Source organism: Oenanthe melanoleuca, chromosome 2 (genome assembly GCF_029582105.1).
Source record: "Oenanthe melanoleuca isolate GR-GAL-2019-014 chromosome 2, OMel1.0, whole genome shotgun sequence".
In the NCBI taxonomy this organism is placed as follows: Eukaryota; Metazoa; Chordata; class Aves; order Passeriformes; family Muscicapidae; genus Oenanthe; species Oenanthe melanoleuca.
In genome coordinates this window covers 116,328,877-116,400,965 of record NC_079335.1, presented here as the reverse complement: position 1 = coordinate 116,400,965, position 72,089 = coordinate 116,328,877, and the positions used below count along the sequence as shown (strand labels likewise).

The window sequence follows — 72,089 nt, the reverse complement described above, 5'->3', positions numbered from 1 at the left end:
GCACTTGCTTCCTTAAGAAATTAGGAATTACGAATTTTGATTTTTAATATAATTCTCAGTGATGTCGGCTCTAATAGACTAAGTTACCAATTTTCAAGTACTCCATAAATGATGTTAGAAAGTCAGATCTTCTCTTCCTTTAATGACAACCAAAAGCTAGTTTAAACTAGATAACTACAGTAAAATACAAATAAAACAGGAAAATACTGAGAAATACATAAAAGCAGTTCTCAGCTACAGAGAACAATAACACCACCACAATATTGATTTGTATTGTCTTTTGCTGTCCCATAGGCAGTAACAATTTCTCCTTAGTGTGCACGTGCAATGGTCAGCATGCTATAAATCTCTCTAATTTTTGTGGTGTCTTAAGTTACAATGCAAAATGTAACCAACAGTATGATTTCTATCACCATCTATTAAAACCAAGTAGGGCAATAATCTTTATCTCCAGGGAGGGATATTGTCTATTAATGGTCCATCTCTTAAAACCAGGTGGGAGAGTGTTCTTTATCCTTTCCATGACCCATCCTTCCTCCAAAAAGGTATCTTCTGTTAATTAAGTCCCACTACATAACTAATAAAATTACATCATCCCATTATAAAATGCTCCACCCAGGGGGAGGAGCCAAGCATTCCCTACCTAAATAAAATCTAAAATTTAAAACATCAGAGCAGCCTTTTTCCACTGGATTCCCAGAGGAAAACCAGACCTTTCTACATCATCATTAAACCTTGGGGAAAAAAAAAAAAAAAGAAAAAAAAAAAGCCCTACACCCTTCTACAGGACCACTGCTTCAATAAAAACACATCTGTCACTCCAAGAGGGTTGCAGCCACCATTTAATCAAACTACCATCAAGATCCTGACAGACAGTGTCAGGTTGTATTCTGACTCTGTCAGTGTTTTTGTACTACTGCATTTTATTTTAATTTTCCTATGAACTTGTAGTTTGTTTCTTTAGTTAGTTAGGGCTATTTGTTTGTTGGGTTTTTTTTTTTAATATTTACACATACTAATAAAAAACTGTTATTCCTATTCCCATATCTTTACCTGAGAGCCCCTTAATTTCAAAATTATATTAATTCAGAGAGAAGGAGTTTACATCTGCCATTTCAAGGGAGCCTCCTCTCTTCCTTAGCAGACATCTGTCTCTCAAACCAAGACATGTGGACAATCTGTTTCAAAAGGAGCCAAGAGAATGTCACCAATCAAGACAAATACAGTTATGCAGGCTACTATACAGGAGCCAATATGTTCACACAAGTTGGACAACAGAAGGCTGCTAAATGCATTTCATTCTTCCACTGTCTGCAATTCAAAGTCTGCTTGAACTTCTTTACTCCACCTTTTAAATCACCAATCAAAAGGCAGGCAATGAATTGTGGCTTTGGCTTTCCCAAAACCACCAAATGCTCTTTGTACTAAAAATATTGGGATGGTGAGGAACTGAAAACCTATTTGCTCCTTCAATCACCATGCACCACAAGAAGCCTGGACAGGACACAACATTTCAGTTGAACAAAAGCCAGGTGAAACAGTGTGCAGGCAGCACAGTTTCAGTCACCTGAGAAATGCTTGTGTCCTGACAGTGTTAATAGCCATTGTATTAATGATCTGGGTGGAGGTGCTTAAAATTTTGCTTTTACAGAATAATACCTGGTAATTCTTAGATAAATAGAAGAATTTGTGTGCTTCTCATTGAAATTCTGCTGTTTCTCTAAACTGTCACAGATGTACAGGTGGTGTGTCTCAGTATTCTGCACATCACTACTTAGAAAATGACTGTTATCCCCTCAATTTAGAAAAGAACCTAGTTAAATTTGTCTATTTTTTGAATGGGTTGTTGACTTACAGCTGGTTTTACTCCTTCAGGGGCAATGCAGAACACAATTGCTGGGTTTAAGCATTTAAACATGTGGTTAGATATAAGACATAACTTAAATATCTCAGGTGTTGCTGCTTTTATTTCAACCTCTGTGGCTAAACCACCGAACTGCCAGGGGCAGCAGTGGTGGTGATTCAGTAGGTGGCACTCCAGCCTGGCAGTCATGCTGCTGCCTGCACCCAGCCCTGCCAGAGCCCAGCAGGTGGAGTGGCCGTGCCTGCACTGCCTGGGCAGGAGATGATGGGGAGCCACAGGGCTGTGCATGGTGTGAACGGAGTCGTGGTCTTGCTGGCAGTCAGCCATCCTTGTCCCATCCTGCTCTTGACTCTTCCATGAGTTTCACGGCTAAAGGGACCCTAAGCTGCTGTGTTTCAACAGCAGATTGCTGCAGTCTGTTCCATAGCCTGTGTGCTATTCTGCAATGAAATACCTTTTGTCTGCCCTATGCAAGGTGTTTTACAACCTATCAGAATACTAAGGGTTGGGGTCAAACCAACAATGTACCCCTTTTTCCATGTTCAATGCTCCAAAGTAAATTTGCTGGTAATGTTCTGGGTGCCATATTCCAAATACCAGATGGTGCACCATCTTTCTGACAGATACTAATAATGAACAGTTCTTCAGCCATATTGGCCCTGATCTTAGTGGATGACTTCAAAGAGTTGGAAGATGGGGCTTTGAGCAACTTGGTGTAATGGAAAGTGTCCCTGCCCATGGCAGGGGAGGTGAATCAGGTGATCCTTAAGGTCCCTTCCAGACCTTTCTGTGATTCTATGATTCTATGCCACTGCAACACAACATATGGAAAAGGGGAACCATGAAAGCAGCTGTTTCTGTAGGGCCATCTCCTTGTGAAGGTCCACTCAGGATGTCCCAAGAATGAAATGGTAAGCAGTGGCCAAAGAATTTCAGAGACGAATGGTGACTTCCCTCAAGATGGTTTTAGGTATTGACATCTCATCCAGGAATCTAATTATGCTCATTGCTTTCTAGTGACCAATCTATTTGCTGCCTGTAGATCAGCAGTCAGAGCTCCTGTCATGAAGATTAGTGCCTCCATTAAGAGGATGTTGTGATCATTTAGAGGGAAGTAAGTGAACCAGGGGAATAAAGATAGTAACGTAAGTCTTCAATATTAACTGCTTAAGTATGGGTCAGGCTTGAATAATGATTTTGCTTTTCTTTGTCTCATGGCAGATATGCAAGATCCATGCTGAAGTTTGCAAATGCATTTTTAGGATGAATGGCAAACTAAATATTAAACTAAAGTTCAAGAGGTATGTAAAATGACATGGATTAAAATCCCTGACCAAAGACATTGTAAAGGGTTATTTTAAGCTACCAGCAATTCTGATGAAAAAGAACAGCTTCCCAAGCTGATTTTGGGGGAGTCATGGTTGCCTTCTGGCTTGTGATTTCATGGCTGCATGTTACACTGGTAGTGGTGTGATGTCCTAAATATAAGAGTTACTATTTGGTTCATTGGCTTACAAATGACTTTGTTGAACATTTGGGCAGGAGGCAGAAGTTGTTTAACTCCATCCAGGACAGGTGTGGATGGGGCAGGAGAGAGCAGATATGGAGGAGTGCACACCAGCTCTACACAGAGATGTGCAGCTTGCCTGTGCAAATGTCCAAGGGCAACAGAAGAATCAGAGCAAATGGTGATAAACAGAGATTTGGGAAACATCTCAACAGCTGGAAGTGCTGCCTCTGCAAAAGGAGAATATTTCAAATTGGTTTAAAGACTATGCATTGATAAATCATCATCTTTCCAAGAAAACTGTAGTGCTAAAACAGCCCTTGGAGCAGCATCTACCAAAATATTCCTGTTCCTGTTGCAGCAACACCACTCACACCCTACGACATGTAAATGCTGGACTAGACTCACAGAGCTGACCTGCAAGGCTGAGGATGCAGCAAAGCACCTGAAGAAGAACAGTGAAAATAAACAAGATTGCTCAAATAGATAGAATAATTGAGTATATACTGGGGATGTTATGTGAAAACAAAAAGACACAGAGCTTTTTTTTTTTTTTTACACAGTTACAAGAAATCTGTAACACCAATGCCATCACAGGCTTGATTCCTATTCCTTCACTCTTTCCCATGGTGAATATAAACTTCTCTCAAAATGAGCAATGCTGCATTTATAAAAAAGAGGCAAATTTATTCGATAGTGCTTTGAAGAAGCAAAATTAAAGTTTAAGTCAATACTAAAGATTGAATTAGCAGAGGACAATGTATGTCCCTAAAGACATTGGCACTGAAGTAGATGTCAAAGACAGTTACAATCTAAAGAGATAATCTCTCTTAGTGGAGAAATGAGGTTCAGACATTTGAACCAAAACTGAGATTCAACATCCTTCTCTTGCTTATCACCCTTCACATTCCTTGCCATCTGAAGCTGCTCGATTAGAATGGCTACAGACAGCCTGCTGCTTGTGTCTATTTTGAATAAGCACAAAACCAGATCCAACTTCATCTTTTTGTGTCTGACCCAGCCATATGTCATTATTAAGACAATTTGGGAGGGTCTCACTAGAAATTTGCATGCATCTTTGCTGTACTTAGTGATAAATTAATTCTATACCTGCTAAGGCTGGTCTGAGTGGAGATCAGTGTATCAAGGGCTGGATATTGCAGATATGAATGAATACATACTCAGCAAAGGCAGGTGAGTGCTACAGGTAAAGAAGAGCTGCTTATGTAGTCCCTTGAAATCTCAGTTCTTCTCCCTGTTCCCCAGATATTGTACAATGTTTCTGTAATCAGAGTATAATCTCTGTAACAGCAACAGCAATCCCAACTACCATGCTCTCCATTCACACTGGCAAAATGCTTCTTTATTATTTAGTTCTGGTTTGGCTTAGTAATACAAAAAGTTTCTAGGAAAATAAATAAATTATTGCAAAAATGCTTCTGGTTTCTTGCTTAACTGTGCTAATGAAGTGAGAGAATGCAGCACAGTACAGCATGGAAATAATTGCATGAAATCACAGCAAGTGCATACTGGAGTCCCACATCCCAAACTGAGATGAGACAGGAGGCATTACAAATCTCCCTAGGGATAGTGCAATGTCAACAAATCTGAAGGTCAGACCAAAGATTTTTGTAAAAATTTAACTAAGAACCACTCTTCTCACATTATGTTATTATCAAACATTGGTAATTTACAAGGTATTTAAAAAACAAACCCAAATGTTTTAAAATTTGGAGTCAGAAAGAGGAAATCAAGCCACAGGTGGAAACTAAAGACAATCAAATGCCTGAAGCTATGTCTAGTTAAGTGACATGTTTCAGATAGATCTTGGCATTAGCTTTTTTTTGGCCATGTAATTTAATTTAAAAGCTTCACATGAGGACATTAAGGGCAGACAGAGCAATGATCTACATCCAGGACTTGTCTACACAGGAAAGAGCTAAGAATAACCACCACAGAGTATCTGTTCTGCAACAGCTTTCCATGGGGACAATTTTATTTTTTTTTTTGCACTAAGTATGCATTTGTGTGGTTTAGCTGACCATGAGAAGTGAGCTGTGTTAAAAGCAAACAAAAGCATCCACCATGGAAAATAAGAGCATCTTCTTTGGGAACTGGTACACCACAGCTTCTGGGCTCTCAGTTCTGCACTTCAGATTGTTTCCCAGTAACCACTTTACAAGGATCAATCCAAAGTGCACTACTCCTGCACTGTAAATGTACAAAATGAAGGAAATGGAACAACAGACCACATGGATTCATGATGAGGTAATGGTCAGAGGCTGCTGAATTGTGGTGCTGAGCTACTGCTGCAACTCACACATGCAGTCTCACAAAGCCCAGGCTGCCAACTGCAAAGAAGCAACAATAGTCCAGCACTACTCACACCCTACAACATGTTTCTTTGGCTGTAAATGGCATTGCAGATGTTTCTCAGACAATCAAGAAGCTGTTTCAAATATACTAGTGCATACAGTGTAAATCATATTGTAGGTTCAAATACTACACAATTGTGACTGTTTACTCCGTGTAGATTTTAGACTGAGTCTTAAAAAAGTAGCAGCTTTCCTTCACTGTAATAACCTTAAGACAATGGATATGGATACACTCTTCTGAAAGTAACAGAATATGTGGGAAACAGGGATGGTAAAAACTGTCTGATGTGGCTGTGCCAGGCAGCAGGAGGCATGTGACTTACTACTAAAAGAACTAAGCAAAACATTCTAAAATACAAGAGGTGGTTCTGAACAACTGATAATTTTGCTTGCCCATCTTCTTTGCCACAATTTAACTGGCCTGCTACCAACACCCTGACTGACAGGGTGTCAGGTTGTATTCTGACTCTGTCAGTGTTTTTGTACTACTGCATTTTATTTTAATTTTCCAAGTAAAGAGCTGTTATTCCTATTCCCATATCTTTGCCTGAGAGCTCCTTAATTCCAAAATTGTAATAATTTGGAAGGAGGGTGTTTACATTTTCTATTTCAAGAGAGGCTCCAGCTTTCCTTAGCAGACACCTGTCTTTTCAAACCAAGACACACATGTTCTTGTAAAATTTATTTGCAGCAATGAGGTATTGATATAACTAAAAATGACAGCCATTGACATGTTAAATGCTGTAGGCACAGGTTGCCTATGGCAATCTTATCACCACATGAGAGTAGTCTCAGTTTAATTATGCAGGTTTGCCTAAAATAATAAAGCCTTGTCAAAGAGGTCATCAAATTGGCATTTGGAGGGTATAAGCTTATGCCTGGGCTGAGGAAGAGACTAAGTTACACTGAGGCAACATAGCTTTAAATCAACTTAATACATCAATACTAGGAACTGTACCAGTATATTTATTTTGGCAAATAAAACCAACTTTAATGGCTCCTACACCAGCACTAACCCTGCATGTAACCACATGGCCAAGGCAGGGGCAATGGCAGGAGGAGTCCACCACCGGAGCAAGCATCGTTCCTTGGCCTGGTGAGATCCATCCACAGGCAGCATCTCAGAGCACTGGGACAGCAAGGTGACAGCCTTTAGCTTAAACCTCTCTTGTTTCCTGCTAAATGAGATTCCATGATGTGGCATTTACATGAACCAACAGAAGTCATTGGTGCACAGTGACTTGTTTGGCTGCCACATCTTCAGCACCGGTGAAACTTTGCTGTCAAAGCACCGATGGGAGAGGCTTGCTCTGGGTGTGGCTAGGATGTCAGGATGTTTTTGGAAAAGCAGTCTGTTGCCCAGCACCCTAACCACTGTCAGTAATGCCAGACCCTGTAAGCCTTCTTGTTTCCAAGCCTGCTTCTCCTAATTGCATCTCTGATGTTCTGGATCTTCTAACTCCACTGGTAGCCACCTGGCTTCAGCTTGCCTTCAAATATTCACCACTAACTTGACCCCTCCCATCCGTGCTCATCTCAGACAAAAACAATAAACCCAAACACCTTTCAGAATTACTAATCCTCCCAGCCTCTTTATTGTCACATCTGGTTCCCATTGCTGGTACTCCAACTTCCTTCTGCCGGAGGGGAACAAAAATTTACCTCACCAAGCCATTGCACAGATGCTGCCTAGAAGTCAACTGCAGAAGTCTCACCCACCTCACCAGGTGAGACCTATTTGCCCCTCAGGTTTGGGGTTCCATCAGCAGAAGCAGCAAGTTTCCAAGGATTCAGGAGTGTGGTGAGAACTGTGGGGTAATCTGCCAAAGGAAAGAGATGCTCATTTGGAAATACACAAGTGCAACCTGCTTAAAGGAGAGCTCCATCTAAAGTTTATGAAGAATGGCTAATTTTTTAAGTTTTATTTTATTTTTTCCAGATATGGAATAAATGGCACATGAGAATTTATTACTGATTTCTTCTTGTCAAAAGAAAAACCAGAAAGAATTGTACCAACTGAGAGTGTTTGGACTCTTCTTATTCTGCCTCTTTTTATGAATGTAACAGGACAACAGTGGGCAGTCCACATTAATCCACATAGGCTCTGCCTTTCATATGGCATGCACATTTTCTGTTCTAACCAAATGGCAGCTCACAGCCAAGCCTCTGGAAACTTTAAAAAAAGCTACCATTTTATAGCCAGTCTGACCCAGACATCTCCCACTTGAGGTATAGAATTGCCATCAGCTGCTGCTTTGGACCCTGGGGGCACAGGTGCTTTAAGAGGACCAATTAAATCCTGGGCAACCTGAATTGTGTGAAGGAGACATTTGCATCTGCCTGGACTACAAACATCTAATTACGTTGTATAAGCAGGGAAAATAGGGCAGCCAGCTGCTTGGCTTTTGTGCCCTGCATCCCAGTAGAAAGGGACACAAATAGAAAGGGAAGATAGGAAAGATGGAAAAAACCCACTTATTTGGAGTCCCCTTCAAGAACAAGATTGTTGTGGTCTCGTATTCTGCAAGAAACTAGCACACAACCAATAAGAAACTGCAGATTGAAATCCAGTGTATGAGACTCTCCCAGTCAAGCACTGCTTTACACTATTATAACCTTCTCTGAAATAGCCATAAATATCAAGCGAAATTTTAGGGCTCTGCATCTTTTGTTACTTTAGAATTTACCCTGGATGTTGATTTTTAAATGGTCAATCTGGAGTATTCATGCAAATAAACAGTGGCTCTATGCCACTTTATTAAACCTGACTTTGAGAAATAAAACTAAGCAGAATAAAAATTGCCTAGAAAGAAAGGAAGGAAAAATCTTGTAAGAAGCAACTTCAGGAGAGAAAAAGGAAAAGAAAGTCTGTATTACTCTGCAAACATGTAAAGAAGGAGTCCCTTTAAAAATATTAATGTTTCTTTCATCCTTGTTTATTTTTTTTCTTTCAGAGTATGCAAGTCCAGCAGGTTGACTAGACAACACTATGCAAAACCAAGTGTGTGGCAATGAACCATAGCTCTTTCTGATGGTTTTCAGTTTTTAATAAGGCTCTTGGCTTCAGCTCAAGTTGAAAAGAGGGAAAAGGAATTTCATTAATAATCCTTTTCTTGTCAGATGATAATTTTCTTCTTCACACTAAAAACACCAAGGCCTTGCATTTGACCTTGCCTTCAGATCAGATACAATATGTAAACCTGGAATTAACCATCGGTAAAAAAAGAAAAAAAGGGAAACAAAGCAAACAGTCCTTTTTCATATTACATGCAAATCCAAATAATCCTCTCCCTCCCACAGTCTGACCCAATTTTGCTTGGGCAGACTTTGTGCTTCTAAGCCCGGCACTTTTGAGACTGCAATTTAGCAGATACTAGTGAATTTGAGAGCACAGCAATTGCAAAACCAAGTCTAAAGCTGCTGCACTCATTGCACTAAAATGTCCAGTGTCCTGACAACTTGTTTATTCTAACTGAAAGTCCTTCCTTATCTATGGTCATCTAATTGGACAAGCTAAAGCCAAGAGCTCCATTCCTTCAGCAGTTTAGACAAGAGAACATTTGCCCAAGCTGCATGAGGGAACATCCTATTTGCAAGTGGGAGTATTTAAATATGTTCAACTGCTTATTGCCATATATACTTGGAAAATGGATACAAAATAGTAGCAAGACCCTGGAAAATGTGTTGATTTCATGCTTTATTGAAAATAAGCTACAAAGAAATCCCTCCCTGCCAAACACGACACCGTAGTTGAGACAATTGTTGTTTTCCACCACAGAACACAAAACAGTAAGGAGAAATGTTTGCAGAGTTCCTTCTTTTTTTCATCTCACTCTTTTCTTAATCCTTACACCTTCCATAAGATGAAAACACTGAGAATGTTTACCAAGTATTTTTCAGAACTGTCATCATTGACACAACTTCTCTCATTTTTTATTAATGCCTTCTAAGAGTATTGTCTAAGAATCCACTGCAGCCTACAGCTGTGATTTCCTCCTCTTCAGCTGTGTAAAGGAAATTATGGGAAAGTCTTAAAAATAATGCTTTAATTTGTGTTCATAATATCCCACATTTCTTTGTTCTTTAACTCTAGTTATTTAGTTCGAAGCAGTGGATTTTGCAATTTAAGAATCTTCCTTTTTATCTGGAATTTTTCATGATATCATCAAGCAGTCAGGATCCAGTGCTGTAACATTCTCTGGATGCAGAAATTTGTTCAACTTGAATGAAATAACTGAGGGATTATAAACATGGGGTAACACAACCAGCATTGTAATCACTCTTGACTTAGGCTGGGTCTATGTTAGCAAGCAGCAGGATTCCAACAGGAAAAGCTCTGCAGTGCAAACCAGTTTATGTGGAGGATGTAACCTTCTCCCTCTGTGTGCTCTGGAAGATTTGTTCCAGACTGGCTCCATCAGTGGTTGGAATACAGCTTTTTGTTATGTTTCAGGTGGAACATTTCTTCCTGTGTCTTTTGGGGCTGCTCCACAAAATGAACCAAAGAGCAGGAAGGAAGGGCAACCAGAGATTTGCTTCAAAAAATTTATACCTCACCTAAAACAAAAATGTAGATGAATGCATACTTAAGTTTACCCTTATGAATAAATGGATGGTCATATCTGTGTCAGATTTAATCTGAAATAAATCAAACTGATGGAAACATAGCAGAATAAAATCTTTTTTCTGTAGAAATTTTAGGAAAGAGCTGTTGTGGAATAAAGTTCCCTCTTCTTTTTGTTGTTGAAAGGTGGAAAAAATACTTTACAAAGATTTGATAACTCCCTGAAGCACAATTAGTTTATCATAGCATTGAGAGGCAAGTTCTTGGAGTAGGGAAAGAAGCCCCCTGGAACCAGCAGGTCAGCCAATGCCAGCAGCAGGCCCCATCACCCATTCCAGCTGCACCCTGAGAAACACTTGAACATCATGTCAGGACACAATGCCACTGGCAGAAGGAAACTGGACAAAAATATCTTGAGGACTTCACAGAATGCACAGGAATTTCCTTGACAAAAATTTTCATCTGTCAATAGAACTAAATTGGCAACACCAGTTTTAGAAAACTCCCCCTCACCATGATTTCTGTCCCTTTCCTCAGGAAATCAATCTCCTTTTCCAGTCTTTTCATCTTTTTCTCCTTCATCTTTCCTGATTTTTTTTCCTAGGATGTTATACTTTTTTTAAATTTATCAGCTGTAATCTTGAAGTTTGCTGTTGAGCTGAAAGCTGTTTCCACTTCAGTAGGTCTGTTGGTGGATGCTCTGAGCAATAACCAACTGGTCCCTCTGAATTCTTCCACGAGACAGCTTTATATAGATCAAGGCAAACTCAGAGCCTGCTTTGCTGGCAAAAGCAAGGAGGAAAAGCAGTTGGAGTATACAGCCCTCATCATCCATGAATAAATGGAGAGAAGAACATAAAATAAGAAACAGCATGAAGGTGACTTAGATTAGGAAAATTTTGTCCATGCTAACAAAAACTGGGTACTTTGACCAAACTGGGTTATGGAAAGGGAAACCCACCCCTGTGAGGAAATCCATCAAGAAGAGATCTTTCACTTCAGAACCAGAAAATGTGAATATATGATGATCGGCAACTGGTCCCCCTGATGCAAGCTTTCCTATAAAAATGGGAAGGAAGAAAAATTCTGTAGGGTCATCATTCACATCTTCATTCTGCTGCTTGTCACAGTCATCTTAGAAAGGTCTTTCATTTCCCATTCTTTCCTGAAATATATCCGCACACCATAACCTTATGAAAGGTGATTATTCAATCCAGGACTGAAGTGGGAGAGAACAGAAAAATGTCTGGAAAATGAATGAACTATTGAAATCCTACAAATAAGCAGTTTGGAAGTTTGAACAGGCCTTCTCCAAAAGAAAAAAACTGCTCCCTGTCATAATTGCTCTTTATTCCATTAAGAACACTTGCCTGTATAGTCCTTTTTTGCTTAATTGGACTATAGCTAATTATGATTTTCTTTGGTGGCAAATTGTGTGGCTTATAGGTAGCACTATTTCACATTTATGCAGAGATAATGAAGGTTTATCAATCTCACTGATATTAATTTTTGAATGCTAGAATATAAGAAAAAATTGATTTCCGAAAATGCGTTTATACTGGCAATCCCACAGAGGGCTATTTAATTATGTTAGTCTCATTCTTTCCTTTCATTTCAGTCTTTTCCTATTTTGGCCATCCTTTGTGAATCTTTTCTTGGACAGGGTGGTTGCTCAGAGCAGCCACTGCTCAGCACAACATCTGACAGCAATAGCAAAAAAGGTGATGTTCAGCCTTTAGGTGCTTTCACCATCCTACCACAAAATTGCCACTGCAGGACAAGTGACACTTGGAACCCTAGACGGTGAACCACCATTGGCAGATATTTTGTGAAAAAAACTGATGCAGACCCTTCATGTAACATCCCTGTAATTCTCTGTACCCTGTTATTGTGTTCCAATAGTTGTTCATCTTGATCTCTACCTGTCTCTGCAGCGTTTTGATTAAGAGCTCTTATCAGATAAAAAGTTTTAGAGTACTCAAGACAAATTATTAACTATTTTCTTTGAGAATTTTTATCCTAGATCTTGCTTCATATTTTGATGTTTTTATGGAAAAAATTAGTCCACAGAAAAAAAAAAGCTAATACAAGAAAAGATTATAGCCTTTTCAGTATTTAGAAATTAGGTGAGTATGCAAAATGGTACTAAACTTATTTTTCTTTTTCAAAATAGGAGAATTTTCTGAGGATTCTTATCAGTACTGAGATAAGCAAAGATCATTCAAGCTCTTCAGAAGCAGAAACCCTTACCCCTTCTTATTGCAACAGAAAAGTAACTCTTCTCCTTCCACCCTCATCAGTGGATATTTTCCAAGGCGCTTTCATTTATTACTCTTAAACAAATTTCAGCAGGAAAGAAAAGCCTTAACAGCAAGAGACAAGCGCTGTCACAGATACAGTAATTCCCCCAGCTTGTCAAGCTCTTTCTCAAAAGACAGATTCCAAAACCCAGGAATCTAAGGTTTCAGAGTTGTGGCATAAACACTTTTACGAAGAAAATCTCCAGGTGATGGCACACTAATCATCACACATTAATCATGGATTTCAACCCCCTCTTGGAATTTTAACACCTAGTCAATGAAGAAACAAAATTACTAGAACACTGATTTCCTGAGAAGCCAAGTAAAGCAAAAAATAAACTTTCAGGAGATATTTTATTCACCTTTTAAAACCTAGTTAATTGGATCAATCACAGAACAATAGAATCATTTAGGTTGGAAAATATCACCAAGATAATCAAATTCAACCTTTGACCTATCACCACCTTGTCAACTAGACCATAGCATTAACTCCTGCGTCCAGTCATTTATTGTAAAACTGCAGGGATAACTTTAATTTCCTTAATTTCTTCTTAACTAAAATGCTTCTTAAAAACTCCCAGTAAACCTGGACTTTTTCAGTCTGAGCACGACGCGTTCTTAGGGAGCGATCTCACGAAGCGCATGTGGCGCCTCCAGCTGAGGTGTTACAGGCTGTAAACCCCAAAGGGCCCGACTCACTCCAGGTGACTCCATCACGGGATTTGGTGAGGATGCAGATCCGATCAGGACGCGGGTCACAGGACTCCTCCATCCTCAGGGACACCCCGCTCCTCAGGCGCGGCCCCAGCACCCAGCCCCCTCCTCTCCCAAGCGCCCGGGGCTGTCAAACCCTCGGCTCGAGGAAAGCCATCCCTCCTCGCCTCCGCTGTGTCTCCAGGCCCGGGCGGGGCGGGCAGCGCGGCCCCGCCCGCTCCCGGTGACGCGCCGGCTTCTCCCGGCTCTGGGCGGCGGCGGGTGAGCCGTGTGGGATCGGGATCGGGATCGGGATCGGGATCGGGATCGGGATCGGGATCGGGATCGGGGCCGGGGCCGGGGCCGGGGCCGGGGCCGGGGCCGTCAGACCCTCCGGGCTGCCGGGGCTGTGCGTGTGGAGCCGGGAGCGAGGGGTGCGGGCCGGGGCAGCGGGTGACGGGAGGGCACAGCTCGGGGGCACGGCCGCGCTTCAGGGCGGCTCGGGAAGCCTGGCCCGGCAGCCAGCCCTGCTTCGGCAGCCAGCCCCGACCCGGCAGCCAGCCCTGCTTCGGCAGCCAGCCCTGCTTCGGCACCCAGCCCCGGCCCGGCACCCAGCCCTGCTTCGGCACCCGGCCCGGCACCCAGCCCCGGCCCGGCACCCAGCCCTGGTTCGGCACCCAGCCCTGGTTCGGCACCCAGCACCGACCCGGCACCCAGCCCCGACCCGGCAGCCAGCCCTGCTTCGGCACCCGGCCCGGCACCCAGCCCCGGCCCGGCACCCAGCCCCGGCCCGGCACCCAGCCCTGGTTCGGCACCCAGCCCTGGTTCGGCAACCAGCCCCGGCCCGGCACCCAGCCCTGGTTCGGCAACCAGCCCCGGCCCGGCTCTTCCCGGCCCTTCCGAGTGTGTTTTCCCCCCGGTGTTTGATAGAGAGCTCCGCCGCGGTAAGTGACTGCCCTTAGCAATGATTAACGCCGGGCAGGGAGATGATTTGGTTTAAGCAACTGCTAATCTTGTTTTGGTCCGCTCCTCTTTGTTTTGCTGTAGCGAATCCATCGCCTTTGGCAACTGTGATCTGAAGATCACAGGGATGTGCTAAAGCTCTCTGTGTGTGTATATATACTATACATACATATTGTTATTGTTGTGTATATACATTATATAACATGCAACATACATATACAAATATATAATGTATATCATAGCATGCTTTTTGTATTAAGTGCATTATATTCAATGCACTGTCCTGTTAATCAGGAAACTGTCCTATATTATTTTTAAGTTCTGTGTTATCTAAGTTAAGCAGCATGAGAAATTTTTAGGTGCAGAGTGAACAAAACTGAAAGTTAAATATGAAGACAGCCTGTGGAGACAGAGTATGCAATTAAAACTAACTGATTGATAAAGCAGTGGGAGTTCCAATGTCTGAGGGTTGCTGGGTTTGCCTTGGGTGGTGTTCTGGAGCTGGGCACAAAGGCAGGAGGGCAGCTGCCAGTGCTTTTCCTCGAGGCTCCTGTGTTTGATGCTCAGCTCACACTAGCTGGGATCACATCCCTATGGACACAGTTGCCATCGGATCAGGACAGCTGGCTGGCTGTTCTCACAGCCCTTCAAGGATATGGCACTTCTGAGTCAATATTGCCTAGTTCTGCTAGCAGTGTCCAGGGGATGAATAAAATCAGGCAGAAATGTGTAGCCAAGCTCTTGAGGATCAGGGTCTGGCCCACTCAGGTGTGTTTGAGGCACTCCCCTGGCACGTCCCCACATCACCCGTGACCCAGGGGAAACTGCAGCTGGAGTTTGCATTGCCCACTCTGCTTCTCACGTTGACAGAAATAGCTCAAGTGAAGGGAAAGGATTTCCTATTTGTGCTGGGGACAGCTGAAACTGACAGTAATGCAAGGCAGGGTTTTCCTGAATGACACAATACTGGACTTCTTTTAGAAAAGTGGAAATGCCAGTGTTTTCTTTGTGTAGAAATATGCAAATAATAATTATGCCTGACTCAGCCTGGGGTATTATTTATGATGCTTGACTTGAAATCCAGAAATCTCTTGTTTATAATGTATATTTTGTGTTGAATCTGAAGAGTATTTGCCTTTTAATGAATTTAAAAACTTTGCATTGATACACCAGGGTTGTAGTCATAGAAATACTTGTACCTTTATTATAGATGATATGATGATTATGATGATTTTAAATTTTATTAGGAAAATAATTATACTTAATTATTTTTTTAGAAAAGAGGGAAGTCTTTTGAGAATATTACTATTAAGGATTAGTGCTCTTCTACCATTGCAAAACAGCTGTGCTTCTCCAGATAAACTCCTGAAGAACAGCTGTTCTGGAGGTTATCCAGCCCTGGTATATCTTCTTGAGCTAATTCTGTGATCTCTGCATGCCCACAGTGATTAGATGATTTTAGCATGGGTACAGTGTTCAGGTCACACATGAGTGGAGCCCTGCTGTGCATTCTCAAGCACTCTGCCATACTGAGCAAAAAACACTGAGAGTTTGTGTCAAACTGAGCAGTTCTCCAATGTAAGAACTGGGAAGTGACCTCTTGGTGGGCTGTCACCATTGAGCCAGGACTGGTGACATGACTGATGCAAGGCAGTTCAATGCTGCCACTGAACAGATGAGGAACATAATAAGGGTGTTCACAGAAACTTCAGATCCATTGTGCTGCTGCACATGGATCTCTTACAGAATAGCTTTTTCTACCCAGACACAGGCCATGGCAGTCATCAGTTTGAACATACCTAGCTAAGCTAGCCTAGAGCACCTTTCCTTGATGCTTCCCTCCTTCCCTCCTTCCTTCCCCTGGCAGTTTATTGCTCCTGCCACAGAGCAGCATTGCCTTTGGCCTCCTGGGATCAGGCACTTGCTTCATTCTGGTGCTCCCCTCCTTTCCTGGGCAACTCTTCTCCTGTGCAATTAGAGATGCTCTCAAGGCTACCAATGGAGAAGTTGGGGTTTTTCTGACCATAAAGATCTGAATCAGTCTTGTGGCCTCATTTTAGTCAATTTTTGCTCAGTATATTTCCTAATTGCCATTGTTTCAGGCAACTGCAACCTTCTGTGCTTTTGTCACACAATTTTGTAACTTCTCCATTTGAAAGAAGGAAGTACTCCTCTGGCAGGTTGGTTTAAAAAGAAAATGCAAAAAAAAAAAATCCCCAAAACACCAAAAGAACAAAACCCACACTATGATAAATCACAGAGCAAGAAAGTTGTGAATATTTGCTCAGCAGCATGGGCTGCTGGGGTTGTTTCTTGCTTCCTGGAAGTAGGTAGGTAGACAGGTATAAGACAGGTGACAACTTTAGTGTATCTATATCTATGCCATGTGTCACATGGATCTTATTTCCATGTGTGTGGTGTAGTATGCATAAGGTTTTGGCTTTTGTAGACAGAGAAGTAAAAGAAATCTCGATAATTTAGGTTATTGTGTTTTTTCTTTCTTCTCATTAAACATTTTGCATATTTTTATTATCTAAAAAAATCCAAACCCTCACCAACTTTTTTGTTCTTCCAATAAGAATACAAAAAGAAAAGCACAGCTGTGTGTCCTACAGGAATTTCCTGACTTCTTGGCAAGATGGGTCTTGGAAAAGAGAAGCAAATCATGCTTTGTGTCTACAGGGAGCTACATGCACAAGTTTGCTGTGTAGTATTTGGCTCTGGATCTTTGTATCATTGCTTGCTAAATCTCTACACAGAACTTAAGAATAGAAACACCTTTCGTAAGCATTCTTCTTCCCCAGCTTGGAGGGGAAAAAAAGAAACCCAGAAGAATCCTTGATTAGTATGTTTACAAAACATTAATGTTTTGTGTATAGACATTGAAAGACAGGAAGGCAGAAATAAAGAGCTGGTCATGCCACTTCATTGGTGGCTGCAGGTGTGACCTCTCCACCCACAGAAAGCGGGCTGCCATCACGATTTCCTTGTTGGCAGAAGCTCCAGCTGAATCACACGCTTGGTCAACAGCTCTCTGTGCTGTTAAAATCAAGCATCTGTGGGAGGGAAAGAAGAAGCAGAGAGACTGAAAAGACAGCTTTCAGCAAAGGTGCTGAAACCACTTGCAGTACAGACAGATCCTCATGGTGGGAGATGTTGCAGAAGGAACAGGAGGAATCCATCTACACTGCACATAGCACCAAAGTGCTGCCTGTGCAGCATCCAGCAGTTTGGGCACAGACCAATGACCTGGTGTGTGTGACTGCTGCCTTCCAAGATGACTGTCCAGAGGGATCCAGAACCTTAGTGAGAGGCTAGCACATGACCTACAGTTAATCCACTCTCTTCTTGAGCAGCAGCTGAAGAGTGAATAGGACACCTTGTGAGCGTTCACAAAGACACTGAACATCTAAGTTTAGCTGTCTGAGTCTTCTCCAGATTTCTGTAGACCAGGCAGAACAGTGGGAGTTTTAATGGAACATAATCCAATGATGAAACCACAAATAGTTCTGTAATTCCTACAGTGTTCCTCCAGGGATCCTCTTGCAACTTGGAGAAATTCAAACCAGTATTTGTTTTCTCAAGGCCTAATTAGTGAAATATCCCCAGGGCTCTTGGTTTCAGTTTCCTTTCTGATTTTGTTGGGCCTATTTTCCACAGAGAAAGGAGTCCACACTGTCTGCCAGCCTTTGTGCTGGCCCTTGACTTGCTCCCTGGTGCATTTACTCCTTAGGGGACAGACATAAAGTTCTTGCTTGTTTCTTCTGCTTTGCTGAAAGTCTGCAGTTAAAAGGAGTATGTCTCTGGACTGATGCTTTGCAGGTGTTGCTCAGGGTGTTCACACTACACCAGCACTGCACGTTGCCCCTCTGGCACCTCAGCATGACTTATGCCAAGCTGTCTCCCAGTATGCAGGTGAATTCATCAATAGGTATGAACCTTGAAAAAACTATTACAAAAAGCCTCACCCTGGGGGCCTGGCCCAAAAGGAAGTACTTTAAGGAGTGAAGGGAATATCTCTTTGCTCCATCATTTTCATGTGCCTGGTGTTACAGATTGTCACAGAGCCGAGGGGCAGGGTGCACACCAGCCAGTTCCATTTGTTTGATAACAGGTAAACCAGCAATGATTTCATTATGGATCTTCTCTCTTGTGCATGAAAAGAGGAAGCAATTTACCCTCCATGCCTGCTTTTTTGTGGTGTGAAGGAATTCCTGTTTCCTGATATTTGAAAGGATTAATGGCTTAAGAAAATCACTTCTTCCTTTCCCTTTCTTCTCTACCAGAGATGTCTGGGAAGATGCACTCACTTATAGCTACAGCTGCATTTCAAAGCCAGATGTTCTACTCTGTAATAAAGCATCTATTTTACTGTAGAATTTACAATGGGTAATTTACTCTGACCTCTGTTGGTGTGCTGCCCACGCATCCTTCAAGTTCCTGCTCCTCCTTTTCCTCAGGGAGGCCCTAGCTGCTCACCTACCTTGCTTCTTGTGTACAGGAGCAGTCACCAGGTTATAAGTTTTGCCTTCTAATAGTCTAATTGTTTTAATTGTGTAATGGTGATGTGTGGTTTTAAATTAGTCATAACTTTAGCTTCTGTTTTAATGAGATCTTCAGTTGTCTTCCCAGAGGGGAAGGCTTTGTTTTCTCATGAGCAGTGTGTCTTTTCCCAGAAGAAATGAATTTCTACTAATGACATACAAAATGGTGAGGTGGCAGTGGGGGTGTTGGGGAGTGATTATGGGGAGAAGGGACATATCTGCAAGTCTCAGACACTGAAGAACATCTTGATAATGCCAGAGCCTGTGACGTGCCAGGCACTCGTGTATAAATAGTCACGTTGGCATGTAGTGTCATTGCAGTCGTGCTTTGAGAACAGCTGATTCTAACAGCCTTGCACAGCCCAAAGACACCCTCACATGTCTTCAGAAATAATAAGACTGGTGTTTACTAGCTGAGACACGAGTTGTTGTCCTCCCCAAGGATTTAAGACTACGTGGCATTTGTTAGATCTGTCTGGCCACTGTTTGCAGGTGTGACTGGGGTTGGGGAGGCAGGAAGGCAAATCACCCATTCCAGATGAGAGAAAGCCCCTTGTCTCCCCCTCTCTGGGTGGATGAAGATGAATCACAGAGTATGCCAAGTTGGAAGATCTGTTTGACCTCCTGGCTGGGAAAAAGATGTCAACAGTAGGTGTGCAATCCAGAGCCAAACCTTAGAGCAGAAATGCAAGAAGCTGAGGTCTTTTTTGGTGAGCTTTCCACAGCTGAATCGCAGGGGTTTAATGCACACCATGGTAGGTTGGTGTTAATAATCCAGGTCAGGCTGCAAGGAAAGCATCTTGATTTTCTCAGGAAAACTATCCATTGGTATTTGCACCAAACCTTGTGACTAATGCAAGATAACAGCAAAGATAATTTGGGGTTCTGTGAGCTATTTTTAAGAAAACATAAGGCAATCTTTAGTCTTCAGTCAGACTGGGAAGATAATATCCTGTACTATGGCATATGTACATAAGCAATGATTTTCTTTCAAAAAAGATTCTTTCCTTTTCTCCAGGGTTTCCAGAGTCACAGATCCTTTGGACTAAGGCAAGCTGTACACATTAAATATCTGTTCTTAGAGTAATAGCTTTGCTTGGATAGATCAGACTTTGGGACTTACAGCTGGTGAACAACACTGTGTAAACACTAGTTGACACTCCAACCTGATGATCACTAGAGCTTCTGTCATTCCAACCTTGAGTGGTAATTGACTTGTCCTAGACATCTGAAATAGAATTTGTTAGCAGTGTGCAAAAATCATAAGTGGGTTCATATATATGATTGCCCTTTCACTGGATTTCTAGCAAAGCTTAATTCTAAAGAGTGCTGCCTTTTCTCTGTAAGCTTGGCTAAGCCAGATAACTTTCCAACCTTGAATAACTTAATTCTCTCTTTAAAGTAGATGAAATTCTGGATTTTAACGCCCAGTAAATAACTATCTTTTACAATTGCAAAAGTTGTGTTGTTTTTAGTCTAGATGACTAAAAACTAACCATTCTCCTTCCTGTTCTCCTGCTAGAACAATAATACAGACCCTGTCAAGGACAGTATTATATTTACAAAATGCTTTCCAAGTATGTAAAATGCTTGCTGTGCATAATGCAGTGCAGGATTTGAAACTCACCTATGAAGAGGGAGATGCATCCTCAGTAATGGGTTGTTTACATCTCCAGTGGCACTAAGTGACCCAACTGTGTCAGTTCTCCAGAAAAGTTTCAGGCAGTGAGGAGTAGGCTGGATACCTGCAGAGGGGCTTTCCTCTAAGGACTTCCAGCTGCAGGGGATGTGTGGTACCTGGTACCTTTGCTCCTGCTCGGTCTGACTCATTGAGGTGCTGTGACTGCAATTTCGTTCTGAGATCTGCGTGCAGCCCTGGGCCAAAAAGCCATTGTCCCTGCAACATCACTGTGTTCCTACAAACCAGTAGTGCTGGAGAGGATCTCTTGGTGGTTATCAGATCCTACCAGCCATGTGATGGACATTTAGTATAGATTTTATTGTAGTAGTTCTAATACATCCATACATAACGTGTAGGTTTCATCTGGTTTAGTTAAAGGTGTGGTTATATGAATTGATGCTTTCTATTTTAAGACTGGATTGTGCTTTTTTTTTTTGGCCTGAATTAAATTTATTTAAGTGAACTTGGAATAAGTGTTATTTAACACAAAGCAGTTTTCTCTCAATCCACTGTTTTCCCGTAGGCTTGCCATATGGATCTGTGCATTCTGCTCATTCCGGCAGTATGTGCTCTGTGAGTCTGAAATCTTTCTCCCACTGAAGCAGAAGTTGTTGTTTAGACCACTTAGTGGTTTACTTGAACTCATTGTTGAAAAAATATCACATGGTTTGGGCACTGTGAAAGCAAGCTGTGAACTGTACTTGTCCTGCAAGCACTTTTCTACCTTTGCTTCTCTTACCACTTTATCTTGAACAGTGTTTGTTCCAGGCTGAGCAGCGACTTCTTTGACTTGGCTGTGATGGCAGAGCAGTCAAACCTAAGCGCTGTTTTTCTTTTCTCCCTCCCATTTTTGTGTATTTGCTATACCTCCTGGTGCTCTCTCACAACTTCATAAAGAAGTTTGCCACATCACAGATGAGTCTCCTATGCCAGGAGTTGGCCAAAAGCTGATATCAGTCTTAAAAAGTCAGGGTGCAGCAGTGGGGTGAAAGGAACCAAAATCACATCTTAAAGTTCAGTAGGCTCAGAATAAATGAGAAGTAGAAAATCCAGGTATATGAATGAATCACTGATTTTGGCTTGTTTTTCTTACTGGTCAGTCTAACAAAAAGATCAAACACTAACACTTCCTGGATTGGAGCAGGTAGCACATCACAAAAATAGATGTTTTGATAGCGTAAGGAAATCCGTAGCTGGAAAAAAGCCAAGCTAAAACATGTAGTGCTAAGTTACAGCAATTGAAGCAGCAGACAGAAATTGTGTCATAAATTAAAAGATTTTGAAATAAGCAAAAAATGAGACGTTTCTGGCACGTGAGATTCAAAATGTTCCAGTGGGTGGTCAGGAAAGAAAGGGTTGGGTGATGGCAGCCTCTGCAACTGAGACAGAGAAGGAAATGTAGTGATAAGGTTGCATAGTATTTGCTGAATTTTGCTCTGCTTACTCAGCAGCAAAGATACAGCTTCCATCAGGCCTTCTTTTCCTGTGATAAGAAAAAATTAATGATTAGAGAGAACTTGAGAAAGATACTATTTTAAGGTGACTTAATTTGATTTAATGCAATGAAATACTTAATTCCCGAGATAAACATGAATTTTTGAAAGAAAGATGTACACATTCTCTGAACCTTCCTTCAGAAGCAGCATTTAATACTTTTCTTAGGAGTTTAATCTGTATTCTGAAATGCTGAGACCCTAGTCTCGCTTTACAGCCCTCACCTTGTTGGTTTCAAAAAATAACAGCTGTCTGATGTGTTGTTTGTAACTCGCATCATGCAAAAAATACCTAGGGATGGTTTATCTGTCTGTGTTGGTGTACCTTGTAAGACCAGTGTATGGTTTATGAGTGCACAGTGTGTATGTCCTCACTTCTGCAACTGAACTGACCTGTCACTTGCAAAATACACAGTGCTATTCAGCAAGTGGTTTAGCCTGGAAATTACTTGCTCCTTTCCCTTCTCGGAGGTAGTTTCAGTGTCAGTGGTGTGCCTGTTCTGTGTAGGTATCAGTAAGAAGCCTAGTGCCTGTCCAGTGTTTTCCATGTTGAGTACAGCTGAAAAGATGGTTGAATTTGCCAGCTTGCCCAGGTTGCTGTTTCTTCTGAAATTGATTTCTTCTATCCCAGGGATCTCCAAAGCTCTCTGGAGCAAGCACACTTCCTGAAACTTTACCTTGAAGGTCACCAATGCTTCCTTCAAAGACTGCCTTATCTCTTTGTCCAGTTTCTGGAAATGTCCTAGCAACAAAACCTGGGATTATGTATGCCACAAAATCATTTTGTATAGTTTAATCTATTTCTTATGCACCATAAGAATTGGAAAGAGTAGCGAAGGCAGGCTCACATGGCAGACCAGCTTGACAGGCTCCCTGGAAAACACAGGAGTGGGGCTGCAGGAAAGTTTTGAGTGGTCCTCTGGTTGTCTGCAGAAGCAGTGGCAAGCATTAGCCCTGAGTAATAAATAATTACCATGACCAGCTCTGGCATGTACTGTTCTTTCAGTTGACCCACAATCACTGTTCTGTAGTCATTGCCTAAAATCCCAAGATGCTAGTGTTAGCCTTACCAGTAGTTTATATTATGAGAAAACAAAAATAATAGTTGCTTTGAGATCAGCAACCCACTGAAACTGCAGAATATTCATGAAGTCCTTTGATTGCGTGTATGTCTGCAATTTGAGCCAGAAAAACAAAAAACAAAACCAACAAAACCACCTTCCCCCTCAAAAAGCAAACTAACCCAACAATGATAACAAAAAGAGGAGAATGAGGAAACATCTGATGCTCTCTCCTACTCTGGACAGATTTCTTAGTATTTCTTCCTTGTTTATCTTTAGGCTTTTAGAGGTTTCAGAAAGGCTTGGCAAGTAAGTCATGCTACTGTCCAGCAATATCGTATTAACTTGAAGCAATTCAAAGCGTGGTATAATGCCACTGTAATTGGAAATCTGTGACCCACACCTGACACTGTAATCCTTGTGATGTATTTACTTTGGAGGGTAGAGGGAAATTAGTATTTTTCATTAACTCCTTGATTCTCAAGTTCCTCTGAACTGAAAGAAATGAAAATTTCTTATATATTGTCTTTTTTTCTTTTTTTTTTTTTTTTTTCTTTTTTTAATGATCTAGATTCATTCTTCTGGTAAAATATGTCTTAATAGCCAGGAAGGTTGCCGGACAAGGAAATGGCTGACTGGGGAGAAATGCTAATATAATGGTTAAGGAGAAACTGTCTTATACCTCATGGCCATAAACAAGTGTTTAGAAACCAAATGGAGCAAAATTCCATAGGAAGGAGTAATTAACTAAGCATCTTGGCAACAGTGCCTGGGAATTTCAAGTGCAGCCACAAAGGCATGATATTTGGCAGTGCATTTCTGCATTGCATTGTGGTGAAAGGGAAGGTGTGTGAATTCTGTTAGTGGTTTGGAAAGCTCTTGTTCTTTTAAAAGCAGTTTAGACAACGTGCTTGTTTTTTGCTCAGCAGTGAGGTGATTCTGCTCCTACTGTGATACAATACTGGTGAAACAGGTGCCTTGACCCTGGGAAGTGAGAAGGATTTGCTCAAGGGATACTTCACTTTTGTTGACTTCACTAAGCAGGTTGTGGACTACTGACTGTTGTGTAGAGTATAGATGAAAATGTTGATGTCTTTTGTACTCTTTTCACTTCTGACTAACAGATCCTTATGGTAATTTTCTGAGGGAGGATGAGGCAAATAACCATCAGGATAGATGAAAGGAGGAACCTGCTCTGTGACCTGCACAGTTTGGAGTTTCAGTCCTCATCATCTGGTTCATGGACAGTGAGGAGCAGAAGTGAACTCATGATTCTGATCAGTACAGTTGGTTGAGCCCAGGTATTAAGGTGGAACAGGTGAAGTAGAAGGCATTAGCTTACACTGAGTTTGAGTTATTCTGGATTGACTGAAAGTCACTGCTTGACGAACAGTATTTTAAAAATATTTTTCCCATCACAAGGAGCAATAGTTCTGTGATAGCCATGTCCTTGATTGCTGTGAATGCCAAGCTGTGTTAGAATGTGGTCAGTTTGGCAACACAGAATGGTGTGGTTTTAGAGGTTTAGGGTTTTTTTGAACTCTCCAGAGCTTCTCTTATTTATTCTTCCTGTTCCTTCCCCTTCCACCATCACCCCTGCATTTATATTTTCCTTACAAATCCACACAGATACCTGCCTTTCAGGAGCATGGTGTGACCAGGTGCACATGGGCATGTTCTTTGACAGTGAATTCCATGTATGGATGCAGCTGAACTTTCTACATGCTGTAAATGAAAATTATTATGACTTTGAGTCTTAACGTGAGCAAAACATAAAATGCAGGAAAGACTTGTAAGCATTTAGAGATTCAATTTTTCTCCCTCTCTCTCCCTTGGTCATACTGAAACCTTGAATTTAAATTTCATTCGATACTGATGATGGGAGCAACCTTGATAGCACAGCTGAGCTCTTTCCTTGTGACTGGATAGTACTTTCAATCATCACCAAGGTTCTAAAGCTAAATCATACTTCCCCATTAAAGCCTGAAGGTGGTGATTTAGTGATATGATTAGAAATAACCAAAGATGGATGGATGGATGGATGGATGGATGGATGGATGGATGGATGGATGGATGAGCTGACTACCAGCATTTATCCTTGAGAGGAAACACTGGCCACATGGGATGCATGAGCACTCCCAGAGCAGATAAGGATATTGCATAGGCCACTGCCCAGTAATGAGTGAAATTGTAAAATTTCACTGCAGCTAAGTAGAGCTACTGGTGAGGCAGCCAGGAGGGCTTGCATTTGTTCATGCCTTTCTTGGGGCAAGTTGATGTGGTTTTTGTCTGTGCTGGTGAGTGAGTTTTCATCTTTCAGTTTGAGAATGCTGGGGAGAAATCACTTCCTCCTTTAGGAGCAGTCCATCTACATGATAAAAGGGTATTTCCCTAGTAATGTTGGATTATCTGTTTTAATTAAGATTTTAAAATAGAAACTAATCTCTAAAATAGGAAATAAAATATAATACTTGGTATTATTTATTACCCTTAAGAAGAGTATCGCAGTTTATCTGTTTTCCCTAAGAAAAGTGCTGCAGTACTTGTGTTTTTTTCTTCCCTCTTCTTCCTGATTCTTTTTTAGGCACAGGAAGTATGGCAATTCATCCTACGTAATCTTTTTGCTTTTGAGTGGTTGCTGTTAGCAGTTGTGGAGCTGTTCCCTGGCAGTTTTGTTGGTTATGCAATTAAGAACCATAAAAAATATGTACTGCAAGAAGCAGTTGATGTTGTAAGTATATGAAACTAATAAAAGGAAAAGAAAGTCTTCAGACTGAAAATGGATCAGAAGCAGAACAAAAACTTACTCAAAGCAATGAGGGGGGTGGAGAGGTTGGTTTCCCAGTCTCAACAGAAAGTATTTTATCAAAACTACAGATTGACCAGCTTTTTTGATTCTGTTTCCCAACACTCGTTCATCTCCCTGTAAGAGGAAATTTTGTTTAGAGTAAAAAGACCAAAGGCCTTCTGTTTGTCTTTTGAAGGCTGCTTTTCTCCATCACTGGTATTTTGGATAGTCTTTTCTCACGATAAAAAGATAACTTCTTAAGCAGAAGTTTCACTGGTTTCACTATGTGTTCTGCTTCACTGGCTTCTCTGTGTTACAGAAGTCCGCAAATATATATCTTGCTACCAGACAGAATATTACATTCAGTATATTTGCAGGTGGCTGCAGCATGACTGGGCAATCTCACTGAAATCAGTGAAAAAAGGCAGCTTTTGAGGGGGGGCTTGCATTTCCATTGCTGATTTTTTTTTCTAAATTACTTGATGAAAAACTGATGTATTTTAAATATTTTAGGAACCTTTTTGGTGTTGAAATATTAATTTTTTTGCCATTAAATATTTTAACTTGTGGTGGCTGTTTGGAGTTTAAGCTGTTCTTGCTAACCTGCACCAACACATAACTCGGTCATTAGAAAAACAGATGACAAAACGAAACGTGCTATTTCAGCCTTGTCATTCACTAGCAGTGTTAGGAATGAGATATTTTGGGCTTGCATAATTTCTCACTTAAATCAGCTTAGAGACAGGAGAGAAACACACTGCAGAATTTGATGGAATAAAGATACGTAACTGGAAAAAAAATTGAGTTGCCATTTTGAAAAAAAACGCAGCACATTCAACCAGATCAGAAAGGGGGGGGGAATTAACATCAAACTATATAGGTTTACAGCTATACTCAGTGGGGAGAGATAGCAGGAAGAATCTTCCTCAAACAGCCCAAGCCCAACTCAGTGGGTTTTTTGTCTGTACTCAGCACTTGTGAGGCTGCTCCTCAAGTCCCCTGTCCGGTTCTGTGTCCATTTCTTGGAGAAGAACATTGAGGTGCTGGAGCCAGTCCAGAGGAGGGCAGTGGAGCTGGAGAAGGATCTCGAGAGTGAGTCCTGAGAGGATTAGCTGAGGGACCTGTGGGTGCTCAGCCTGGAGAAAAGAAGGCTCAGGGGAGGCCTTGCTGCTCTCTACAACAGCCTTGTTCTGATCTTGGAGACAACCTAAATGATTATGCTGTTCTGTGAAAGGTCTGCGAGGTGTGCTTGTGCTCTCCTGTGAGGTAAAAGCTGTTTATCTCCCCGAAAGGAAAGTTCCTGATATGCTTTTGCATTAACAGCAATTAGCACTGGTGAGCCAAATTTTTGCCCTCAACCTTGCAGAGATGCTTGACACTGCTGGTCCTGTGCAGCAGGAAGTGTTTGAGTGCTCTTCCATAACTTCAGCTGAGAACATGCATGCTAGTTAAACATACATAAACAGAGTTTAAAAAAAAAGAAAATTTGAGTGTGTTTTGATATTCCTATTTTATCAGTACCATTCTAGCTATAGAGGTGAAGTGATGACCTTATCTTTATGGAGATGGGAACTATACAATGACACCCTTTAGGATGAAGTCTTATGTACGGTCATTTTTATTTGGAAACAATGTACTTTTCTGATATGACTGACCCTACAGAAATTTGACAACAAAGTGTTTGTTCCAAAATAATTTCCTGGTCAAAGAAAAGTATGTGTGCTTATCTTTGTGCCCTGTTTCATTAAAATGGGTGGAGTTTGTAATTCGAAAGTGTTTGTAAGAGGCATTGTGCAGGGGTGGGGTGTTCAGCCCTCCTTGGCTGGGCTTGACCTAAGTATGTAATTGCATAATAAGAAAAGCAGCATCAAGCTCTTTGTCACTAAACAGGAGGTGGTGTCTATATAAGCTGGCAAGTAAATAAAGCTGTCCTGCTCTGCCCATGTGGGTCTCTGTCCTGAGCAAACTGTCCAGTTTATTGGACAGTTAAACATTTGGGATTTTCAGTGAAAGAGTAGGTTTAAAATGTAAGTTAATGACAGGTTGTTTCAATTTGGTCTAATTATACCCTTCCCTACATGGAGATTTGAAAACATGGATGCTGTGAAATTTAGCCTGAGTTTTAGCTTTCCTGCAGGATCCAAGCAGTTTTTGTGTCTCCAGTTCTCTGGAGGGATGAGTTTCAGGAAAATGGTTGAGACAGGCATTTGATTCTTTAGACTCAGATGTTTTAGAGTCTCTGGACCTCATCTGCAGTCACACAGATCTGTGCTTGGGCACCTGGGAGTGAGGCAAGGCAGCACTGCCTCGGCTGTGTTTGTGCACTGGGAATGCTGGCTGAGCAGAGCTGTTGGGAGGTGGGTACAAGGATGAACCTTGAGATGGCTCTTGAAGCAGAGAACAGCACTGACTTCCAGAGATGAACAAGCATCACTGGACTGTCAAGTATGACAACTATGTAGAGAAGGGGACTACCCAGTGCTTCTAAAAAGAGATTATTTTAAAAATTAATAAATTCTGACGTACAAGTGATGCAGACATGTTTTCTGCTATATATGGCACTTAGCTTGGCATTTTCCACTGTCTACTAATAAAGAGTAAAAGTGATAATGACATTTAAATGAGAACTAAATACCAATCTGATGTCTGTTCTGTTTTGGTTTTTTTTTTAGGTTGATTTCTTTTTTACTACAAACCAGTGAAGATGACGCCAAAACATGAAAAACAGGTAAGTTGTATCTAAGTTTAATAAAAAAAGGATTCAAGTTTGGCAGCTGTGGATTGAATTTCATTAAGGTGCATATGGATCAGGGAAGATTGGTTGTATTCTGCATACTTCTAGTTGCCAGGATACAGAATATTCTGGAATGATGCAGTGCCAGTTCCTTCTGCTAAAATCTGATAGAAGAATCAGATACTCATTCAGAGTAAGTGACTGTGCATAAGGGGCTCAGACACTGAGACAGGAGAGAAGGATTTGGATGGAGTCTTCTTTTTTTCAGTTTTAGATATTTTATAGGACTAATGGCTGGATCTGGGTCTCGACTCTGATTACCAGCTGCATGGACCACAAGAATCCCACTTGCATGTTCTCTTCTGCTCAGTCCAATGACCATTAAAAGTTTCAACAAATCATTCTGTCTCAGCTGTTAGTCTCTTATCAGCCTTACTACACAGCATACATGGAGTGAAGATGCCAACATCCACAGCATGAAAAGTCCCATGTCCTTTGTGGCTGATCCTTTTACTAACAGGCAACCTGATGGGATATGCTATTTTTCTTGGAAGCTTTGTGGAAAATTACTCTTCAGGGGTTATTGACTAATCAGATGTGTAACAGGAGCACAAGCTCATCACCTGATACAATCCTGGGCACAGACATTTGAATTAAAATGCAGCTGAAATGATTAATACAAATAATCAACCAATGTGAGATTGCTTTTTTCCTCCTTCTTCATACTAAAAATAGGTATTTCCATGTCAGATTTCCTATTTTCCTAGTAGGAAAATGTTAGAGACTTCTGAGAAAGGCACATTTTTTGTGGTTAAATTCTATATAGTAAGATTTCTGCCTTATCCTTTTCTTTGAGGAATCCATTGCATTATGCAGAAATATATCCAACAAAAGAAAAGACAGAAGGGGAAGAAAAAAGAAAGAGAAAAATTAAAAGAGAAAGATTTCTTGTGTTTGCTTCAGCTGCCTTTATATGGGTTGTTTTTCCTTTTGAGGCTGATCCAAATGAAACATTTTGTTTTTCCATGCTTGTGTCTGTGTGACCTCAGTGCTGTCCTTTTAGTCTGCTGTCAACACTCATGTTCTTTGCCTACATCTGTAACCATGAGGGAGTGGGTTTAATCCAGTTTTGGGTGTCACTTTGGCCATTTTGTCGTTTATGTGTGACCCTGTCTACTTGAACTGCTCCTGACCTTGAAGACAGGACAGCAAAATACCACCAGTGCCATGCTTAAACTGGCTGGTTTAGCCAGGAATTAAAAGGTCCATCCAGAGAAACTGCTCTGCAATTCCTGCTTGTTGAGTAGTTATGATTAATTTTGGGGCAGATTTGAAGATTCTGAATATTCATGAGGGTGTTTAGGCCATCCATCGTGCCTGCTGGGATCAATATCAAACCTATAGCTTTAGCAGTTTGGAGAGAAAATGGTTTGCCTCTGAATTTAGCAGTTTCCAGAGAGAAGGAATAAATGGAGATGCTACATCTTTCAGTAGCTTTCTCTTGAGTATATACTATTCCCAGTGCAAGAGGCCTCCTTGCCCCAGCCTGGACAGTTTTAACTGTCAGTAGCAAATTTTGGTTTTGAGGGAATTGTTGCTCTGAAGTGTTACAGGACACATGCTCCTGAATGCATTGATATAAATGCCTGTATCGTGCCCCTTGATTAAAAAAACCCCAACAATACAACCAAGAAAAAAAACCAAAAAACACCAAAAAACCAAAACTGAAAATATATGTAATGTGACATAATAGCTAGATCTGCAGTTCTGGAAAAACCAAGCAGCACTGGGCAGGGGAGGAAGACACCTCTTACAGGATTGCAGCTGTCAAAAGTAAAAAGTCCCTGAAACCTTGGCTGACTTTGTACTGAGTCTCCCATGTTGTACAACTGGACTGCAGTACAGTTTTGTGACTAATAATAAGTTAGTCTTCAAGTGGTCTGTGGGAGGGAGAGGTCAGCACCACCTCCCCCAGGTGGACAGTGCATTTCTTGAGAATAGACATGTCTATTGAGAGTATCCTCATTTTTATAGCAAAATGGAGTGGAATACATACAGAGGAGAAAGGCAGTTCTTACCCAGCATTGCTGTAATCTCCTGATTGAATGCAGGATGGACTGAGCATATAACAGCAATCTCACAGAGGAGTATTCTGCCACCTAACTCTGCTTGGACCATAACATAGCCTGTATTTGAATATTGGCCTTTACTCTAGGGATGCAAAAGTATAGGCACCTTTTCTGGCAATGGATCATCACTTGTATTGGGTGGTTAGGTCTGCTTTGATTAAAGCAATGCTGTTTTCCCAGTGGGATCTTGTATTCTGGAGAAGACTTAAAGGCCAAAAGAGAAGGAACAGTCTACACATGCAATGCCACTGTTTCAGAGCAGCAGAATCTGTAATGGGAATAACACTTCCTGGATTCAAGTGATGAATAGGGGAAGTAACCCTAAATCTTGAGAAAGGCTGTACATTTTTATTTTTCATTTCTAGTTGTTTACTGTTTATCTTGCATAATTCTAAACTCAGTATTGTCATTTTTTTCGGTAAGTAAGGGAAAAAAAAAGGAACACTCAGTCTTCTGTTGAAATCCTAGTGTTTCAAATCAAAGCTGACAGTGACTGTGTGTGAGGGCTGCATTTAGCTGAGGTGCTTTGCTGTTCTGCAGATCATTTTTCTTCTTGGCTCAGTTCTTTACTGCTTAGACACTGCCTGCCACGGCATATACAGCAGGTCTCAATTTCTTTGGTAGGTATGTCTAAAGGGTTTTAACTTCCTCCATGTTGAAACTCAGTGATTAGTTAATTGCAAGTTAAAAGTGTACAGGAGTTTTCCAATGTGAATCTTGTGGTCTGGAATGGTTTGCAGGGTAAGCTGTAGCTAATTGACTGTGTATCCGATAGTGCCTTTTAGTCACAATACTTTGGTATTATAAAGGTTAGAAAGAAGTCTTTTACTTTGAAGACTGTTTTGATTCTGTACAAAGGAGAGGGTTATGGAAGGTTTTTGGGAAATGTGGTAATTTAGGGAACCTGGACAAAAGGGAAGTCAACAAGAAGCTGATACAGACGAGATGATACAGATAGATGAGAGGAAGGAGACTGAGGTCAGGTTATGAGCAGGCTGCCTGAGGATGTGACTCCTGTGCTGCAGCAGTTGAAGGGAAGAGGGGTGGACTGTCCTGAAGCTTCTTGGCATAATTTCTCTACTTCCACTTGCAGGAACTGATGCATTTAGTGCTCGGGAAAGAAAAGAAAGTGTGTTGAGAAGTGGTTGCAGCCTTGGAGAAGACTGGGACACGGGGATATAGGAATTTGGGGAAGACAAGATTTTGTGACATAAAAAGATGGCACAGTAGGTCTGGAAGTCTGCTTTATCTACTTACCTACCTATGTATGGTAAATATTATAGACAGTGAGGCAGGTGGAGAAAAACAACCCAAAAAATGGTGTCCTCTCCTATGTTCAGCACATTGCTGAATGTCTTCTCCAGAGCAGGAATAACTTCCTCATACATCCCTCTAGTGTTTTTATAAAAGTAAAGGCATGACCCTCAGCTGGTAGAAATGATTAAAGCTCGGTTCATTTGTTCCTCTTGTGTCATGCTGGCATGGGGTTAAAAAGCTGCAGGGGAGAATTTGCCCTCTGGTGCTCTTCAGTGAGGAAAGAAGCAGCAGAGGTGGCAGGAGCCTTTCAAATGTGCTTTTTTTGGCAAGGTGTTGATGATACTCACCAGAATTGGTGAGTAATTGCCAGTTTTACAGAAAACACCCCTGGGACCAGGAGCTGGGCTAGGTGACCTAAAACCAGAAGCTGTGTCCAGCATCAGACCACAGGCTCCCCGTCCCTGAAGCAGTAACACCCGGAAATCAGGGAGGAAAATTATTTAATCCAGACCTTGAATGTCTCCTTGCTATGTACAGAGTGCAGTGCCTGTTCAGGAAGAAGTGTATCTTCACCTTTCAAGGTTGTTATTGTTCTCCTGTCAGTCCACTGAAGGTTTGCAGTGGTGGTACATGCAAGTGTGTGTTAGGGGAGAAGAGTAAAGCTTTTATTTCTGATGCCTTCGGTTTGGGCATAGGAAGATACATTTTGAGAGCTTTCTAGTTCAAGATTTCTTGATTTATGCAAATATGTACTAAAAAAAGCATGTTTTTTACCAGAAACCTTGTCGTTCCTCCCACAGTTGATTCCTATACCTGGAGATTTTGCACAGTGCCTTCCTCTCAGGGGGAATATATCCACAGATTAAAGTGATACACTTTTCTTTAAGGCTTTGCTAAGTGGTTGAGTTAGCTTTTGGGGTGAATAGCTTATTTAAGCAACTGGAATAGGACAGCCTGTACATGTGCTCCAGAAGTTGCAGGTATTTAAGCACACTTTTGACCTTTGTATATTAAAGGAACATTTTTCCATCCTAGCATGAATATACAGATTTATCAGGATTTTGTGAGTTTGTTTGGTTTTGTGTTTTCTACAACAAAACTCTGATCATTAGTTGAGAGTATTGAGAAACATTTAATTCTTCAGTCTCTTCCAGTTCCCATTAGTGATACCCAGTTATATTACAGGAACATCCACAGGCCTTCTCTCTCTTTTGGGATCCCTCTAAATTATTATATAAATGTAGAAATTACAAGGAAATAAGCTAGATATGACAGCTTCTACAACAAATACTCTACATGATTGTCCCCTCAAAATGGGAAATTTTGCTCTGCAGTGTAGCTGTGTTGCTTCCTTGGACTGGTTGATGGGCAGATTGGAACAGAAATGCCCCAGTGCTGCAACTCTTTCTCAGTGTTGATTACAAATGTGGAAAACACCTGAAATACCTGCCTCATTCTCCTTTACATGTGTGACTTTGAGTGTTAGGTTTTTTAGTTTGTCCTACCAGGATCTCATGTCCCATGAATGAAACATGTATGACTTCACAATGTTACTTAATCTGAAATACTCCTTTTCAGCTAGCAGTTTGGCAGGGATTTTTCCAGACATGTGGTGTAGCTCAGATGATTCATTGCTTTATGCTTCTCCATTTATAGGGTTGCAAAATCCAATAAAACAGCAGTTCAGCTTTTAATCTGACTCAGTAGTTTGTGGAACAGCAGAACAATCAAGAGAGTCTTTAAGGCTGCCTTTGTCTTCTGAAATTAATTGCTTGATTTTTATTATGCACTTGCAGGAATTTGTAACTGTCTTGGTGCGAGACCCTAGGATACAGAAAGAAGACTCATGGCATTCTTACATAGACTATGAGATATTTATTCACGTAAGTATAAAAATATGAGAACAGTTTCTTCGGGCTCTTACTGCTGTTTCTGTCCAAGCCAGGGGTGTCTTTGGGATATAAATGGAATTTCTGCTGCTGGCATGCTGGAGGCTATTATGGTTTTTTTTAGCAACTGGGATGCAGTGGGACAGGTAAGGTGGGTTTGCCAATGGCCGTGTCATAGGTCTGGCAGAGCTGGGGTTGAACCTAATATGTCCACACATGCATTCCACAGTGTCTTGCAACAGACAATTCTTAGCTGTACTTATCAGCTAGAACACTATTACAGTCAGTTGTATCCTGCTGTTGTAAAAGAATGTTGATGTCCAGGTATTCGTGGGAAAACAACTTTCTTTTCAAGTAATTATCTGGTTATTCGTACTTTAAATTCTCCTCAGTTCTTTTTGCCAAGTTATTTGGTTGCTACAATGTGGTTTTTTTCAGGGTAGGTAGACTTTCATATGATGCTAATTTAGTGGTGCTTGGATGTGTGAAGTAGTTGCATTTGGGTTTGTGATTGTAGCCCACCATGTGTTAATGGGAGTGCACTTGGCATTATGGTGCTTTTGTGCCTTAAATCTGCCCTATATATAATTTTGTTTTCTCGATTGTTCTTTGGTGGATGACGTACAGAAGGCGTTACCCTAATTTGCCAAATCTAGATCCAAGGATTTTAATTGCAGTGTAAAATAAAGGTGTTTGAGAGTACTAAGTTACATGGTTAATGCTTGGCACAAGACCAAAAGCATTTCCTTCCTGTGTGGAAGAGTTAAGCAGTTAGTGTGTGAGAGCAAGCAGTCAAATGATGATTTATCAAATGTCTGTGTGACAAGTACTTCTCTCCTGTGTGGCAGTCAAAGTTGTGAAACGTTTAAATTTGCAATGTGCTTCAGGTACTGCTTCCAAAGCAATTATATTTTTCATTTCTGGTAAATAGAAATTCTGTAGATTCGACAGGGTGGGTGCTGTATTACTCTTTCACAGACGTCAGTGTCACTGAATAAAAGTGTATTAAGGCTTTCTCAGAGACTGCTGAGTTGGGAGGGATGTTGTTTAGACCTAACATGTCTTCATTCAACTCCAGTCAGCAGCTAAGCACCACACAGCTGCTTGCTCACATCCCCTCTGCCCCACTAGCAGGATGGAGGGAAGAGTATTGGCGGGGTGAAAGAGAGAAAACTTGTGGGTTGCAATACGAACAGTTTAATAATTGAGATCTAGTAGTAGTAGTAATAACATTAATAATAAAATAAATAATAATACTATTAAACAATAATAACAACGATATTAATAAAGAAACTAGAAAAATATATGACTATAGAAAAACAAGTGATGCAAATGAAAACATATGCTCAGCACCAAGTAACCAATTCCCAGCCGGTCCCTCAGTGGCAGTCTCCAGCCAATCTCCACCCAAGTTTCTTGCTAAGCATGATGCCATATAGTATGGTATGTCCCTTTGGTGAGTTGGGATCAGCTGTCCCAGCTGTGTTTCCTCACACATTCCCCTCCATCCTCAGCCTGCTCACTGATGGGGTGGGGCGAGGAGCAGAAAAGACCTTGGCTCTATGCTCAGCAGTAACTAAAACATCCCTGTGCAACCAGCACTGTTTCCAGCACAGATCCAAAACACAGCCCAAGCTACTGTGAAGAAAATCAACTCTCCCCCAGCCAAACCCAGCATACAGTGATGTATGATCCATCACTGGGCATCTCTGAAGCTATTAAGCATCAAGTCAGCTTCTTGTCACCACAATGCCAGGGATTTTGGGAACCAAGTCCTTAGGTCAGTCCTACCATCCAGACTTCTCAGTGGACTCAAGGTATTTTGTCTGCTTGGTTGTTAGGCAGACTGAGTTCCCCTTCTACCCAGCTCTTAGAGCACTTATCTTCCTAAGCTGTGCAGTATCGTGGGTGTGCACCTCTGTTCCAGAAGGCTGTCATCTTCGTGCTCTCCACAGTCTGCATCTTGTGGCTGGCTGGAGTTACTGCTCCTGGCAGGCAGGGAGGGTGGGCTGGACTGCAGGCAGTGTTCTAATGGAGTCTCGTCTGGTGTGAGGGATTTCATCTAAATGTATGCTCCATGGGAAAATTTGGCAAAAGTATTTAATTTCCACAAATTGTTTCTCTTTTGATGAATTGGCATTTTCCTAGTGAACTAATAGTGTTCTGTGGGGAAATTTCCAGATGCTGCTGCTTGCAGAGAGCAGTCATGTTGGTTTCTTTGGTTTAAGTGGGACTGCACACTGGAAAAATTCTGTGTAGCTGTTTGCAGGATTGTAACTAGAATACCTAAAGATCTTTTTCCCCTGCAAAGATTGACATTATCTGCTGAAACCTTTTTCTGAGGTCTGTTTTTTCTGTTACTGTAAGTTGTACTATAATCCAAATCTTTTGCTTTTAAAAAGAAAGCAAGAAAAATGTTTCCCTGAGAAGCAGTAGAAACTGACACCAGTCCTGCCTGAAGTAAAGCACAATCCTTAACACAAACTGAATTAATGTCAAGCTTTCCATTGGTATCTTGGGCATTAGTATAACATCTTGGATGTGTTGTTAATACCGTGGCTGCATTTTAGCTTAAGCTGATTTGCAAAGCAAATGTTTTTTATTTCCCAACAGACAAACAGTATATGCTTTACAAGGAAAACATCCTGTGTCAGACGACGCTATCGAGAATTTGTTTGGCTCCGGCAGAGGCTTCAGAGCAATGCAGTGCTTATGTGAGCAGATTTATATATGGCTATTTAATAATCTCTCAGTCCTGGAGGGAAGGATTGTTTCGCCTTCATTCAGAGAACTACAGAAATCAGATCTGGAAAGTATCCTGTGTTTCTTGGTAGCACAGGTTTGTTCTGTAGAATGCATTTTATGTGCTTTAAACCAGGAAGAATGTGGTTTGTACTTCTAGCCTTTTTTTGAAGATCCCCCCTCTAATTTGTGAGAGACTTGATCTGTATTTTCTTTTGCTATGCACAGGTTGCAGAAATAACAATCTAGTGTAGGTGTTTGTACCTCCTCTTTGTTGTTCTTTGATGTGCTTAGGTCTTGCAAGCACCATAAGAGACCAGCCAGACATGGATGCAGGCTTATCAACTGGACCAGAAAAATCAGATTAATTAATTTTCCCCTTTGAGGTGATTGAGAAGCCCTTCAGTTTCTCAACCTTGTGTTCCCAAATTGATTTCAAGGGCTTCTGGAACATAACCCATGATTTTCACATGCTTGGGGTTAGCATTTGCTTACTGCATTTTTCTCTGCTGTTTCACATTTGGTTTTAACTGTGTATTTTTTTCCTGTTTATAAAGACAGCTACCTGAATTGCCATCCAGAACTTCCTTTTTCAATATGAACAATCCTAATCACGTGGACCATCGCCGTCAGGGTCTGCAAGAATTCCTGGAAAAGTGAGTACAGCCTATCCAGAGGTGCTGGAATTTTTACGAGGTCATCAGTTTCGGGTTTAAAATAACTCATCTCTGGTACTTGAGAGCCACCGTGTGGTCATCTGTACATGCTACACGTTTAGTTATATTTTTTTACTTGCACTGTCATCATTCATACACGTGACTTCAGCTGTATGGGTTATAAAGAGACTTCAGCTGGGGCTTTTCCACTGTTTCATTGCACTGATTATAAATAATAGGCTTAGATTTAAATCACTTTGCAATTGCATGCTAAGTTTGGATGATCTTTCACTGTGATGTCTTATTTCTAGCTTTCAATAAGGAGCTGTATATTCTTGTACAAAGCTCCCCTCTTTATGTTCATGGAAAATCATTGTCTTTGTGGGCTAAGCCCCTGTGAGCCTGGGAAAATTCTCTAGTGAAATCTCCTAACACAGAGCTTTCCTATAATGCAAATTACTTTGTTTACCACTCCCACTAGCATAAGCAAGCTCTAGCAGCTGTGACCATTTCCAGTGTAGCTGCAATCTGTATAAAATCATTCATCAGGTTTAGCTAGACCCTGACCTGCATTACAAGACAGTAGTGTATGAGTTTCAGTACTGCATCCCTCAGTCCCACTGTTGTGACTACTTCACCTTGTGCAGTGGCTGAGCCCCTGTTGGTGTAATTTTCTGCTTTTTCTCTGCTATTCTTGTCATGGGACTGCTGGTGTGAGAGCAGGCTGCTCACAGCTGCTGGAGCAGGAGCTGTGTGTGCCTCTGCCAGCTGCCTTTAGCTGCTGCTCGGGGTAAGGGCATGGTGAAACACTGCAAGCAGAGACTATTCATCTTCTTTCCAGTCAGTGTATTATAAGCCTTCCTAACAGACAACAAATCATTGGTCCCAGGGTATATTTGTTAGGCTTAGCAGCTGAAGGCAGGGACAGCTAACTGCTGCAGGAATAATATTCTGCATGCAGTTATATAGGATCTATGGCCAAAAGGTCAGCCAATAAATACTGGCTGAAGGCATGCGAGACAGGGAAGAGAAAGCAGAGAAGGATTAGAGGGTATTTTTACACCTCAGGAAAGAAAAGCAGTGAAATGGAAGGGCTGTGCTCCTGGAAGCATGTCAGTGATAATATGAAGAGTGTAGTAGCTCAGGTTCCTGGGTCTCAGCAGTTCTGTCTTAACTGTGCCCCATGGAGTAGTGCATATCTAAAAACACTCTCATTTTAAAATGGCAGAGAGGCCAGTCTGATAACAAGGTATATCGGCATCAGAAATGTTTACAACTGCAGTCTGCTCTTCAAAACGCAAATCAGAGAGGTAGATTTTCTTCAAAGACATCCTCATGCTCCAATTATGTGGATGGCTGTAGCTTTAATGAGTACTGACAGCAAAAAATGACAGCATGTGGAGCATTTTACCATGCTGCTTTAAGTCCAGGAGTGGGAAAAGAGGCAACTCAATTGTAAGATAGGGATTTAAATGTTTGAACTTGACTGCAAGGAACTCTCAGCCCTGGAAGGAATTTTCAGAGGTTGTGTTGGGATGCACTAGGCTGGCACCTTATGTGCTGTACCATTGCCCTCTGCTGGCTGGCCCTGCTGTGCTGCTGCTCACAGAAGGCATCTTCCTATTGGCTCAGCTGCCATGATGCTTTCCCTCCCAACCCCCCCATTTTATGACTCTGAACCAAAGGTTGTGATTATTTTTCTGAAATTGAATTTGTGGAACTCCCTAACGAGAGTTAGTATAAAACATATATACATACCTATGTATAATACATAGGTATAGTATACATATGTATGTACACTGAATATAAGTATGGTCTATATGTATATATGTACAATATATATATGCTACATAGATACTGTGTATAATATACACACTTTACTGAAGCTCTGGGTCTGGATGCTGGATGTTCTGTGGAGTGGCAATACCAGCTGAAGCAGGACCTTTCTGATACATTAGAAAGGGAAGGCCCTAACCCAAAACTGCTAAGCTGAGAGCTCCATTCACGTCTGCAGTGACAGCAGCCGCTGTGCTCAAGCTCACAGTCCTACTGGTGTTTCTTTGTGGCAGTGGGAAGAAATGGGGAGAGATTTGCAGGTGACATTTTTAAATGCCTGCCTGTGATGCAGGAATCCCAGGTGTTATCAGGATCCAGGACATCTCTGAAGAGGGGGTTTAGATCTTTCAGAGTCTTGGTTTGTGCCCTGTGCTGTGTGACCAGATTTCTGTAGTGCCTGCCTGTGCAGGAGCCACGTGCCTGAGGAGCCAGGATTGAGCAGCTGGGGGCTCTCTAGTACTCAGCTTCTGGCCTGGGAACACTTCCATATTGCCTATATGTGGATGGCTACAGAGTTCTGTTGTCTTTCCTCACTTCCCACTCCAGGGTGAGTTAGCACAGGGCACAGTGTTGTGTACTTAGAGCCTTTGTGAAGCCTGTCCGTGCTGAGCACAGTAGCGTAAGAATTAGGCCAACAGCTGGGAAGTTAAGCACTAGACTTTGGTGAAATCTCGGAACAGGTGTCCCATTTTGATTTGGTTTTACTGCACAAATGCAGGAGTAAGATCTACTTGTCTTACAGGTTATTATCTCTGAGTGATGAAGAGCTGTAAAGCTCACTTCTTGTCTGGGCATAATTTAATATTTCAAGAGGCCATTTGCATTAACGGAAGTCAGCTAGCCCTTTTCAATTATGAATTTCTTTGTAAGAATAAGGAAAATTATGTGGTTTTTCTGCTAAGTATCCTTGTCCTTTGAGGATGACTGTAAATTAACAGGAAAAGTTTATTCTTAAACTAGAAGTCAAAATTAAAATATTATATTATAATTTTAGCTTCTGTAAGATCGTCTTTGCTTTCTTCCCTTTGTAGCTGTGCAGGTCTAACTTTGGGATTTAGATTACCCTCATAAGATCAATTGGGTTTGCTCATGGGAAAACTAATTAACAAAGCCATTTTGAATGAAGTTTTTTAACTGAATGTAGTCGGATCCCAAAAATTTTGTGATTTAGGGAGAAGGATTACTCTTCAATTACTTTTCAGACATGCAGTTTATGATGGGGTGGAGGACACTGAGAGTTTTGAGAAAGAAAATGCTTGGATCCACAGGGAACAGAGGGCATCCACAGTATCACTGCTCCAGAGGGCCATGCATCGGGCTTGCTCGATGCTGGAGTGAGGAAGCCACCCAAAATTCATCTGCCTAAGGCAGAGCCATTTTCTGAAGGTGTCTGGTTTTTTGCCCTTTTCCTCCCACCTCCTTGTCTTTTCCACTGCAGTCCCACAAGCTGCAGCTGGTGCAGAGGGTCAGAGGTTTCTTCTGGAGGTGTCTCCACTAGGTGCTGTCTCAGGGATGTGGAGAGCAGGAGACTGGCTCCAAAAGGGATGGATGCCAGCTTTCCCCTGCCAGGAGCATTGGTGGTTGTGGGGCAGGTGGAACCACCGTGGGCAAGTTGCCTCTCTCCAGTGGAACCTTGCTGCTGTTTCCTATCTGGTGAGGGAATAATGTGTAGCAGGCACATGTGGCTTAATCTTCTCCTAACCGCACGCATTATCACATACCCAACAGTTGCTTCACAGTTGGTTGATATCAGTAACATTTCCTCCCTTATAAAAAGTGAAGGAGGAAACACAGTCAGCTTTTTAAAAGAGGAAACTGGGGCTTTGTTTGGTGTGGGCTGGGGCTGAGGGGCTGGATGCTCAGTAGAGGGCACCACAGCACAGGCTGTCATCCCCTGCCTCTAAGCTCCTTGGGTTTTTCCCTTGCTCTCGTGAGCTGATGTAAATGGGCAGAGTAAATTTGTCGAAAACAAAATCGGAGTGTTAACCTTCCACACACATTCAAGTGTGCATCTGTCATTGTATTAGGTTACAGTAGATACAGGAAATCTTTAGTTAGGATTAAGTTGTACTGTTCAGCCATATGTTGTTTTTCTCCAGCAGAACAGTGTATAATATACCTAATAAAATCATGTTGAAGAAAACCAGATTTTGGACCTTGTCCAAATAAGAAAAAACCACGTTTTTTCTTTTGTAAATATTTTTGCCATAACACAGGAAAAGAGAAATATTCCTCATATAGTATCCAGCATTTCCTCAAAAATGACATTATTTTTTCTGCTTGTGATGTTTTTCAGTCTTGCTTCTTTAAAGGTCTAGATATCACGAGCATTTACTGAAACCTTACAAACAAAGATTCACATGGCTGTGAATAAAAAATTATTTTATTATCTCTAATTCTAATGTAGAGCCTTATCCTGCAGCCCCCTTAATCACGTAAGTAGTCATTATGCATGTGAGCAGTCTGGCCAAGAGGAGTGAAATCTCTGACAAGTAATGACTACTGATGGGATCAAGACTTGCAGGGTTTAGCCTTTCGTCCTTCTCGCAGGCGTGCATAGAAGGTCTGTTGTTCTCTTCAATCTGCTCAGTCAGTTTATAGGAATTATTACCGTGAGCCGTGACTCCTCCAGTAGCGCCACGGCAGCAAGGGCTGATTTACATCCCGTGAGCACAGCCCTGCCTGGCACTGGCTGCAGTGAAAGTGTTGAAGCAGCACCGGGAGCGCGACCGCTCGCGTCGAGACTGCGCACGCGTCCAGCCTCCGCAGAGACACCCGAGCATTAATGTTGAGACACTCCTCCCTTCCTCTTCCCCTGTCAATTTGTTAGGTGGTGGTTTGTAATTTTCATTTTTTAAGTCCTTGAAGCCAAGTCTGCTTTTTGAATGTACAGCCCTCCATTCAGTGAGCCCCCAGGATAGCAAAAGCCTCATAGAGCAACTGCTGTACCAGCACTTAATACTACTGGTACCATCTGGTGACAAATGTATGGGTATTCCCTTGAAGAAAAAGTGTTATGCTTTCCTGTTCAAAATACTCACGGCTACTGCAGAATTTATTTTTCATTTTGATTGCTTGAAGCATGCAATTAAAAAGCAGTCTAACCTGTCAGTTCAGAGGGGGTAGGAAAAGCAGCAGTTATTTTTTAATTAAAACAGAAATTCTTCAATGCTACAAGCAGGTAAAAGGTGTTTGCATATCTGCTTTCAGGATGGTTTTAAATGACTTGCAAAATGCATTGAGTGTTTTGTCTCAATATGAACACATAGTGAACACACACATATATGAGTATATGAGTGTGGGTGAGATTAGCTTTATGAACATCTTTCCATCTCTGCAACCTTGGTTTCTCTTCACTCCTTTCGCCTCCAGATGGCACTATGAAGCAGAAAAGAAAATTACTGTGAAATAATGAGTCCAATGTAAAGTAAAATTGGAAATTGAATTATAGCTGCAGAAAAAGGACAGTAGCCTTGAGGTCCTGATCAGTCTGTACTCTTATCACTTTTGTTTGCTGTTCCATGTGTTAGGTTACTGCCAAGTTAATAACAGTGCTTTAGCAGTTCAAGGCTTAGCAGAATTGTACTGGACATGAAATAAAGCTAAAATGAATTTGTGTCCAATATCATTGACATTAGTGCTCATTACTTCTCTGGTGTAATGCCTCAAACCATCTAAAATCAATTTTAAAGATTACCCGTTATTTTATAAAGAAAATAAAATACATTTCAAACAGCAACAGAGCTGTAAGTGTAGTGTAATCTCATGAACAGTTAGTTACTCGTGTTTTCACTGGTTGGCAGGAAACTTTTGAAGGTACAGCAAGAGGAAAATCTGTGAAACTAAATGCCATTCACAGAATTTAATGACTTGGCTTTTTGCTGTGTTACTTGGCATTAGACACGCAAATGTTAGAATTGCAGAAATGTGCATCCCCTCACTGTGCCTGGGAAAAACAGTAACTGTAGTTATTCTACATGAAACTCCAGCACATTATTTTTCTTTTGTTTTCCTTCTTTTGCTTTTTCTTTTTAAGAGAAGTAGAATTAGTATATTTACTCTCCCGATTGCATAAACTGTAAAAGTGGATTTATTGTTCAGAATGATACCTCTACTTTTTGTTTGTCTTTGTTTGGAATGTGGGTTTATCAAGAGTCAAGGCTGAAATCCTCTTTTAGTGGCTGCTGAATGTTGGCTTTTCAAACTGTAATCATGAAGCTGTTGCTGTCAAGGTGTGTAGACCTGTAAATTCTGTTTGGAATAATTTTTACACAGCCTTTGCTGGATTTTAGACTACAAAGAAGTTTTTCTTTCTATTAATACACTACACACATTGATTTTACAGATATCTATTTGCTATTAAAATTGCAAGAATTCGCATTGGATTTAAAAGGCTTTCTCTATGTATGAAAATGTGCTTAATTTGAACTTCAGCAAAATCTGATCTTTCTGAGACTCAGTTTCACTCACACCTGGTAGCTCATTAGGGTCTAATGTTGGAGACATTTCTTCATTGGAAGGAAGGTGTCAGAGTTGGAGTTGTTTGGTTGAGAGTGTGTGTTCACCTAGGCAAGTGAAATGTGCATGCACATGAGTATCTCATGGTTTCATGTAGACACTTCTTACTACTTATTTTGACAGATTTTTATGGGCTTGAATGAAGCCAGAAATCCTCTTGTGTGTTTATTAAATGTTATTGTAATGTTGGCTGCTTTAGAGAACGGTTTTCAGAATGTATTTGTGTTTAAAACGTTACAGTCCAAACACACCATTAATCTTATTCAAGAGAAGGAACTAATCAGTTACACTTTTCATTTTAGTCAGAGTACCTTTAAAATGCAATATTTCTTTCTGCTCATACTAGTTCTTACATTAATGTCATCTCTTGTTTCCTGTTGCACAGCAATTACTTTTTTTGGTAAAAACTGTAGCCTAAACGGGTATAAATGGGTAAATACTGACTCTGAGTAGCTTTGAGTTGTTTAAAGATATTTTAATAATTTTCTGTGGAGCATTCTTTGGCGTGGTCATAGCCTCTGATGTCTGTATTACATGAGTAAAACAACACACACACATTGAAGAAGTTTCTTGTTAATCATTCTAGGATTTGTATAGTAAAGAATTCCTTTCAAGAAATGTAGAAGAAAAGTTGCGTATCTTTTTTTAAAAAATAGTGATGATGATCCTCAATTCTCAGTCCTTGAAATAGTCTCTCTACAACTTTCTGTGTTGTTACTGGAATGTACTGTATTATGTTTAATGTCATGTGTTTTAAGTAAATACTTAATACTGTGCTAAATGTATTTGGAGACTTAATTTAAAATATATATGAACCAAATTCTAAAACCGATTTTTGAAAATAATAGCTGGAATTAAATTAAATTTAAAGAGTCCCTGAAAACTATCTGCATGTAAATTAAAACCAGCATTCAGTATTAGTATTTTCATTCTAGCTTAAATGTATGCATATTTGTAACAGCATAAATAATTCTGGCTAGTGTTGGCTCACTTGTTGGTAGTCCTGATGTTGCATGTGTATGAAGTCTGTTCTGCCTTTGCACTGTCTCTCTACAGACTTTACTCCACCAAACAAATTGGTGACTTGTAATTTTTATAAAAGTTTGACTATTAATAAAAAAAGAGAGACCAAATTTTTTGTGAGAGTATATGCCTCCAACTGCCTAAAAAATCATTAATTGATCCATGTGGTAATAGCAGATGGTTAAATGGAAGAAATGTCCTTGAAGTTATTCTAATAGCAGATGTGCCTAACTATTAGCTTCATGTTTTTACTCACCTAAAATTCCAAATAATGTAATAAGAAAGTAACATGCACCTAATCATTTTAATATGTTCACTGCCTTCTGTTACTGATTTAGGATTAATCTGAAAACTTTAAAAGCAGGACATCATTTAGAATTTGTTCTGGGAAAACACTTTATGTGTGTGTGTGTGTGTGTGTGTGTGTGTGTGTGTGTGTGTGCGCGCACACGCACAGGTTATCTGTAAACATTTGCTTTTTTGCCTTTTCCAGGATCCTACAAGATGCATTGTTGCTCTCAGATAGCAGGCTTCACCTCTTCTTACAGACTCAGCTAAGCCCAGAAGACATGGAGGCCTGTGTGTCTGGGCAGACCAAATACTCTGTTGCTGATGCGATTCACAGTTTCGCCTCTCTGAACAGACGTTTTCCTGTAGAAGATGAAGAGAGAAAAAAAGGAAAAAACGATGCAGACTCTGATTCAGAGAGGTGAATTCTGTATATCCTTACTTTCTGAGATTATATATCCATACATACACACGCACATGCTTCACTTTTTTGTTGATGTAATACTAAGATAATGAAAAAATTAATTGACTGAGATTTTATTGAGCTGTGACAGCTCATCATAGAAGTCTTCACACACACCTCCACACTGAATTAATGAATGCAGTAGAAATTCAATTATCTGCATTCTGATTATGTGAATTTCATTTAGTCAGACTTGAATTATTCGCGTTTAAATTATCTTGCTAAAAAAATATCCAACTGCACTCCAAATGGCTAATTAAAAGTCCAAATTTCCTGTCTCTCTTTGTGACTGGAGATAATTAAAGTTCTCCTCTGTTACTCAGGCTTTGAGTGTGTTGTGAAAACCAATTTCCTCCTTTTATTTTTTTTTTTTCTCCCCCCCTCTCCCCTTTTCTGCAGTTCATCCTCCGGGCTCGGACCTAGTGATGACAGCATTTCATGTGGATGTAAAGCAAGCCCAGCTTCTGAAGAATCATGAAAAATCATTCCTATATTGCTACCTTAAGGACAGCACAGAGCAGTTTCTGCTTTGTTTACTGGTTATGTGTAACACACAAACAGGGCTGTCTGGTAATGTGTACCTAAATGACCCATTGTTAATGCAACCACATGTCCTTAAAAATACTCAAAACAGACCTCAACACTATCCTTTTGGTGATTTTATTTTTTTTTAAATGTATCATGGTGCAGGTCTACATGCTACCTATTTATGTTTTTGTGACTGTTAAAATCTCAGTATTGGGTAAGTCGTGCTCTTCTGACATACGTGGCAGTTAAAATAATTCCCTCAGTGAGTGCATGTCTCAGATTTGAAAAATAAAGATAACTTAATTCCTCATCTTAAAAGTTGGTATATCATATCAAACATATTCAAAGCATCTTTTAGTAATTTGCATCAGAGAAGTTTCATCTTTAGAAGTCATTTGACATTGGTGATGAAATTACACACCCCACCAAGGTACTCACTTTTTAAAGTAGCTCAGCAACATCAGCAAAACAACATTCGTACAAACGAAATGCTGCTGACAATTTGAGATATAAATACATCTTCCTCTGGTCCTTCTCTAATGTTTATGGAAAGACTGGTTTTATCATGCGTAAGTACTGAAGGCAAAAATTCTTGAGCATGGTTGCTTAGAAGTTTAGAAATATAAATAAAAATTACATCATTTCTAGGCTTGCTGGAGATTCTCAGCTCCCAGTGAAAATCCTGGATGAGGTCCATCGAAACCAATGGCTGAATTTTGCACTGACCTCACTCTCTAGGGCCAGGATTTCACCCAATATGTTTAATTTAGGCATCTATATTTGAAGGTACTGGTAGAGGTGTTTTAGTTCAGCAGCTGAAATGGGGAGTATCTCCCTCTGTGAGATGATGATAATCATAGAGCTGTAACACCCTGCATGGATGTGGCCCTCTCCACTCTGTGAGTAACAGGAGCTGCTCATTTCATTGTGGCAGTAGTTACCACGCTGGAATATTGACTTTTTCACAAACAAAAGGCAGGCTTGAACACAACTTCTTAACCACCAACACTTATTTTGATTAAACGTCAGTTTTGCTCTTTATTGTTCACAGCAGCTGCGCAGTGTCTTGTCTCAGATTCTGTCAAAGGAATATGTTTCACTGTGGTGTTGTATTTATATTTGACATTTAACTGCTATTAAAAAGAGCTAGGGGGTCTGATCACCCTAGCAAAGCTCCCATTAACTTCAGTGCAGTAGTTACCAGTCTAGAAATGGATATAAATACATGCGCTTTTTTTAAAAGTTTTTTTTCTTTCCTTTTTTTAAGGAAATCTGTGATTACTTTCAAAGAAGGAGCATTTTAAACCTGTGAATTACAGAAACAATAGAATATTGAATAGCCAGCTAGTAAGGGGTAGCATAAACATGTGTGGGCATGCTTTTTAAAAGCATCCAGCTGGGAATCTGTGTAATTTTAGAAACAGGTTTTAATAGCCTGAGAATAAAGTATCTTAGGTAACTACTTTAAGCCACTGTATTTTGTTGATGGTAGCACTTTGTAAGATAAGTATCCGTGTTTCTTTCTGCTTAGTCTCACTGAATTGCACAAATGTATTTATTCACCATCTCAGCTTGAATGTGAGTTAGCAGCAATGCTATTTTTAATGTAAAAGTGGTAACGTTTAAATAAAGCAACAAGTTATCACTAAAAGTAGCTTAAAAATAGCTGTTACTGCCAGAGATTTAAATTACTTGGGGTTTTTTTCTGTATTTTTTAATATGGCACATTACAAAAAAATTGTTTAGCAAATTTATTGAAAAAGTGGGAAGGATTTAAAAACAAAAACTGGAATAATGTTGAGAAGGATATTACCATTTTTATTTAAGACAATACAGGTTTTTCTTTTGTTTTTAAAGATTGAGTTAGACTCTTGAAGCACTTTACAGTTCTGGCTTACTAACATATTCTCAGTACCTACAAAAATAACAGAAACACAAGGTTTGGAGAGCCTTTGTGGCTGATTTTATTTTTTATTTTGCAGAGCTTATGAGTATGCCAGTATGAGTATTCCAAATGAAGATGTTTCTGAAATAAATATTTGTTTTCTAATAGCTCTGTTGTTATTCTCGTATTTTCTTCATCATTCTGTTTAAAAAATTTAAGACTACTATAATTTCTTCTCAGCTTTGACAGAAATTTGTTCAAATATTTATCTTTTGAATGTTTGTATAGCTGGTGTTACTGGAATTTTTCTTAGCAATGGGAGAGGGGAAGTACTCCATGCTCTAGTATGTCTCCATGTATCAGCTGTATATAATCACATATAAAGGCTTTAAGGTGTTTTGTTTCATTCAAACATTAAATGTAACTTTTACAAATGTAAATGTTAAAAAATAATGTCTTCTGTTACTTTAATGATTTGGTAATTTTTCCACACAATGACATACATTTTGATCAGTTGATCACTGGTATTTTGATTCTCATTTTTTTAGTTTTGAATAATGCTGACATTTTCTGCTAGCTTTTTTATTTTTTTTAAAGCAGAATAATACCTAATTTATAAATTAGAAGTAGGAATAAGATTACATTATGTCTAATTGCAATAATTCTGCATTCAAAAGCTTCTCTTCATCTTTTGCTTATAGCTTTACATCCTTATTTTTATGATGATTTCTTAAAAGCATTTAAGTAATTGAATAAAACAAGTTACTACTTTCTAGCTCATGTTTAAACCTGACAGTGAGGTTTCCTTTATTTCAGTATCAATATCCTAATCACTTTTGTGACTTACCATGTGTAATTTTCAGTTATATGTATACATATATATATATAGTATATGTGTGTAGATATATATACATACTTGTGTACACACACACACTCTGTTGTGTTTGTGTTTACATTTTCTACAAGAATAGTAGCAAAGAAACTCCACAAAGATGGTGTGTTAGGAGTGAAAATTGTTTGTGTAGCAATGTATTTCTGTAAGCACTGAGGGAAATTTATACTCTAAATCCCACACTGTAGAACGGTGCCAACTTGGCTGTCCACATCTTTTTTTTTTTTTTTTTTTTTTTTTTTTTTTTTTTTTTTTTTTTTGACAGGTGACATACTGAATTTGTTTTCCAGATGAATATTTAAATTTTCTATAACTACTATGAATTATTAAAACAAAAAATGTTTGGGACTTGCTCTGTTATACACGGTATGGATAAGAAGAATAAACCTTGTACCATCCTGTGTTGTTTCCCTATAATTGCAGGACTAGGCTCAGGTTTAAGGACCGGGGGCTTTACTTTTCTTCCCTAGCTTTCACAAGGTGGCAAAAATGTAAATAACAATTTCCAGTCTCAGGCTGATTCTTTTCACGAGTGGCCTAAACCCTTTAGGAAATTATTGCACAATTATTCTCTGCTTCGGTGTCAAAAATGCGCCGTAAGGGGTTAAGTCGCTTCTTTGCCTTCTGGAACAAAACCTCCTTAGAAATTAATTCAGGTGGCCTTGTGAAACAAATGGAGCTGCGGCCGTCGGGCTCGGTTTCGGCTTGCGGGGAGCCCGGGGATGCTCCGCGGGTGCGGTGCGGGTGCTCCCGCCGGTCCGAGCGGGAGGGCTCAAAAAAGGGGGAGAGGGGAAAAAGGAACAAAACACCCAGCGGGAGGAAAACAGGGAAAAGCACGGCAGCATCCCAGATCGCGCTCCCCGCTGCGCCCCGGCCCGGCCCTAACTCGCGCCCTGCCCTGCCCGGGGCCGCGGCGCGGAGCGGGGCGATGCCTTACCTGGGGCCGCCGCGCTCTCCGCCCCGCTCCGCCCCGCGCCCGCTACTCGGGGAGCGGGGCCGCCCAGCCGACCTCCGGTAACTCCTGGCAACAGCAGCAACAGCCATGGCAACGGCGGCGGGGGAGCCGGGGCGGGGGCGGCGGCCCGCGCTGCAGCAGCGCTCCCTACCTCCCTCCCTCCCTCCCCGCTCCCTCCCTCCCTCCCTCCCCGCCCGGTCCGTGCCGCCCCGCGGGAGGAGGGGCCGCGCCCGGCCCGCTCCGCGCCGCCGCCGCCGCCGGGGGGCGCTGTGCGCCAGCGGGAGCGCCGCCGCGCGGGGCGGGGCCGGGGCGGAGCGGGCGCGGCCCCGCGCCGGGAGCGCGCTGCGCGGGCGCGGCTCTCCGCGGGGGCGGCCCCGCGTTTTTGGGGTGAATTCTGGGTTTTCCTGCTCCGCGCAGCGACTCCCCCCGTCCCTGAGCGCCTCCCGCAGCCGCACAGCTCCTCAGCCGGGCGGAACGGGGATGGGCGCGGGGGCGTAGCGGGGCTGCACCTGCCGCCCCACACACACCCCAGGGCTCCGCCGTATTTCGGAAGCACGCGTTACTATTTACTAATTAATTCCTTTATGTTTTAATACAAAAGCAGTTAGGCCCATTGCAGAGCCCAGGAATGACATTTGCCGGCCTCGGTGGCAGGCGGGCTGCTCTTAAATGGAGGAGGCCTTTCTGCGGAACAGCAAGAGGCAAAAGGCCTTGTGTCACCCCGTTATGTAAGACACAATCTCGCCTGAAAATGCACAATGAATCGGGAAGGATTTATGTAATTAATTGACCAGTCTTAACCTGTTATCGTGATGTAAGGAATTTGGAACTCATTAATTTGGGCCCTGACAGATTTCATATTAGAGCTGGCAAATATGGATTGAGCCTCTTATTCTTGTAGCAGCTGGAATTTCCATGACAGTGAGGATTAGTGAAGAAGACCTATTGCTCAAGTCAAACTGCCTCTTTTGTAATCAGCAGCCCTGCTCTGCATTAAAGGGGTAATGGGAAAGGGGAAAAAAAATACAGAGAGAGAAAAAAAAAGGAGAAATGTATTCATGGATGGAGCAAAGCAAGGGAGGGAGAAGAGGGATGTATCCTGGACAGCACAGGCATCAGAGTGGGGTTTTCCCAGCTCCGTGGCAATGAAAATGCCACAAAGGCAGCCCTGGGGTGATGGGAAGTGCCTGGAGCACAGGTTTGTGCCGTCACCATGGGCCTTGCTGCCCCTTGGCCAAGCTTCAGATGAATCCTCCAAGCAGCCACTGAGCGCCTGGGGCCGCAGTGTCAGAGGGTCTGGGCTGCCAAGAGCTGGAGGGACTTAGGAACAGGAGGGTTTGGGTCATCATCCTGGAGAAGGCAGGACTGGGAGGTAGCTGTCTTTCAGCCTGGACTGTGACATACCCTCACAAGGAAGAGGATGCTCAGGGGCGTAAGAACTAGATCCAAGGACGAGGACAGGCCTCCATGCAGCCATGGCAAGGGTGACTGCACATGATATGCCTCAAATTCCCCAGTACAAAGACAAGAAAGAGCTAGAAAAATCCCTTTGTTTGCTGCTCTGCGACAGCCTCTCAGTTCAGTTTTTCACAGTGCCTTGGTGGGGAGTGCACTCATCCTGTTATCATTTCTTGGCACTGATGTGGTAGTAATAACATTGAGTGCAGTCTGTATGGAAACAGTCTAGGAGCTTTTCTTTCCTGGCAACCTGTTAATGACTGCCCTGGTAGTGAATACATACAGTTGTTAGCAGTGACATTAAAAGGTTTTCATGAGTCCTCATCATATTTCTACATGCTAAGTGTTTACCTACTCTTGTGATAAATGCCATGCAGAAATGGAGGAGTGTTTTTCCTTTTCTCACTTTTTCCTTGCTTTATGCCATTTGGCAGTTGAACATTTCCCCTTCACAATTGCTAAAACCCACCATTTGCTGCTGTCAGAAGGGAAAAGTCATAAAACAGAGGTATGGACAGTAAAACCACAATTGTTTGCAAAGACTGTAAAGTCAAATGCAGATTAGAAATAAAACATAGCTAATAAGACATATGTGGCTTTTATCCTCTGGCCATCTTTGACCATATGCATATTGGCCTTGATGTCCATTAATGTGTAGGGATAATTAATGAAGCCTGACACTAAAATGTCTTCAGTCCTAAATTTAGGCCAATAATCTGGATCATAGCTTTGATCTTCTTAATGTCAAAAAAAAAAAAATAAAAATCAGACCAATAGATTGCAATTGGATTGTTTTCCTTCAAAGAATATATTTTGTCTTACTGTCTTCTGATACACTGAACAATCTTCACACATGTCACCTATCTCATATTTTCCCAAAGGTAGGGAATAATTTATTGTTTATTGTCTCACTTAGTTTATCTTTGCTTTTCTGATGATTAGGAGCAGCAAACCACCCAGCTATAGGTTTTGTCCAAATGTTGCTCTTGTTAAAATGTTGATCAGGCACATCTCATTTCCATGTTAAATGTGCCAGCATATGTCTGAGTTAAGAATTATTTCAAACAGCAATAAAAAACATTTTGAAGTTTAAATGGATACTGTGATTACAAGTATTTGCACGTTCTCTGGTTTCTTCCCATGGTTACATTTAAAATATGCGTGAGTGGTAGAACTTTCCTGTGATTCCCATGATTTTGAGTGCTTGCAAAATTACAAAATTACTTCTAGTGTCTGCTCCTCTGGTTTGTTTTTTTTTTTTTTTTTTTTTTGGCTTGTAGGTAAGAAAACAATCATCAAATGAGATTAATATTTTGTCAGATTCTTACTGAATCTACACTATTTTTATTCTTTGATGGTTAATCAGAAAGCAAGGAAAAAAATTCTACAGAAAATAGCCCCACAGTTAAGCCTTCTGAACAAAAATATGTTTGTTTCAGCTATTTAGTTATTTAGAACAATGCTAGAGGACTGGGTTTGTTTTTGTGCAAATGGTAAATGTAAATTTCACAGTAAAAGTAGTTAAGACATATCAAGCACTGATTCAGTTGAAGTCAATTGTAAAAACTTTGTGCTGTTTTTGTGGGGGTTTAAAAATTCTTTTTTCTGAATGACACTGAGATTAAAAATTACATTCTTGTTGGAACCAATATGTGGCCTTTTTAGAATGTGCTGTAGCAAAATTTTCCTGAAAACAGGAAAATGTTTGCTTTGAAATAGGGAACATCTTAAAACAGTCATTTTAAAATACAGTGGTTTTTGTTTGTTTGTTTCTGAAAGACTATACATAGATGAACTTCTGGATTTATTTCCTGAGTTTGGTGTACTTATGTTAAGTTATGAGTCTTCATAGGCTTATGGAATGGGTTGGGTTGGAAGGGACATTAAAGTTCCAAACCACTTGCCATGGGTAGGGACACCTCCCACTAGACCAGGTTGCTCAAAGCCCCTTCCAACCTGGCCTTGAAAACTCCCACAGATGAGTTGTCAACAACTTCTCTGGGCAACCTGTTCCAGTGTTTCACCAACCTAACAGTAAAGAATATCTTCCTAATACCTAATTTTAACCCACCCTCTTTCAGTTTAAAGCCATTTCCTTTTCTTGTGGGATCAATAATAGTGATGATAAAGTGGACTACAAAGTCTATTCTTTCCTTTTTCATGTTCATGCTTTCAAAATGCCATATATTTCCAGTTTCTAAGACCTCTCATAAGTTCTTATTTCCTGTTATTTCACAGTTAATGAAAACAGTTTCAAAAGAACAGTATCTCCTTGTGCTTCAGAAAGGGAGTACTTATGATTTTTCTGAAGTCACTCCTCTGAGCCAAGTGTCAGAAATCTTGTTTCTGTTTTATTTCCTATATAAGCAATGCATTCCTGAAAGTTTTCTGCAAGAAAAAGGCAGTCAGCAAACATAGGTGGCCAAGCCTCTTAATAGCCTGGGTCAGATGAGGTTGTTAAAAAACCTGAAAATGCAGTCCTGAGTTATTCATAACACTCTTCACTTATGCCTGGAGGAGGTATTTTAGCAGCTCATTCTTTGACCTATGCATTTCTGGACACATGATTATTTTTTGGAGTTGGTTGGTTTTTGATAAATTTTGGGCTTGTGTTTTTATCCCTGTGTGTGGATAAGAACAGCCAGTGTAGGCTGAGAGCTGGGCAGGTCTCCTAGGAGAGAGGCACCACCCTATTCCTGTCTTGCTCTTGCAGTCTACTTTCAGCATTTGCTGGTGGCCCCCATCTAAGAGCAGATTCAGAGTCCCAGGACCTGCTGGTTTGACCCAGTTCTTACTTTTCTTGAAGGCAATGGCTGTCAGGCAGTAACGTAGAACTTGGTCTGGACCCAGCACTCATCCCATGAGATTGGGCTTTAATTGGAATCCTCAGTGTGGGACAGGAGGCACTAAAAGTGTGGGGAGAGCTTTTCTTAGAAGCTAATACTGACCTAGGGTGTTTGGTTCCTAGACAATCTTACTCTGATTCACCCCCTGAAGAAGCACATCTCTCCCCTGATGTGTGAGAGCCATGGGAGACCTGATCCTAGGACAGAAAAGTAATCCTATGAATCTCCATCTTGGGACATGCTCGTAGCCCCAAGAAATAACTTTGTTGGAAGAGTAACCTCGTTATGTAAGATAGCTTCTTAATTTTTGGCAAGAAATGCCTTCTAAGTGCTGTTTATATGAATCTTCTCTTTTATTATTATTTCCTGTTCTCTGAAAGGCTCAAGACTCTTGTTGCTTCTAAAGATATGAGGCATTGGGAGAGGAGGTGGGATATGAGTGTCTGTCCATAAAAATGCTGCCAATTTGGTCACACACAAAAAGAAGTCTGAAAGTAAGTTTGGCTTCTGGGTGGTTTGAGTTTTGCTGGGAAATCAACATCCACCTTGGCAGCAGAGTCCACACATCATGGGCTGGATATAGGAAGTTAATAATTTGTCTGTGTTTATGATAAAGCTTTCCTGTCCAGAGTCTCAGAGTCTTTTGTGATGAGGAATTAATTTAGCCTTACAATAAACAGGATCTATTTTTTTACAGCTGAGGAAACTGAGGAACAGTGAGTTGACCACAATGATGTACAGGGCATCTCTCTCAGATGAGGGTGGAACAGTGTTCCTCCTGCTGCTGGGCTCCGCTGCATTACCTGCTGGGAGAGCAGAGGGGTCCCAGTTTTTGAGGTTTGACTCGAAACACCAGAAAGGGATTTGCTTTTTGCTTCCCAGCACCATGCACTCTGGTACCTGGAAACCAAACTCCCTCTGGCATCTACTGCATTTTTAAATTTTGGGCTAATTATCTTTTGGGTTGCGGCATTCGTAACAGAGATTGATGTCTATTTTGGAAAAAGAGAGTTACTTACTCTTCTCACTAATTAAAAAACCAGGAAGTGAGAAGAGAGATGTAATTAGGGTACCTTGTTTAGCTTGGTTAAATAAGCAGGACTGACAGGATTTTCTCTGAGGGACACTTGCAGAATGCTGTGGTCTTGTAGATACTCAATGGTGTTATTGTTGGAACTGGACTGAAGGAGGCAGAGCTGATGTTGACTAAAAAGTATAGGAAAGATTGATTTTGGCCAGATTTTTCAGTCTTTACTCATCCATCCATGACACTAGTTATTAAAACAATTTGGGACTGCTAGCATGAGTAAAGACCATTGATGTAAGTGAGCACTGCAAACTTCCTTTTCCAAAGTTGTGTTGCCTGTTCAGCTGATTTCAGCAGACCTCCTCTCCATATGAGTTTAATTTGCTGGTGGGATATATGACCTGGCCTTTCATAAGTAAAAACAATTCTCAAAAATTGACATAAAATGCAAGCACCATAGGTAAATATAATTTTCTAGATTACAATAACCCATTTATTTAAATCCAAGCAGAATATTTTAAGGTTCATATTTTGCTTTCTGACTAGATTTTTTTCTTGGGGTAGTGACAGAGACACTTCACCAGAAGGCTCTGCAAGCTTATCCTTAATTCTGTATTGTTTGTATAAAGTGAAGGTGACTTCTGAGCAGGAGATGAAAACTGTGCCAAGGACAGGGCATTGTGCTGTTCCTGGAGCTTGACTGGCTCTTCCCTCCCACTTTGTTCCTTACTAATCACAGTGGCTTCCTACAACACATTTATCAGGGCAGGCCACTGCCTGTAAATAAGAGAGTTTTTGTCCTTTCCAAAAGCCAGAAGTACGATGTTATCTTTCCTCTTTCCCACAGAAGAGAGCCATTAGGAAATTCCTTGGTTTAGTTTGTCCCTCCTTGTTCCTGGATGATGTTGGAGCCATTGTAAAAAGATGAGGCTTATGTTTCCTTCTGAAGATGGCCAACTCATTGATGCTTTGGATTGATGAGTTGAATGTTCCCTGATGCTTTGCATCCTGTAAGAAGAGTTTTCTGGGCTGCTTCAGGGCATAGGAGTCCAAAAGGAATTTTGCTGGATTGAGAACTGAGTACCTGGTATTTTTCTTAGAAGACAGGACCCAAATTTACCCGTGGGAACGACTCAAGAAGGAGAACTTAAAGATTTGCCTTTGTGAAGTGAATTGCTCTTCCTACAGAAGGTTCTTCTGGCAATTCTCAGTTTCTCTATCTGCCATAGCAGGGAGGACAGGAAGGGGCCCTTGGCTAAAGCTGTCCTGACCCAACAAGGGCTGTGGTTAGTGTCAGGGATGTCAGCAGCAGGAGAGTCACCTCTCTTGCTCGTTCCCTGTGTTTTAATGTGGTTTTGCCCTGCCTGAATCTCCCCCCAGAAAATGGTGCTTTGGAACCTGCTGAGATGATGTACAAGAGCTGAACCTTGCCACTTGAATGCATGATGGTTTGCAGCTCCCCTGATAGATCTGAGAAGTTCAAGCTTCCCTCTCAGTTATGCAGGTACTAATACTGTGCACATGCAGAAACTCTACAGACAGATAAAAGATTTTACTTCTTGTGACTTCTTGTGAGTCACAGATTAAAAACCAAACCATCCTCACTTACAGAAGTCATCCCCTGGGGTCAGAAGAACCATTTGTGTTAGTGAGAGAGGTGAGACCTCCCAAGATGTGCCAAAATCATCCTGAGATGAAATTGCTCCACTCTTCCCGGGAGGGCCCACAGCATCTTTCAGGGTCAGCTCCATAAATTGTGTGTTCTTCAGGGCAAGGACCTTGCCCTCCCATTTGTCTGGGAAGAATGTGTTCGGTGTGCCATACCACGAATAACAAATAACTGCTTTGGCTGCTGGCTGGGCTTGGGATTATGAGTCAGTTCTCCCTTCTGATTCATTTCTTTTTCTGAGATACCAGCAATGCTATTTTACTGGAGTATGTCAGTGCTGGTGTTAAGTCAACCCTGCTCTTCCCTTGCTCACGGTGAGGCAACTGTCATCTCCTGTCTGCAGCGTACTTCAGAGCACTGAGGAAGAATATTAATAAGATTTCCAAAAGGCTTGCTGCCACTTTGGGTGGAAAGGTTTCCTGCAAAGAATGTGCAGCAAAACTCCCAGGAGACAGACAGAGAAAACCCACTGAGAAGAGCTGGTGTCATCCAATTTCATTGTCTCTGTGTCACTGCAACACCCCTGTGACTCTAACACACTGCTCTGTGCTGCCCTAGCTTGTGCAGTTCAATGTAATTTCCTTGGTTGAACATCTTTATTTTAAAATTGTAACAAGGTATTAACTAGTTTCCCTATGCCCAACTGTTGGCTGTTTGCTGTTTAAATAACTGTCGCCTGTTCAGGTCAGCTAGATTTTTGCTTTTACCATTTGATTTTGCATTACATCAAACAAAAACCAAAAAAACAAAAAAACAAAAAAAACCAAACAAACAAAAAAAAAAAACCAAAAAAAACCCAAAAAAACAAAAAACAAACAAAAAAAAAACAAAACTAAAAAACAAAAAAAACAAAACAAAAAAAAAGACAAAAACAAAAAAAACCCAAAAAAAAAACCAAAAAAAAACCCAAAAAAACAACTTTGTATGTCATATTTCCATGCAGGTTAAGGGTTAGGATCTCACAAGTTCATATGACAAGGAAACCAGAAATACCCCTCATCAGTGAGTAACAAACACATGTAGCCTAGCAGTCAAGAAAAGGACATAGACATAGAGAAGCCAAATATTAGCTGATGAGGCCTGAGGTTTACTAGAAGTGTTTCTTCTGGGGGAGCTGGCAGAAGTTGGCTTTACTATGAAATTTCTAGGAGTGCCCTCTGAAAAGTAGTGGGCAGCCCTGTTGTGGTTTCTTAGCTGTCTCATGTGCTGCCATTGCACCTCAGCTGGTGCTGGGAGGTCCCGAGTGTGGTTTTCTGGTGGGACACTCTGTGGTCCCACTGCCCCTTGCCAGGGGACACCTTCCTCTCCAAGAGAGCTCCAGCAGGGTGCAGCTCTGCCAGAGGAACCTTGTCAGGGTGTGCCTGCAATCAGCAGTCAGGGGACAGGCTGCCTTTTCCAGGGCTGCTCCTGAGAACCCCCCTGGAATGCAATCTGGGCATCCTCAGTAAGTCTGTGGACATAAGCAGGGCTGCTTTCTAAATTAAGGGATAAAGTGCAAAGAAAGAAGGCTTTTAATGTAGGAAACCCCATAATGTTAGTCTTTGAAGAGCTCCCACTAGATGCTGGCAACCTCAAGCCAATCCAGCAGCTGCATTTGCAGGTCTTGACCTTTGTTATTTTTATCTCCTTTGGATTCAGGGAGACAACTCTGAAATGGAATCAGGAGTCTGAGCTGGCTCTGTATTTTAAAGCAGATGTTCATCAGCTTGACCAACAGATTGCCATACTTTGTATTGCACATTTATGCATCATGTAGATATGTTTATATAGTTGAACAAGTGCAATGCTTTAAAAAGTTTAACTAATATACCAATTGCATTATCCAGACATGAATTATAACATGGAGCAGTGATATTCAAATAATATATCCCTAACTACTGTGTAAGACACACTGAGGTTTTTTTTCATTTTGTTTTCAGATTGAAACCAGGAAGCTAATGTACATGGGTTGGCCTCTTCTGAATCTTTGTCATCTTAGACAGCCCTGCTTATTGCCAGCTCATTTCACAGAGATCTATTTCAAATCAACTCATAAATTATTAATAGTACATGTGTAGGTCAGAGAGACGCTAACCCTGACAATCACACCCTAATATTCTCTCTTTAGCATCAGAAATAAGAAAGGAGATGTGAATAATCAATATTCAACAACCATGGTACATCTCATACAGATATGGTATATGCACTTAGAAAAAAAAAACCCCACATCTTTGAAAAACCTGTCAGGCTGGCATTAATCTTGCATGATGAATAATGTGGCAATCTATGAATTTTTAACACCTTTAAAATGATAAAATTGTGGAATGTGATATCCAAAAGTAAATTTGTTCAAATTGAGAATATTTTTGATCAAATGGAGATATTGAATAATGTGTAGAGAAATATTTAAACATCAATTTAAATTGCACAGCAGGCAAGACAGTTTGTACGGGTTTGTGACTGGGAGCAGCTTCCCGTCACAAATAATTCGTCTGCAGATTTAATTATAACTCAGAGCTTAAGCAGTAACTCTTCTGAGAAGAACCCTAACTCTGGAGGCCCTGAGCAGTTCCTGGGGCAGTCTGGCAGCGTAGGAAAAGCCACATAGTTCCTTGCCTTGCCTGGTTCCTGGTGTGCAATGCCCTCTACAGAAAATCAAACCCAGAGTGGGATGCTTCCAGAGAGGATGTAGCACAGCAGCAGAAACGGGCAGGAGCAGAATTTCATCTTTTATTTGCAGCAGGGCTCCCCAGTGAGCAGGATCAGGCCCTTGCTCAGCTGATTGTGCTTGGTGAGAGAGGGCAAGCTCGGGTTTTCAGTCTGGAAAAAAATGAGCCACTAATGTATAGGAAATAATGGGGTGGATGCTGTCCTGCTTGAAGTTCAGTACAAATTTGTTGTTGACATTCATGGGGACAGGATCAGACTTTACATTTGAAGTCACCTCCCTCTGACAAACTGCCTGACAATTACTAAACCAAAATGCTTCATTTAGAAACTGTCAAAAGGGAATTACTAACCTTTTATACTTATTAAAATTGCTATATGTGTTCCTGTAAAGGGACTAGAGAGCAGCTGGACATTTTAATTTTCACTCTATGCAAAATAAAAATGACATTCAAGAACTTTACCTATTTTTTTTAATCCTTCTAATGAAAGCATTTTATTTTATTCCATTTTTATTGAATAGAAAATAAAATGTGTTTGTTTCCCCAGATTTGAGGAGAATTAACATGTATCTGATTGTTAATATTTGATCCTTCTTTAATTATTTATGGTATCAAGGAATGAATCTGTCAAGTAAATAATGAAATGCGTACATGCAGCATATGTAATTAGGTTAGGTGCATAAATCCAAAGTGTTCACTTTATAGTTGTCAGTGCAAAATTTATTAATAATGAGAAATGCTAAGTGAAGAAAATTCCTAACAGTCTACTCATTAGTGTAGGTTAGAGCAGTTGCTGAAAAGGAAAGTTATCATTCCTCTCCTACTGTATTTCATAATTTCAGGATGTTAGTAAATCATTATGTATTTTCCTCATCTCTGTTTTAAATGCATAATAAGAGCAGTCTTTAAGCTGTGCTGGGAAGGTGCATTTTGTCATCACTGCAAACAGACAGCTATCAAAGTAGAGAGGTTTTGCAGCTTTGTGTAGTTTGAAGCCTGTGTTTTATCCCTCTCTTGCTTCCTTAGACACAGGAGTTCCCAAGTGTTTAAAAGGGATGAACTGGTCTGTATTTATCCCCTGGAATTTTAGGACTGAAGGTGATGAATGAAGCACAAGCTTCAAGCACAGATGTGACTGTACATTTGTCAGGGGGGTAGGACACAAGCACCACAAAACAATGGGTGATGCATTCTGTGTTTGCTCGTGTCGTGTGTCATGTCCTGCCTTAGCAGAAGTCACACAGACACAGTTGTCACACAATCCATGTCTGCCTAGGGCATACATGTATTAGAAAAGCTCAGCTTTTAGAGGTCCAGGTTTATAGCCAGGTGTAACAACCACAAGACATCTATTTTGAGTGGAGCAGTGCATTTGAGTACTACTTGGGCCGTGGGTGAATTGGTCCACATGAACACAAACCTTAATGTATTGCCAAGAGTGGTGACCTGAGTGAGGAGTTATGTGGCTGTGCCTGGACCCAGAAGTATATATGCCAGACTAATAGGCTTTAAAAGTGGGGCTATGTCCCATGTCACTCTTGCCACTCCTTCACCTTAGCTTGCTATCAAGTTGTTTCTGCTTTCTGCAAATTAAGGCAAAAATGGTTCTAGTTAATAAAAAACAAAACAAAATTACTCTGTGAGTTGAGGCCGTCTGGGGTCTGGGAAGAATGTGTGAGAGAGATGAAACACCTGTTTGAGACAGAGAAGTGTTGTTGTGGGACCACAAAAAATCTTTCTCAATCCCAAAAGGTATTTTTCAAAGCTCGCTCTCTGAAAGAAGATTTGATTGCTAAAAGCATATTTAAAACAATATTTCAATATCATTTTGAAGCTTATCATTATCACAAGCACTTCATGGGCTAATTCTCTATATCCAAAGATAGGCATTCACCCCAGCTCACTTTTGCTGTGGAAAATTAGATATCTAGTCTGAATTAGTCATCTGGGTTCCATTCGCAGTCATTGAGATTCATCCCAGCCTGAAACTGGTGCTCGAGGCTAAGCCTAAGTTACAGGAGGTGAATCACTCTCTGGAGATGTTGGCTCTCTTCTTGGGATGCAGAAAGCTGATACTGGAAGCCTAAATTTAGTCTGCTAAATAACACGAGCTGAATCCCACACTATGCATCTGGATCTGACTTCTTCTGAGGATCTTTAAGGGAAGGTCATCAAATGATGACCCTAAGGTAGCTGAAGCTCTGGAAGACTGACCACACAACCATAGCAAACTGCTTATGCTGCCTGTGCCTTATTTTTCCAAAGCATTAAAATAAAGAGGACTGGATTTGCTGATCAGCAGAGGCTGACCTAAGCCTGGGCTGTCACTGAGAGCCCCAGCCTGAAGCTGCATCGCTGTATCCATATCCCTCACTTCTGCTGGCCTCAGCATGCACACAGCACAGCAGGCAGCTGCTTTGAGAGCTGATTTGGCTGAGCACAAGTCTTTGGGGGGTGTCACAGTGTAACTTTTCATTTTTAGAGATCTAGCTGACCATGCAGCCCCACAGTCACTAGTGCTGGCACAAGGGAGAAAGATGGGAAGGCAGTGATTGCCGACGTTGTGAGGTGGCAGGGTTGCTGCTGCTGGTGGCGGTGCAAAATTAAACAGATTGGGAAATTGAACCCGGAGCAAAAGAATGCTGACACCCATTCATTAAATTTTGTATCCTGCTGTTAGATTTTAATCACAACATTTTGGATCAGAATCACAAATCCTCTTATTTGCCGTAAGAATGTCTTTCAAGCTTAACATTTTTGTGCTCCATATAGGATGCAACAATATTCATCTCTGCTAGCCAAGCTTAGAAATGCATTAAACTGTCCAACCAGAAAATCAGGAACAGGCATTTAGTGATGCAAAATGGTCATTCTGCAACCTAATGCCTAAGGGACAGATCAGTCATCACAGACTCCCACTTCTGCCTGAAAAGACCAATTAGGTGACTCTGTCTATTCAACTATCAATACAGGATTGTTCCCAACAGTATATTCCCCTGTGCTTTACCCACTCTAATTTTAAATTACTCAAGTGCCAAGACTTCTATCACTTCCCTGGGGTGACCATTGCACAATTGAAAGCCTCACTGTGAGGAAATATTTCCTGATATTCTGCCACAATTTTCCTATGCTTAGACTCATGCCTTTTTACATAGTTACATGTTCCTGAACAGGTCTACCTACTGTTATAGCCACGTCATTGTAAAACATAATGAGTTACCACCACTCCCCCTTGCTTTTTTTTTGTATAATGATTCCTAGGCAGTAAACACATAAAGAAAAAGTCAATTATTTCAGCCACTGATTATTGTTATTGGTGGTGTGCCAGTGCTGATATGCCCTGATCATTCTGCATTGAACAAAGTTGCTCCAAGAGGAAAAGTTTTCTGTGCATATCCTTTGAGGAAGGATGATAATGGCTGAACAAAAGAAAGTCTGGGAAAAAAACCCCACCAACTTTTCAGGTGCTATGTACTACTGTGGAAAGAGGAGTTTACTACCCACACATGAGAGTCCCCTAACAACAAATAATTAGGATAAAGCTCCTTACAAGAGCTTAAGGCTTGCTCTCTATTTCCAGGTTTTGGTAGGTAGGTAAATACTCGAGCCCAGTGTGTTATGACTAGTTCAGGCAAGAGGCAGCAGAACTATGCCACAACCCAGTGCTCTCAGGCACTGAGGTGCATGGATGAATTCTGTACAGCAGGAAAAGACTTATCTCCAAATATCTTGGGCAACTGAATGGCAGACCTCCTCCTAAATAGTCTCCTCATGCTCAGTAAAGGGGCAATGATATTATATTCCTGCTCCTTTAATCTGAACCAACACCAGCCTGAATTTTGGGTCAGGTGCATTCGGAATGATCTTTCCCAAAGTCGTTGCAGGACCTTTCAGGTAGGATTTCTTTTTGAATTTTTCCCCCACACAGTGAATATCGTATACTCAAACCGTTTCATCTGTTTTATCAGACAAGCAGAACTGGGAGTCTGATATCTTTTAAAAAAAGATACAGTTCTCTGATTAACTGAAGAGTAATAGCATGAAATTCTAGTCTCCAATAAGTAACATATTGATGCTTATGTCTAATTTAATCAGCATCAGGGGGGACAGGGGTGCCCATTCCTTCACCATCAGTTATACAGCAGTTCAAGGTGATAAATCCTATCTGCAGAATGATATTCCGTCGACATTTCTATAATATTAATTAGATCACCGTGTCAGGCTGTAGGAAATTTGCTTAACATTCATTAGAAATTCCTTATAGATAGATAGGCATCCCTCCCTCCTTCTCCCCTCGCTTTCTTTCTTCTGTGATTGACAGATGAGGTCAAGCAGGAGACAGCCCCCCTTCTCTCCCCGTGCCTGAAGAGCCAGGTCACCGGACTCCATAATGCATGGGGAGTGGGAGGGGAGGATTATGCCTTGAAGAGATATCCTATTAAATTGGACAAAAGCTCGTCTGCCTCCAGGCTCCATTGCCAGGTCTTTTCAGCCCGCAGCCAGCACGCAGAACGCAGGCGAGTGTACAACGCAAAAGCCATTTGCATTACCCTGCAGTCATTTTTATATGTGGAGGTAATGAAGTTGTCAGCGGAGCCTCGAGTGTGGCAGAGCCTGATATTCAAATAGACCTGCCAGCTCTCCCCTCTCCTCACCACCGCCCTCTGCTCCCCGCTCTCCCCCCATCCCCACGGCTGATCTACCGACTGCCTGGATTACTGCTTCGCTGCTTCCCGGCTCCGGCTGTGCTTGCACTCTTGCCCCTGTCAAGCGCTTTTGTTTCCAAGTCAGGGAGCAGGCAGCCCCAGCCTGGCTGCACACCGCTGCCCACCCTCCACACCCGCACTGCCCACGCACCGGGGATGCCACGGGCTCACCGAATACCTGGACAGTCACACCACGACCCTGCCTGGCTTCATCCACGCCATGATCCTGACAGCTTGCAGGGAAAGCTCCCAAAACACCACATTAATCCCAGCTTGAACATCTGGGGCACTTTGTTGTGGTCAAACAGAAGAGGAGGGTTTCACATTTCTGATTTTCAAAGCAAGGTGGCGTGTTCGTGCTTGGTGTGCCCACCATGCCCTTTTGCTGTGGAGCAGCAGAACGTGGTGCAAATCCTGCATGCATCTGGGAGAGAGGCAGCAACCAAGTGGTACCCAGCACTCGTGTTCACCAGTATCCAGGGGATGCTGGCAAAGGGCATTGCAGAAATACCTTGTCTCCATAAAAAGAACCACAGGATCATAAATAACAAGGCAGTCAGAACTGGCCTTTGGTAAATTTTACATCCATTTTAGGAGGAAAAGAATTTAAAAATTCCCTGTGGTAAAGCTGCCTGGTAAGCAAAAGGTTTGAATCAACCCCATTAGCCTTGGAAACTAGCTTTTACTAAATATGGGGCTATGCTGTCAGCTGGTGTTAATTGGTGCAAACCTACTGAAGTCAATGGAATGACAGTGATTTATACCAGGATGAAGACTTGGGGGATGGATACTTAACAGGAGGGCTGTCTTTTTTCTGTTTCCAGTAACTGGACCCACTTGTGGTCACAAATCATAGCTTCTAGGCTTGATGGGCAGATGTCACTAGGTAGATAAGCATCTTTGCAGGTTGTCAAATACACACTACGAAACTGAAAACCATTAAAAAAAATTCATCACCCTGGTAAATATTTAGCTGCCTCAATAGTCTCATTTTTGGATCAGCAACTCATTCATTATTTGCAGAAAAGGATACTTTCGGTGCTCTTATGAAAATGATCAATGATCCTTTAGCACAGAAGGCCCCTGGGATTAATTTATTTTGTAAGCAGCATGCTAAAAAGACTGGTTCAAGCATTTTTTAAAAACTTACAGGAGGGTCAAAACCATAGAGGTTTCAGCAGCAGCATTTTTTGGCCTTTGTTCTTACACTGAGATTTTGAAAGATTCCCTAGAACCCCAGCAAGCTACTAATTTTCATGGCATGATACATCATTGTGCCACTGCAATTCATATGCCTTCAGGAGCTCCTTTTGGAGAACCCGAAATTTATTTAAGAAAGAGAACTTTATGTTTACAGTACAACAGTTAGCCTACAAGAATTTCCAGTATACAGGGCTACTCTAAATGCACCAACCTGCAGATTAAAGGCTCCCTGAGTATAAATTGGCATGATGCACTGTAAATGATTCACAAATGGAGGAGTCCCTAGGTGTGCATTGACTCACTACACCATAACGTCTCCTACAGAGATTTTACAGCATCCTATGCCAATGATCCATGGATTAAGGGCTCCCTAAGTGCACATTGACACGATAGACTGGAGCTGTTTTGGTCTATCGTGTCAATGATCCGGTGATAATGACAGTGTCTTGTGCAGATCCACTGAGACCAGAGTTGTTGTGGTTCCTAAAGGAAAAGCTAAAATTGTCCCACTTAATTCATATTGACTATTTTGGGTGCTACAGGAACATGGACGAAGTTTTCACCATGTTCTTCATATCAGTTGAAGAATGTCTTCAATGGTGCAGTGTGGTAGTCTGGGTGGCTTCTGCTTGTGTTTGTACATGCATATGCAGGTTCATAAAAAAAACATGGACAAATGCACTCATACATTTTATATGCATAGATCTTTCTTCATGGAGAGGCAGACTTCCACACTAAAATTTTGCCACTGTCATTGAGAGTACCAAGACTCAAACTGAGGAGAGTCAGTCTAGATACAGATTGACTTCCTGTGCAAAAGAACATAGTTCTCCTACTACAGAGCAGGATGGGGAGGGGAAATGAGAACCCAAACCATAATAATGCCTAGTTATTCTGTTTACTTGCCTCTCAGAAAATGCCTTTCCAACATTTTAGTCCTCCCCTTGCACAAATGAGAATATTGGTAAGTAACAAGTTTAATGTGGTAAACCTGTGACTACAGTGCAGGTATGATCAAAACACAGCTTTTTCTAATATGCCTCAAACCCAACAGCATGTTGAAAATAATATTGTCTAGTCCTTGCACTGTTTCTGTGGAGACAGGAGAGAAGAAGTCAGGAAGAGAGAGATAGGTAAGAAGAGAGTGTTAGCAAGTGTTTGTCATCCAGAAATTGTCTGGCATTTGCAGCATCCTGGGTCAGCGTTTTCACCTTCAGCTACTCAAGCTTTAGAATTGCTGTGGTGGAGAAAAAGTTAAGATGTCAAAAAATCAGGTTGCAAATGAAACAGCAGGAGAGGCAGAGTCAAAAAACATTTAAAAACCCAATTTTGGAGGATTGAAACAAAAATATAAAATTTTAAACATACAATTAAAACTGGAGTTCCATCAACCTCCACAGAGCTATCTCAGAAGAAACTCATAATATTCTGAATATGTTTAATTGAAAGAAGGGAGAAAGTCTTTGACTGTGGTTACAATATAAACAAATACATTATACATTGACAACTGGATCCTTTGATGAAATGCTGCTTATAGATGCATTATATTGGCTTTTCAGGTCCACTGACATTCATTATAAAAATTTCCATTATAATATACCATCTTCTGAAATATTTAAATTCTTTGACTCCTGACAGTCAGGAGAAAAGATACATATTAAGAATTTTAAGAGTATTTCCATTTTCTGCATAATTTTACCTTCACAGAAAATGAAGTCTGACCTCCATTTTGTCTTCAGAGGTAAAACACATGCTACTGAGAAAACTCAGAAAAAATACCTGAAGAAAACTTGAGAAAAAATCAGAGATCATCACTGATGTTTGGTAGCTTAAATTCCAAATAGCTTTCACTGTTCCTGAAATTACAAATGTCATTAAGTTACCATTTAATGGAAGATATCACTTTATTTATAGCATACATACAACTACTTTAATCATGTAAATTGTTATTTCATAATATATGAGGTAAAAGTTTCCCTTCCCAGGATATTGCTGGATAATTTTCAGGAGTAAACTACTCCAGTCTCCCCATTCCTAGAAGTTCCCATTCCGTGAAGGTCTGACAATTTTTGATGACAGGTGAGGAGATTTTGAGAAACAAATTATCTTGAAATGGTTCATTTCAAGAAATACAAAACAAAAAAGGTTATAAGCAGTTGTTCAACCAACCTCTCTCTCTGCCGTAGAAAGTCAGCTGGCAAATGTTATTTAGTGCCAAGGTAATGACAACTGGGACCCCAGCTTGGACAGTAAAGTAAAGATGCAGTAGGAAATCAGTATATTGGGTGATCTGTTCTGGGCTGCAGGGTGGCACTCCACACAGATTGCAGAAGGCAGAAGTAAAGGGGACACTTCCTAAAGAACACTGGGAATACAGAAGAGTCATGTAGTCTTCAAAAATAGAAATATATCTTTGGAAGTGCTCTTCATAACACCTATCTTTGTCTTCTTCACTACCTCCACACAGAGCTTAAGAAGTTCATCTCAGCTGACAGTTGATGATTATACTGATGTTCAGGGATCCCAGATACTGGGGTGATGCCTTGTTGCATTTAAGGAGAAATCATGGGACTTGATTCCAGGTGAGAAAAACCATGACTTTAGTACTAGCAAACATCCCTAGCACACTCTGTATGTATATATACAATATAAAGACTTTTTCTTCTCAAGAACATTATTTCCACAAATCTTGCTCCATTTTTAGCCAGTCTTCCTCTATACCCCTTTGCTTGTAAATGTGTGGTCCGAGAAACTGCAGTAACAAAAAGAAAAAAAAATACTACCCTCAGTATTTACTACTTAAAAAGTAATTGTATAATTGTTTTGATGAGCTAACCAGAATGAGCCTTTTGCATACCTTGCTCTGAGGCACTTTTGCCAGTCCCTGGTTTATACAGAAATGAACTAAAAATTTCACCCAGGCTGACTAAACTACAAGGCATCATTATAGTTCAGTGGGGCCAAGGTAAAGCACAACAAATGGTACCTGTTTCTGTTAGAAAGATGAAGAGTGGAGGCAGAAGGAAGACATATGGTACCTGCTTGCTTTCCACAGCGATCTGCTGTGGCCCTAACCTTCTGCCATGGTCCAGAGTTTGAGATCTGTGAATATACACACACAGTTTTACAGCAAATTCCTGTTTTTCTGAGAATGTTCCACACAGAGATGCTTGGTGTGCTTTCAGTAGCACCATATAATGTCTGAACAGGGCTGAATCTGTTCTCATCAGTAGCAGCAGGATACCCTGGGGACAGCCACTATCTATCACCTGCTGAGGTTGCTCCTAGATATACTGCACACTTCAGCCAATTTGAGAGAGGATACTGCTTTTCTTTGCAATATGAATGGAAAATGATGCAGAAGTGTAAAACCTAACATGGGTCTGATGCATTCAGAAGTTGAAAGGCTGGAATAGTAATTATATTATCCCTTCTTCTTGAGAAACCTAACCAATGCCAGTTACTACTGTGCTCAAAATCACGCTGCAAATTAGACCTCCCATCCTCAACTTGTTAAAGAATAAAAGAATATGGCCACAGTCCTGATATATGTGGAGGAATGGAAAATCCAGGTAGGAAATAGACAGAGAAATGAAGGGAAAAGAAAAGTTCTTGGTTGATTTCAGTTTGACAATCATGATATAACTGGATCTGAGAGTCAGATCAGGAGAGGATCTGAGGCTCATTTTTTCCACAGAAGTGAGGGAGAAGAAAGGGAAAAGATTGGGCACTAAGGAAAGAATGCAAGAAATCAATCTGTGTCTCAGAAGTGCTTTTTTTTTTTTTTTTTTTTTTTTTTTTCTTCCCCCCCTTAGATGGTAAAACCCACTTTTCAGTGGGTATCTGGAAAGAAGAGCTCCCTGGGATCTGGGGACACCTTCTGTCACACTCTGGGATAAAGGTGCATGAGATTTGTGTGAGGATGGATGGTGAAACTCACTTATCTATACATGGCTGCCCCCTCCCAGTGGAGATGTCCTTAGCCACTTCAGGGTCTGTTCAGGCTGGGTGGGGTGACACAGGATCTGTGGGAGACCTGTGCCCATCCACAGTGGCAGCTGAAGCCTATCCCAGCTGTCCAAGGGCATCTCAGGTGACATCAGTCCCCTTGTCTAGGTAACAGATTCAGTCCCATAAAAAATGCAGATCCTGTTGCAAAACTGGTGCTTTGCATGTGCAATTTATAGGTGTCCTGAGAACCTTAAGTCCTGTGCACATGCCTGAGATAAATATACCCTGAAAAATATTCTTTTTTTTTAAACTTCCAGATTTTGACATTTTTACCCTTAGTATTTAATTTTGAGATGAAAGGAACCTGGCTGCTTTATACAGATGAAAAGTACACTAAACTTTTCCTTTATGAAAGATCTTTCAAACATTAACTGAATAATATTTGCCCATTTGACCATCTGAGTAATTACTTTAGAATGTCCTCTCCTGTACTGCTTTGCTAGCAGTCAGGCTTCTGTAATAAAACATTATGATCAAAATATATTTTAGAAGAAAGGTATATAATCCTATTAATGGATTTCTTTAAATTCTCTATATGTGTTTTGCAGTGAAATAAGCATATCTGTAGTAATATCTGAAATTCTGCTTCAGGATTTATGCACTCTTAATGGATGGAGATTATTTCTTTGGATAATATAAATATCCCAAAGATTTAATGAAGCCATAAAGACATTCATTAGACTTCTGTAATTAGAATTATAGCTACAAAGGCTTCAGAGTGCTAAATATACATGCAGTATTTACTTATTTCAAGCTTTCAGTAAACAGCTTTCATCCAGGGGAAGAACTTAGAGCTGCAAACTCGTGAGAGGGGTCTGAGTATCAAACTGGGCAAATAACCCACGAAACTACATTTTTGGAGACCAGGTCCTCTGCTACCTTCCAAGGTCCTCTTTTTGGGAGCTGCTGTGGAGCATGCCTCAAGTAAATGTCACCTCCAGCTTGCCACAAAGTCTCAGATAGCTCCCTCATTTCTCAGTCTGGTGTTTTCTTCATGTCAGATGGGGATATGTTTTGGAAATTGCTTGGAGGCCTTGCACAACCATATGTGTAAATATTGGGGCTGAATCTGGCCCTGACTTCTCACTGTAAGTGGAGCAAGGTAACACTTTTTAATGTCACAAATCCAGTTATTTCTCCACTTCTGGGTTTGCTCAGGCCTCTTCACTCTCATGCAAATGTTTTCTCTGTTTTCTATGCAAAGAACAGCAAGACACAGAGCCCAGTGATGATGTCTCAGAATCCAATCAGAAAACCTGCATAAAGATGAAAGGTCTTACCAACGAGAAGTGAGCTTGCTAAACTACACCTTTCAATGAATTCAGACAAAACTGAAAAATGTTGTTGATATCAGATCCTTAGGCTGATTACTGAAGCGTTCGATTTTTCAGCATGTCAATTCATCACTGTCTACCTGGTTATATTTAACACTTTCTCCTGTTTCCATCCTGCCTGCTGAGATAGGCAATCTCTGTCACACGGTATCTGCTTCACCAGAAGGTCAATAGACCATTGTGGAGGCCCATGAGTCCTGTTCCCAAGTCACCTTGATTGTCTTCACGATATTGCTGACAGCAGGTGGAGCTTCCATGTCTTGTGGCATCTAAAATATTAATGAGATTAGAGCTTGCACCCTTCAAACAGCTTAGTGCTTCCTTTTCAATGCTTTGCAATTATGCATCTAGTCCATGGAATGCAAAATCTCTGCACTGATGGTTGCTGGCCTGTGGTGGTTTTGCCAAAATTGGTTACACCAGTTCATTTTCTTTGAGAAAGTGCCGCTTTGCATTTTAAGCTAGCCATAAGTTCAAAATTTTTGTGGAAGATAGTAAGCTTTGGGTAACTCAGCCTGGAGCTAAGAGGTCTGGATGTACATACAGAGCTTATGTTTGGTTACAGTTTATTAGTCCCAGCCAAATTATGCAAAATATACATAAGGAAATGGTGGGTGACAACTTCTATGTACATCAGTCTGCTTTTGGGGTTATTAGGAAGGAGTTCCTAGGTTTCCACAACTCAAGCCTGACAGCGGCTACCTGTGGTACCAGAACTGTGGTGTGGGACTGATGAGGGCTAAACAACCTTCTCTTCTGCTATTTCATTGTCAGCAAGGGGACAGAGCAGCTGCACAACCTATTAGGTTGCCTCCCTGTTTCTGTCAGACTATCCCTCATTATGTACCTGGATCCTGGATGCATATATAATGCATATACAGCATGTGTAATGAGTATACAGCTCTTAAGATCATCTTATAAATTTGTTGTTGACTGATTAAAAGGCATTCATTGTTAGAACTTACTGATAGTTTAGCTCAAAGTGGCTTTCCTGGTTTCTTGAACAGGGATTGCTTTTCCAGTGTGAGTCCTAAACCAAACTCTGGATCCTGGAACATTATAGATGTTAGGGAAATCACTTTTTGATATTTGGCTTCTTCCCTTTGTAAAATGATAATCGCACAACTTGCATAGCTTTGTAAAGAGCTTTGAGATCTAGGGCTGAGACACAGTATAGGCATTCTAAGCATGATTTATTTCCTTGCTGGGCCTATCCCTAAGTGGCTCATTGAAGAAACAACATTTATAAATATGCATAACTTCCTGCTATAGAATTTTTCCTATTCTTTTCAGAATATACAGGCTAAGCTCTTATTATTCACTTTTCCATTTTTAGAATCAACGATTAAATTGCACCACACTGCTGTGTTGTAGCAATTAAAATAACTACTGTCTATTTGGCAGTTCTTTAATGGGAAATGAAATTCACTTTTAGGCATATATCATGGTAATACATATATCATATGGTATACAATTTAGATCATTTTCAAGCTCAGTAGCAGGATTAGTTCTTATTCCCTACCTAACCATTGTTACAAGCATCAATTTTGTTAATTAAG

General features: G+C 41.0%; 1 protein-coding gene across 3 annotated transcripts; it reads left to right on the top strand.

Moving 5' to 3' along the window:
* Positions 1-14,012: 14,012 nt before the first annotated feature.
* Positions 14,013-47,948, top strand: SNX10 (sorting nexin 10). Of its 3 annotated transcripts, XM_056484977.1 has the most exons (8): positions 25,684-25,776; positions 26,806-26,925; positions 28,506-28,561; positions 33,750-33,836; positions 36,456-36,556; positions 37,142-37,240; positions 45,111-45,326; positions 45,768-47,948. In XM_056484977.1, the coding sequence occupies exons 3-8, from the start codon at positions 28,538-28,540 to the stop codon at positions 45,844-45,846; spliced, it is 606 nt and encodes a 201-aa protein (XP_056340952.1). In that variant the 5' UTR covers positions 25,684-25,776; positions 26,806-26,925; positions 28,506-28,537; the 3' UTR covers positions 45,847-47,948. The 3 variants fall into 3 exon arrangements, with proteins under 3 accessions (XP_056340951.1, XP_056340952.1, XP_056340953.1); XM_056484976.1 differs by lacking the exons at positions 25,684-25,776; positions 26,806-26,925 and adding an exon at positions 14,013-14,247; XM_056484978.1 differs by lacking the exon at positions 26,806-26,925 and having other exon boundaries at positions 25,758-25,776.
* The last annotated feature ends 24,141 nt before the right edge of the window (positions 47,949-72,089 follow it).

Coding starts and splice junctions, on each gene's coding strand:
- SNX10 (XM_056484976.1), top strand. CDS start 28,538: ATGACGCCAAAACATGAAAAACAG. Junction 36,557..37,141: donor CAGAGCAATGCAGTGCTTAT/GTGAGCAGATTT, acceptor CTGTTTATAAAG/ACAGCTACCTGAATTGCCAT. Junction 45,327..45,767: donor GCAGACTCTGATTCAGAGAG/GTGAATTCTGTA, acceptor CCTTTTCTGCAG/TTCATCCTCCGGGCTCGGAC.